Genomic DNA, 72,089 nt, shown 5'->3' on the forward strand with positions numbered 1-72,089 from the left:
ATTTTTTTTATAATGTAGTCTAAGTATCATGTAAATATGACCATGATAAACCCATTGTTTCCTATTCCATTTGATTTACTAAATCAGCTATACCAATTACTATTTTACAATGTGTTGTTATTTGGAAAACATATTCACAGGGTTGATTCACAACATCTCTGTGGAATATTATGTTTCTCTTAATAATGATTACAGAACCAGGGCACGTGAGTGGCTCAGTCAGTTGAGCATCCTACTTCGACTCAGGTCATGATCTCATGGTTTGTGAGTTCGAGCCCCACGTCGGGCTCTGTGCTGACAGCTCAGAGCCTGAAGCTTGTTTCGGGTTCTCTCTCTGCCCCTCCTCCACTCATGCTCTGTGTCTCTCTCTCATAAATAAATAAACATTAAAAAAATAATAATGATTACAGAACTGAGATTCATTTTTTTTATTTATATATGAAATTTATTGTCAAATTGGTTTCCATACAACACCCAGTGCTCATCCCAAAAGGTGCCCTCCTCAATACCCATCACCCACCCTCTCCTCCCTCCCACCCCCCATCAACCCTCAGTTTGCTCTCAGTTCTCAACAGTCTCTTATGCTTTGGCTCTCTCCCACTCTACCTCTTTTTTTTTTTTTCCTTCCCCTCCCCCATGGGTTCCTGTTAAGTTTCTCAGGATCCACATAAGAGTGAAACCATATGGTATCTGTCTTTCTCTGTATGGCTTATTTCACTTAGCATCACACTCTCCAGTTCCATCCACGTTGCTACAAAAGGCCATATTTCATTTTTTCTCATTGCCACGTAGTATTCCATAGTGTATATAAACCACAATTTCTTTATCCATTCATCAGTTGATGGACATTTAGGCTCTTTCCATAATTTGGCTATTGTTGAGAGTGCTGCTATGAACATTGGGGTACAAGTGCCCCTATGCATCAGTACTCCTGTGTCCCTTGGATAAATTCCTAGCAGTGCTATTGCTGGGTCATAGGGTAGGTCTATTTTTAATTTTCTGAGGAACCTCCACACTGCTTTCCAGAGTGGCTGCACCAATTTGCATTCCCACCAACAGTGCAAGAGGGTTCCCGTTTCTCCACATCCTCTCCAGCATCTATAGTCTCCTGATTTGTTCATTTTGGCCACTCTGACTGGCGTGAGGTGATATCTGAGTGTGGTTTTGATTTGTATTTCCCTGATAAGGAGCGACGCTGAACATCTTTTCATGTGCCTGTTGGCCATCCGGATGTCTTCTTTAGAGAAGTGTCTATTCATATTTTCTGCCCATTTCTTCACTGGGTTATTTGTTTTTCGGGTGTGGAGTTTGGTGAGCTCTTTATACATTTTGGATACTAGCCCTTTGTCCGATATGTCACTTGCAAATATCTTTTCCCATTCCGTTGGTTGCCTTTTAGTTTTGTTGGTTGTTTCCTTTGCTGTGCAGAAGCTTTTTATCTTCATAAGGTCCCAGTAATTCACTTTTGCTTTTAATTCCCTTGCCTTTAGGGATGTGTCGAGTAAGAGATTGCTACGGCTGAGGTCAGAGAGGTCTTTTCCTGCTTTCTCCTCTAGGGTTTTGATGGTTTCCTGTCTCACATTCAGGTCCTTTATCCATTTTGAGTTTATTTTTGTGAATGGTGTGAGAAAGTGGTCTAGTTTCAACCTTCTGCATGTTGCTGTCCAGTTCTCCCAGCACCATTTGTTAAAGAGACTGTCTTTTTTCCCTTGGATGTTCTTTCCTGCTTTGTCAAAGATGAGTTGGCCATACGTTTGTGGGTCTAGTTCTGGGGTTTCTATTCTATTCCATTGGTCTATGTGTCTGTTTTTGTGCCAATACCATGCTGTCTTGATGATGACAGCTTTGTAGTAGAGGCTAAAGTCTGGGATTGTGATGCCTCCTGCTTTGGTCTTCTTCTTCAAAATTACTTTGGCTATTCGGGGCCTTTTGTGGTTCCATATGAATTTTAGGATTGCTTGTTCTAGTTTCGAGAAGAATGCTGGTGCAATTTTGATTGGGATTGCATTGAATGTGTAGATAGCTTTGGGTAGTATTGACATTTTGACCATATTTATTCTTCCAATCCATGAGCAGGGAATGTCTTTCCATTTCTTTAAATCTTCTTCAATTACCTTCATAAGCTTTCTATAGTTTTCAGCATACAGATCCTTTACATCTTTGGTTAGATTTATTCCTAGGTATTTTATGCTTCTTGGTGCAATTGTGAATGGGATCAGTTTCCTTATTTGTCTTTCTGTTACTTCATTGTTAGTGTATAAGAATGCAACTGATTTCTGTACATTGATTTTGTATCCTGCAACTTTGCTGAATTCATGTATCAGTTCTAGCAGACTTTTGGTGGAATCTGTCGGATTTTCCATGTATAATATCATGTCATCTGCAAAAAGCGAAAGCTTGACTTCATCTTTGCCAATTTTGATGCCTTTGATTTCCTTTTGTTGTCTGATTGCTGATGCTAGAACTTCCAGCACTATGTTAAACAACAGCGGTGAGAGTGGGCATCCCTGTCGTGTTCCTGATCTCAGGGAAAAAGCTCAGTTTTTCCCCGTTGAGGATGATGTTAGCTGTGGGCTTTTCATAAATGGCTTTTATGATCTTTAAGTATGTTCCTTCTATCCCGACTTTCTCAAGGGTTTTTATTAAGAAAGGGTGCTGGATTTTGTCAAAGGCCTTTTCTGCATCGATTGACAGGATCATATGGTTTTTCTCTTTTTTCTTTTGTTAATGTGATGTATCACGTTGATTGATTTGCGAATGTTGAACCAGCCCTGCATCCCAGGAATGAATCCCACTTGATCATGGTGAATAATTCTTTTTATATGCCGTTGAATTCGATTTGCTAGTATCTTATTGAGAATTTTTGCATCCATATTCATCAGGGATATTGGCCTGTAGTTCTCTTTTTTTACTGGGTCTCTGTCTGGTTTAGGAATCAAAGTGATACTGGCTTCATAGAATGAGTCTGGAAGTTTTCCTTCCCTTTCTATTTCTTGGAATAGCTTGAGAAGGATAAGTATTATCTCTGCTTTAAACGTCTGGTAGAACTCCCGTGGGAAGCCATCTGGTCCTGGACTCTTATTTGTTGGCAGATTTTTGATAACCGATTCAATTTCTTCGCTGGTGATGGGTCTGTTCAAGCTTTCTATTTCCTCCTGATTGAGTTTTGGAAGAGTGTGGGTGTTCAGGAATTTGTCCATTTCTTCCAGGTTGTCCAATTTGTTGCCATATAATTTTTCATAGTATTCCCTGATAATTGTTTGTATCTCTGAGGGATTGGTTGTAATAATTCCATTTTCATTCATGATTTTATCTATTTGGGTCATCTCCCGTTTCTTTTTGAGAAGCCTGGCTAGAGGTTTGTCAATTTTGTTTATTTTTTCAAAAAACCAACTCTTGGTTTCGTTGATCTGCTCTACAGTTTTTTTAGATTCTATATTGTTTATTTCTGCTCTGATCTTTATTATTTCTCTTCTTCTGCTGGGTTTAGGCTGCCTTTGCTGTTCTGCTTCTATTTCCTTTAGGTGTGCTGTTAGATTTTGTATTTGGGATTTTTCTTGTTTCTTGAGATAGGCCTGGATTGCAATGTATTTTCCTCTCAGGACTGCCTTGGCTGCGTCCCAAAGCGTTTGGATTGTTGTATTTTCATTTTCGTTTGTTTCCATATATTTTTTAATTTCTTCTCGAATTGCCTGGTTGACCCACTCATTCGTTACTAGGGTGTTCTTTAACCTCCATGCTTTTGGAGGTTTTCCAGACTTTTTTCTGTGGTTGATTTCAAGCTTCATAGCATTGTGGTCTGAAAGTATGCATGGTATGATTTCAATTCTTGTAAACTTATGAAGGGCTGTTTTGTGACCCAGTATGTGATCTATCTTGGAGAATGTTCCATGTGCACTCGAGAAGAAAGTATATTCTGTTGCTTTGGGATGCAGAGTTCTAAATATATCTGTCAAGTCCATCTGATCCAATGTCTCATTCAGGGCCCTTGTTTGTTTATTGACCATGTGTCTAGATGATCTATCCATTTCTGTAAGTGGGGTGTTAAAGTCCCCTGCAATTACCACATTCTTATCAATAAGGTTGCTTGTGTTTATGAGTAACTGTTTTATATATTTGGGCGCTCTGGTATTCGGCACAAAGACATTTATAATTGTTAGCTCTTCCTGATGGATAGACCCTGTCACTATTATATAATGTCCTTCTTCATCCTTGTTACAGCCTTTAATTGAAAGTCTAGTTTGTCTGATATAAGTATGGCTACTCCAGCTTTCTTTTGGCTTCCAGTAGCATGATAAATAGTTCTCCATCCCCTCACTCTCAATCTAAAGGTGTCCTCAGGTCTAAAATGAGTCTCTTGTAGACAGCAAATAGATGGGTCTTGTTTTTTTATCCATTCTGATACCCTATGTCTTTTGGTTGGTGCATTTAATCCATTTACATTCAGTGTTATTATAGAAAGATATGGGTTTAGAGTCATTGTGATGTCTGTATGTTTTATGCTTGTAGTGATGTCTCTGGTACTTTGTCTCACAGGGTCCCCCTTAGGATCTCTTGTAGGGCTGGTTTAGTGGTGACAAATTCCTTCAGTTTTTGTTTGTTTGGGAAGACCTTTATCTCTCCTTCTATTCTAAATGACAGGCTTGCTGGATAAAGGATTCTCGGCTGCATATTTTTTCTGTCTAGCACACTGAAAATCTCGTGCCAACTCTTTCTGGCCTGCCAAGTTTCAAAAGAGAGATCAGTCACGAGTCTTATAGGTCTCCCTTTATATGTGAGGGCACGTTTACCCCTTGCTGCTTTCAGAATTTTCTCTTTATCCTTGTATTTTGCCAGTTTCACTATGATATGTCGTGCAGAAGATCGATTCAAGTTACGTCTGAAGGGAGTTCTCTGTGCCTCTTGGATTTCAATGCCTTTTTCCTTCCCCACTTCAGGGAAGTTCTCAGCTATTATTTCTTCACGTACCCCTTCAGCACCTTTCCCTCTCTCTTCCTCCTCTGGGATACCAATGATGCGTATATTATTTCTTTTTAGTGTATCATTTAGTTCTCTAATTTTCCCCTCATACTCCTGGAATTTTTTATCTCTCTTTTTCTCAGCTTCCTCTTTTTCCATCACTTTATCTTCTAGTTCACCTATTCTCTCCTCTGCCTCTTCAATCCGAGCCGTGGTGGTTTCCATTTTGTTATGCATTTCATTTAAAGCGTTTTTCAGCTCCTCGTGACTGTTCCTTAGTCCCTTGATCTCTGTAGCAAGAGATTCTCTGCTGTCAGCTATACTGTTTTCAAGCCCAGCGATTAATTTTATGACTATTATTCTAAATTCACTTTCTGTTATATTATTTAAATCCTTTTTGATCAGCTCATTAGCTGTTGTTATTTCCTGGAGATTCTTCTGAGGGGAATTCTTCCGCTTGGTCATTTTGGATAGTCCCTGGCGTGGTGAGGACCTGCAGGGCACTTCCCCTGTGCTGTGGTGTATAACTGGAGCTGGTGGGCGGAGCCGCAGGCAGACCTGCTGTCTGCCCCCAGCCCACCGCTGGGGCCACAGTCAGACTGGTGCATGCCTTCTCTTCCCCTCTCCTAGGGGCGGGATTCACTGTGGGGTGGGGTGGCCTGTCTGGGCTACTTGCACACTGCCAGGCTTGTGATGCTGGGCATCTGGCGTCTTAGCTGGGGTGGGTAGGCAAGGTGCACAGGGGCAGGAGGGGCAGGCTTAGCTTGCTTCTCCTTAGGTGATCCACTTCAGGAGGGGCCCTGTGGCAGCAGCAGGGAGTCAGATCCGCTGCCAGAGGTTTGGCTCCGCAGAAGCGCAGAGTTGGGTGTTTGCGCGGAGCAAGTTCCCTGGCAGGAATTGGTTCTCTTTGGGATTTTGGCTGGGGGATGGGCGGGGAAGATGGCGCTGGCGAGCGCCTTTGTTCCCCACCAAACTGAGCTCTGTGGTCCGGGGGCTCAGCAGCTTTCCTTCCCTTTGTCCTCCAGCCTTCCCGCTTTCTGAGCAGAGCTGTTAACTTATGACCTCCCAGCAGCTAAGTCGCGCTTGCTGTCGGAACACAGTCCGTCAGGCCCCTCCGCTTTTGGCAAGCCAGACTTGGGGGCCCTGATTGGCCGGCGAGCCGCCCCTCCACCCCGGCTCCCTCCCGCCAGTCCGTGGGGCGCGCACCGCCTCGCCACCCTTCCTACCCTCTTCCGTGGGCCTCTCGTCTGCGCTTGGCTCCGGCGACTCCGTTCTGCTAATCCTCTGGTGGTTTTCTGGGTTATTTAGGCAGGTGTCAGTGGAATCTAAGTGATCAGCAGGACGCGCGGTGAGCCCAGCGTCCTCCTACGCCGCCATCTTCCTGTTCTCCCAGAACTGAGATTCAAACAGTGAAAAGACTTGTCATAGTGGAGAAGTGACATTAGGACTATAACAGTATTTCAGAACCTATGCTCTAAAAATCAGAGAACAATAGTATTTAGGGTGCATTAACAAATGGAATTGGTATAAGAATGACTGAACTCAAGTTCTAGATCCATTCCATAATAACCATATAACATACTATCCTTCTTTATATCTTGGCTTCTTCATCTACAAAATAAGGAAAAAGTGTCTCTCACATGGTGTTGTTTTCATGATTAATAGGGATAGAACATTATTAGATATATTTATACAAATCCTTAAAACCACTTGATGTAAAACCAGTATTGCCATACCTATAGGGAAATTTAAAATAAGAAAGCATAATTAATTTGGCCAACGTGTTACAGTTAAATTTTTACCCCATTAAATTCAAATACAGTCTTCACCATATCCTACTTCTCTCAACTTAAATTATCATATCAGAATTGGCATGCTATAATTACCTAATAAATACCTGTTTCTTTGTCTTGTTGAATTCTTCACGATATAGCAGTCATTTATCTTCATATAGAAAATTGTTTATATCAATTTTTAAAGTGGTATTTACAGGTACAGAGAGTATGTAAGACTTATGTGACTACCAGGCAAGCCCTCATGCCTCCCAGAAATCCCCCTGTATCTTTCTACCAGGGTACTTTATTCTTTTTTGTTAGTGAAGGTTTTCTTCTCTTAAAGGAGATTTTTAAGTACAATTTTAAGTAATATTACAATTTTAAGTAATATTAACTAATATCCTACTTTTGAATTAATGATTTTCTGTTCCCTGAGCAATATCTTAGAAAGTGACACTGGATGGATAACTCCCTGTGTTAATACAATAGAGATTGTGGATATTTGAAATGAAGAGCTATATAATAGAACTCTGAAGTCCAGAGAGAGGAGAATTATTCACTGAAAGAATAGGGCAGTCCTCACCATTAGGATAAAGTCAGTCTGTTATTATATAATTTAGAAACATATTTGAAATTATAAAGACAGTTGTCCTATAAATATTAAATAGTTATCATCTGGCCAGTTCATACTAAATGCCAAACAAACACACGGCTAAATCTTTTTTTCTTTTTTTAAATTTTTTTTAACGTTTATTTATTTTTTGAGACAGAGAGAGACAGAGCATGAACAGGGGAGAAGCACAGAGAGAGGGAGACACAGAATCTGAAACAGGCTCCAGGCTCTGAGCTGTCAGCACAGAGCCCGACGTGGGGCTGGAACTCACAGACCGTGAGATCATGACCTGAGCCGAAGTCGGACGCTTAACCTACCAAGCCACCCAGGCGCCCCAACGGCTAAATCTTAAAGGAATATGAAAAATTAAATAATTTGTATGTTTCAAAAAAAATCTAAATACCATTATGTACAAAAAAAAATACCTGTACATTTCTTGAGTGTTTAATTATTATCAAGATCAAGGCTTTATGCTAAATAGTTTTTCATGAAATAAATTTTGGATCAGTTGTATGTTGAACATCAAGTAATCCTACTTTTTAAAATTTCTTGTCAGTAAATACAGCGTGAGTATCTTGACGAAACTCTCCACTAGAGAAACTTTTAATGAAGTGTCCAAAATTAGCAAAGTCAGTTATTCAATGTTTCTACAGGTTGGACAAATGGCTTACGATAAATTGACAGCAGTCATTCCACAAAGTCTAGGGGAATTTTTAAGAACACTGAAAGGCCAGGCATTTAGAGCTGGGGATACAACTCTCTCCTGTGAAGAACTATTCCAGTGGCTGGACAACCGAGTGTCTGCTCTCAACTACTCCAACATCCTGGGGCAAAGGAGCTCTTCTGGGTAGATTTTGCATCTATTGAACATCAATAAATCCTCTCTGTGGAATCCAGAGGTTCTGTGGTGTGGAAGACCTACACAGAGGAGAATGAGGTGTGGAAGCTGGGTAGCAACACAACTGTAACCTACATTTTACATACTTATACACACAGCTCCTTCTCCATAGAAGAGATCTGCGTGGGGAGGGAGGACAGGTGAAGGACAAATTCTCCATCCCTAGGTTGCTTAACTCCCGTTTCAAAGAAAAGAAGTTCTGTCCTGTCCAGGGAGGATCAAGGCAAGCCTCCAAAATGAGCACCCCCTGATCCTGGCTGAGGGACCTAAATATATTTGGATTACATTGTGGAACAATTAACAATTCCAAAACTTGATAAAAATGGTAAAGCGATCAACTAGTTATATCAGTTAGAAGTTAATGAGATCAGAGGAAGATAGAGTTAAAAAAGATTGTGCTAAAATTAATTAATTAATTGATTGATTAATTCATTAATTAAAGGGACTATGGCTTTTAACCCAGCGATCTGGTGTAGTCCAGAAGGTTGTGCTCATGCTGAAGACTGTGCTCTCTCAAAAGAAAACTTATAATGAACTCTTTGATCTCTAGCTGAATAAGGAATATACCCACAAACTCCCTGAAATATGAAAGTAGTCTCCAGGCCACACATATCCAATGACAAATAGTGAAAAATTTATTGACACAGGAGGCTTACACACGACCTCTTATTTACCCATCAGAAGATTACTGCTAAACTGTGCTGACACAGGGGCAACATCTAGGAAACCTGGCTGAAGATAAAAACAAAAAAATCTGAATAGGGACATAGAAGGCTACATGACATGGGTTAAATAGACCTCACAAAAGTAGTCAATACAATAATTGAGACAATGTGATATGGACAATGGAGTAGATAAATGCATCAATGCAACAGAATAGAGTGCCTAGAAACAGAATGACACAAATGGAGTTAACTAATCTTTGGCAAAAGAGCAAAGGCAAGATAATGGAGCAAAAATAACCTTTTCTACAAATGGTGCTGGAACAATTGGAGATCCACATGCAAAAAAGTGAATTGTGGTGCAGACTTTATACCTTTTACAAAAAATAACTTGAAATGTCTCACAAAACTAAGTATAAAATGCAACACTTAAAATTCCTAGAAGATAATGCAAGAGAAAACCTCTATCACCTTGGATATAGCAATGACTGTTTACATACAAGACCATAGTCTCAACCCATTACAGAAATAATTTATAAACTGGACTTCATCAAAATTAAAAACTGTTGCTCTGCAAAATGTGATGACCTAAGACACCAAGCAAATAGAACAGTGGACAAATTATAAAAAGCCTGACATGAGATAGGAAACAATACTCAGTATTTCTACAGAGTTTTTAAGTGTCTAGTTTTTAATGAAAATTATGAGACATGAAAAGAGACAGGAAAGTATGGCACTTTTCTGGGGAAATGGGCATGCAAAAGAAGCTGAAGTTGAGTGGTCCTTGATAGCCTGCAGAAGACAAGACTTGAAAACAGCTGTTACAAATATAGCTTCAAAGATCTAAAGGCATTGGATGATATACTGAAAGTGCTAAAGAAAAAAAAAAAGTCAATGTTGAATCTCAAATCCAGTAAAACTACCTTTAAAAATCAAGCTGAAATAAAGACAGTCTTAGGCAAACAGAACAGAACAAAACAAAACAAAACAAAACAAAACAAAACAAAACAAAAACAACACTCAATGAATTTGTTGCTAGAAGAAACACTACAGGGATTTTTTTTTTTGAGTTGAAAATAAGTGACAAAGGAATCAGAATACACACAAAACAGAGAACAAACAGAACAGAGAATCTTAATGAAGATGATTTTAAGAGACAGTATAGCAATATACTTCTCCTTTATTCTCTCCACTGATTTAAGAGATACTGCGTAAAACAATAGAGGTAAATTGTGTTGCTGTGCTTGTAACATGTGACATCAGATGGTGACTCAAATCCATAAATACACAAAATAAAGAATAGTAGAAATGATAAATAAGTAGTTTACATAAAACACTCTAAAATATATCTTTGTTTTCCTTTCTTCTTGCCACTTCATTATGATATGTAAGTTTATATAAAGTAAAACTTATAACAATGTATCAGGCTTGTAACAGGTGTAATATTTATAACAATAATAACATGTAAAAGAGTGGAGCCACACAGAAGTAGGTTTTCTATAACTTACAAGACCTAAGTTAGTATGTATCTAAAACAGATTCTGAGCAGTTATAATGTATATTGTAAGTCTTAGAGCACTCAACAAAGAAATCCTATGCACATGCACACAACACACACACACATGCACAAACACACAATTTAAAATTAATTAACTAGACTGACCAGACAAAATGATAGAAAATTTAATTTAAATTAGTAATGTATCTTGAGAAATCATCTACCAACTTTGCAGAAACAAAAAAGATCATAATGAAATACAATAAACAACTACTTGCCAAAATAGATGATTTTGATAAATGAACAATTTCTAAAAAGACAAAACACTGAAACTGGATAAGAAATGAAGAGAAAATCTAACTATACCTATAAGAAAACATTGAATTAATAATTAATTGTTTCTCCTTAAATAAAAGCCAAGGATAATATATCTTCTTTGGTGAAGTTTGCCAAACATTTTAAAAAGAGTAAATATGAATCATCTCTAAAGTTTTATAAATGCAGAAACAATGGATTATTGGAACTCTTTTGATTTTTTTAAGGCTAGTATTAGCCTGATAACAAAAAAGATAATCATAAGAAAAGAGCACTATCTCTTGTGGACAAAGATGCAAAAACCCTTAACAAAATACTAGCAAACAGAACACAACAACATATAAAATGGTTAATACATTGAAAAAATAGGATTTATCCCAAGAATGTAAGATTAGTGTATAGTCTGAAAACCAATTAATTTAATAGAGGAAGTACAAAAACTACATGACCATTGATAACATGCAATAAAAGCATTTGACTTAAATCTAACACCTTTTCATTGAAAACACTATAAAATGTAGAAAGATAAGGAAACTAACTCAAACTAACACGAGGCATCTAAGATACACCTATAGGTAACGTATTAATGATGAAAGACAGAATGATTTCCCCACTAAAATTAGGAACAAGCCAAAAATGTCCACTTTCACCACTAGTTAAAAAAACATTGCACTGGTGGGTCAAGATGAGCAATATAGAAAGAAAATAGTGAGACTGGAAAGGAAGAAGCAAATTCACAAATGATATTTGTGAATAGATCTATTCACAAAAGATATGATGGTTTATATAGAAAATCCTACTAAAAAATTCATAAACCAATTAAAATTTTAAACAAAAATTCAGGATGCAAGGTCAACATACATGAATCCATTGAAACTTCATGCACTATGAATGAACAATCTAAAAAGGAAATTAAGAAAACACTTTCATTTATAATGAAAACAAAAAGAACAAATATTAGGAAAGAATTTTTTTTTCCTGCGGTGGCCAATCTGAGTGCCAGTATTTATGTATGTATGTATGCGTGTATGTATGCATTAATTAATTAATTAATTAGTATAATTTATTGTAAAGTTAGCTAACATACAGTGTATGCAGTGTGCTCTTGGTGTCGGGGGGTAGATTCCCGTGATTCATCACTTACATACAACACCCACTGTTCATCCCAATATGTGCCCTCCTCAGTATAACAACATGGATGGAACTGGAAGGTATTATGCTAAGTGAAATAAGTGAGTCAGGGAAAGACAGATATCATATGTTTTCACTCATATGTGGAACTTGAGAAATTTAACAGAAGACCATGGGGGAAGGGAGGGGGGAAAACTAGTTACAAACAGAGAGGGAGGCAAACCCATAAGGGACTCTTAAATACAGAGAACAAACTGAGGGTGGGTGGGAGTGGTAGTGGAAATAATGGTTTTAAAGAAGCTGAAGACTTTTTACTGATAATTACAGGGCATTGTTGAAACAATCTCAAGGTATACACAAAAATTATCATAAAATGAGCATAGACTTAAATGTTATTGGCAAAATTATAAAATCTTAGAAAAAAACTGGGAATATATTTTTTTGACCATGGGTTATACAATGCTTTCTTGGATAGGACAGTCGAAGCACAAAGGATAGAAGAAAAAATATATAAACTCAAGTTCCTCATAATTAAAAATTTTTGTGATTCAGATCATACCATCAAGAAAGTGAAAAGACAACCCACTCAATGGGAGAAAAGATTTACAAACGATATGTCTTAGGTAGGACTTGTATCCAGAATATATAAAAAATTCTTACAACTCAATAATAAAAGAGGAAAAAGCAATTAAAAATTTGGCAAAGTATCTGAATAATTATTTCTTGAAAATAAATATATGCATGTCTAATAATCACATGAAAATTTCTCAATGTCATTACCCACTAAGAAAATGCAAATCAAAACCAAACTGGAGTGCATCACACCTTTAATTATGGCTATAAGAAAACACACAGGGAATTATAGATGTTGGTAAGAATGTGGAGAATTTGGTTCTCCATACATTTCAGTGGGCTTTGTTATGGTGCAGCCACCTTGAATAACAGTTTGGCAATTATATCTCAATTAAAATTAATTAATATCTCAACAACTTAATTACTATCTAAATGAAAACATTCTGTAAGTGTATTAAGAACATTAAAAATTGTTTTCCTAAATTTGAAATTGTACCTTATTTGTATTTACAAAGGGGGAAATTTTGTGTAATCAGGTCAGTGATTTTGAAAAGCTGATTAAACTCAAGCACTATATACAAAAGGTTATTAAAGTATTACCATGTGATACTATATGCTTAACTGATATATGATATGCATCCACAGCAGCAAAACTGCTTAGAGAAATTATTTGCATAATATTCTGACCTATGCATGGAATGTGATGTAGGGTAGATTTTGTATTTTGATATATAAAGAAAAAGCACGTAGAAACTTTAAACAGATATTTTTATACCTGCTTTGTTTTAAGAACAGTTATTTTCTGATTTCTAAAAGTATAAATATGAACTGTAAAGATACCACTCACTGCTTTTTTTGTTTTAATTGGTAAGGAAAAGTATATGAATAGTTTGTAATGTTCTATACTAGGACTAGGAAATGCATCGATATATTAAAATAATATTGATTCCTCCTACGATAGGATTTTAGCTATTATGTCTTGTAGAGACAAAAATAAAACAAGCCATTGTGGCTTCTGAATAAAATAGTGTATTAACATAAGAAGCTTCTAATTTCAAGATCTAGATTTCCATTCAAATGCTAATATGCTTAGGTGATAGGCAAATTTTTCTTTCTATGACCATAATTTCCTGTTCTTATGTTTGTTTATGTTAGTTTTCATGGCAAAAGAGACTTTGAAAATTTAATTAAGGTCATTAATCATCCAGTTTTATAATGTGTAAATTATCCTGGATTATCAGTGTGAACACAACACATGCCCAGGATATCTTAAAGACAAGTCAGTGAGATTGGTGGTGGGAGGGGATTTGAGGTACTTTGCTTCACTTGAAGATGGAGAGGACACCTTTAGAAGGAGACAGGCAGCCTCTAGAAGAGAGCAACAGCATAGAAACAGGGATATTAATCCAACACCCAGAAGGAACTGAATTGGGCCAACAATATGAATTAATTTGGAGGTAGATTCTTCCTTTGGGACTCCAGAGCTCAGCTCACCCTTGACTTTGACTTTGTGAAACAATGAGTAAATAATCTAGCCATGCCTTCCATGTTGGACTTCTGACCTACAGACATGTGAGATAATAAATGGATGCTGTTTTAAACTGCCAAATTTGAAGTAAGTTGTTAAATAGCAACAGAAAACTAATATACCTGGGTTAATGAGACTTATATTTTAGAGGAAATTTTATATGAAGGTCAGCTATGCATAAATAACTACACTACTCATCAGCTTGTTTCAAATTAATCTGAGAACATTAGTGTGTTACACTACATCTGCTCTTTTTCTTTAATTATCATTGAAAACAAAGAGGATATACCATTTAATATCTTGGCAATAATTAATATTCCTTCAGGCTGATAATTAAGACTTTCCTTTTAAAACACATCCACTTATCTTACATAGTTGCTATGGTATCCATAGAGTCTAGCAAATATATAAAATAGTTTTCAAATGAATGACTTACAATAATGTGAACTGACCAATCTAATCACCACCCACATGATGTGGCACGCAAAACCTGAGGTAACCACCAAATGGCCCCTTCATTTTACCATGTGTATCTTTATAATCCTTTCCCCTTGAGTGTTGGCAAGATATGTGACTTGTTTCTAAGGAAGGGACCCTGGAAAAAGTGATGGAATGTCACTCCCATGATTATGTCATATCTCATTAGCAAACTTGTTTTAGAAACTTTCGTGAAGCAAACTACCACAAACCTTACAACTGTAAGGAAATTAGATATACCAACATTAGTGATCTGGAAGCGATCCCTTTCCCAAACTAGCCTCCAAATGACAATGAGATAGTGGCTAACCCTTTGTAGAGATCTAGCTAAACTGCCAGATTCCTGACCCAAGAAACTGTGAATTAATAAATGTGCATTGTTTTAAACTTATTATTTGTTTTATATAAATAGAAAACTAATATAGAGGCTATTAACAATACCTTAGAAAACACTGTTCTTTCCCATTTTAATTACTTTCCTCTCTTTACTCCCCAAATACAATATACTCTGACTTTAAATTCAGTGTTTTCTGTTTATAAATTTCATACAACTTGAATAATATAATTTATATTCTTTGAGTCTGGCTGTTTTTTTATCAGTATTGTGTTTATAAGGTTCAATCATATTATATGTAGATATAGTTCATGTGTTGTCCCTGGAAACATATTCCTTTATATACATATATCCTTTATGTATGTATACCACAATATTAATGGATATTGAGTTGTTTCTTTTATGTAAAACGAAATTATTTTATATAACTTTCGGTATAATACAATGTTAAACACTGATAGTATGAAGTATCCTGCTTTGACAAGTCTACCAGTTACGTACTTATACCTCTGACTAACAAATAAAGCACTGGATTGTAATTGTCAAACTGTACCATAAAAACACTGTGAAATTCTTCTGTCTAGACACGTATTTTGCACAACTTTCTGCTACTACTGCTTAGCATAGTAATTGGTATTTATCATTGCTATATGCCAGAAATGAAAAATAAGGCTAAGATTTCAAAGGTGGACTAAACACTGAAAAAAATATTCTGACTCATATGTAATATAATCAATTCCAATTTTTGCATGCATCATATTTGTCATGATTAAACACAGAATAAACAATAGAAATGAATCTGTAGAGATTCATAATCTGATGGCAAAGTAAATACATCTAAGCATAGTTCCAGATTGCAAGTAATTAATGATACGCATTGTCTTCCGGCCTCTGAGACAGAGTTTATTCCACCTCTAGCACCAGTCACTGTCATTGAACCCATAGTTTCATCATTGTTAGATCTTTGCATCTTTTCAGCTAAAAGGGTAGTTGGCTGACTCTTAAAAAATCCAGGAAATTAAAATTCTGTGTTTGACCAGGCACAGAGGCAGTAAACAAAGTATGGAGAATGGGGCTTATCTTGGCCATTTAGCCAACCACCTGGTACCCTAATTAGTCAGGCAACACTATTTCAGAAGCCACTATATCTACAGAAAGCATCAAAGGAAATTGAAACATTGGAAGAGACCTTAGGAGGAGAAAAATGAACCAAATGGAAGTGGAATAAATATGAGCAATAAGAGGAAAAAGATCACAGATATTAAATATAGATCCCAATGAATGAGGAAAAAGATACATAGTTAAGAAAAATAAAAAATAAAAAAGATAAATGTAATAAAGTTTTATAAATACAAAAGTGGATTATAATTTAATCAAGAGACTAAATATTCAGCCAGTTAGATTTATTACTTTAAAATATCACAATCATAGATATTAAAGCATATCTTAAATGGGCAATTTTGATAATTAGAAAAATATATCTTAGGTTTTGTTATTATTTGATTTGAGTGAAATTATAGTGAGTGAAAAATATGTGTTTTTCCCCAGCTTCACTGATTCACAATGGGCATAAAAATGTAATAAAAATGTACATACTTGACATGTATAATTTGAAATTTTTTGACATATGTATTAAACCCATGAAATATCATTTCCAAAATCAAAGCAGTGCAGATATAGAAGTGTATTTTGACACATATTTTTAACACAGTTTCTTTTTACCAAATATTTGCTATTTCATTTTTTATTTCCGTTAGAGAAAAATGTAATACGTGGAATCATGATAAAGTAATACAGTGTAACAGGAAATCACTATCCTCTAGAAGAAGCATTATTAATATAGATACTATTAATGCATTTTTGTGGAAACGTATTTTATAAATGCAGATAATACACTAATTTTAAAAACCAGTGCTTTGTAATATCCATGGACATGGATCAAATGAATGCAGTCTTCATAGTTCATCATCTCTCACTACCAGTCTAGGAAGCCAGAGAAGTCTCCTCTATTTTGAACCTTACTTCCTTCACAGAAAATGAAGGAAATGAAAACAGGTTATTACATGAGAGTAACCTTCTACATTTTTGGAAATAAAGCTATAAAATTATACCTGCATAATATATGCAGCCTTGTGACTTAAGGACACTTATTCCATCATGTAAGAGTAATTTTGAAGACAACAGAGAACATTCTATTTCCCAAATACTTCCAACTCTACCTTTGCTGATGCCATTTGTTCCGACCTGAGTGCCTTCCAGAACTTACTGCTTTTTTAAGACCTAGCTATGTTTCAAAACATTAACCACATTATATTTCAGAAATCCTTTTATATTTCTTAAAAAATTTAATGTTTTCCCTCTTAATACCTTCTTAATATTTTGATAGGAAGAGAAAAGCAATTTTGACATTAATCTTAATCTATACACTCTTGAAGCTTTTTCGTATGAGCACTTTGCTAAGTTCTGAACTCAGTCCCTCCCCCCATTGTGATTTTACATTTTAGTGAGGATTAGCATAGATAACTTTACCAGCGATATCTTTATAGAACATCATAATGAAAATGCTGGACGCTACAGGAATGAAATGTGTGGGCATTTAACCTGGATATCAAGGTTGGCTTTCTGAAGGAAGATACATCTGAGCTATAAAACAAATGAAAAAGAATTAGCCAGGCCAAACATAAGGAAAGTGAGGTGTATGTGAATGGAACACAATTTTCACATGGAAGAAGATGACACATTAGGTTGACAATCACATGACTGAAACTTACTCAGAGAGAAGTTAAGTGTTCTCACAAAAAAATAAAAAGTAACTACGTGAAATGATTATGTACTAATTAACTCTATGTATATAATCATCTCATTAAATATATAATTTTTATTTTGTCAACTATACTTTAATAAAGCTGAAAATGATTAAATTCTCCTAAATTCATTGTTCTACAAGTAGCTTTTGCATTAAATATAGAATATCTATCATCTATCTATCATCTATCTCTTTTTGTGTCTTTAAGCATATTTCATGTCTTAAAATTTATATAAAGTATATTATAGTTTAAAATATATGGTATAAGGGTACCTGGGTGGCCCAGTCAGTTAAACATCCGACTTCGGCTGAGGTTATGATCTCATGGTTCGAGTTAAAGCCCTGTGTCAGACTCTATGCTGACAGCCAGAGCCTGGAGCCTGCTTCGGATGCTGTGTCTCCATCTCTCTGTCCCTCGCCTGCTCGTGCTCTGTCTCTCTCTCTCTCTCTGTCTCAAAAATAAATAATAATAAAATAAATAAATAAATAATAAATAAATAAGTATTAAAATAAAAATAATAATAAAATGGAGTATATGATATATATTGGATTACATATATATTCCATTCTATTTATTTTCTCAATAAATGCTAGGCTGACACAAGTGGTAGCAGCTTACTACTTTTATCTTCTGTATCAAAAATGTGCATCTATCACATTTTATCCTGCCTATTATTATTATTATTATTCACTGTTAAGTAAATCCATGATTTATTCTTATTGCACTAGATTTCTTTAATGATCTTTCTCTTTTCCAGGATCCTTCACCATAGTACATTTAAGTCATTTATTAACTTAATATATTTACTCATCAATCTCATATCTGATGAACCTCTTCTAGTTTTTGACAGCTTCCTAGATTTCCTTTGCCTTGGATGATCTTGATGGTTTTAAGGCATACTGATGGGGTGTTTTATAGAATGTCTCTCAACTTGGTTTTGCCTGATTTTGTTTTCTCATGAGTAGACAAGGATTATAATTTGGGGCAAGGTAGAATACCACAAAGATGAAATGCTGTTCTCATTCTGTCATATGAAAGGTACGTGCTATCAATAGGACTTTTATCTGTTGATAGTAAACTGTATCAACTGGCTGAGGTAGTGATTGCCAAGGTTATTCACAGTAAAATTAGCTGTGTTTTTACCCTTCTCATTTTCATACTCTGGACTTTGGAAGCAAGTCAATACACTCAGCCCATATTTAAAGATGGGGCATTAACAACCTTTGCTCTGTGAAAGCTGCTTATTAGATCTTGACAATGGAAACTACAAATTGTATATCACTATGACATCATACAGAACATTTTCACTGCCCCTAAAAGCCATCTGTCCACCTAGTCATCCTTCCCCCCTCCACAACCAGGGCTCTTTTTACTGTCTTTATAGTTTTACTTTTTCCAAAACATCATATAGTTGGAATCATACAGTATGTAGCCTTTCAGATTGCCTTATTTAACTTAGTAATATGCATTTAAGGTTCTTCTATTTCTTTTCATCACTTAAGAGGTAATTTCTTTTTACTGCTAATATTCCATTATCTGGATGTACCACAGTTTATTTACCTATGCACCTGCTAAAGGGGATCTTTGTTGCCTTCAAGGTTTCGCAAGTATGGATAAAGCTGTTGTAAATGTCCGTGTACAAGTTTTTAAAATTTTTAATGTTTTATTTATTTTTGATGGACAGAGAGAAATAGAGGGCGAGCAGGGAGGGGCAGAGAGAGACACACGGAATCCGAAGCAAGCTCCAGGCTCTGAGCTGTCAGCACAGAGCCCAACATGGGGCTTGACCCCACAAACCATGTGATCATGACCTGACCTGAAGTCAGATGCTTAACCAACTGAGCCACCCAGATGCCCCCCCATGTACAAGTTTTATGTGTTTTTTTTTATTTGTTTTTTTGTCTTTTGTCTTTGTTTTTTGTGGACATATGTTCTCAACTCCTTTTCATGAATACCAGGGGGTGTTATTGTTGGATCATAGGATTAAAAAAAAATTTCTCTTTTAATGTCCTCTTAGACCCATGGAATTTTTATAAGTGTATTGTTCAACTGCCAATTACATGGGAATTCCTAGCTATGTTTCTGCTCTTGAGTTTTAGTTTAATTATTTCATGGTCTGAAAATAGACTTTGCAAATTTCTATTTTTTTAATTTACTAAGGTTTGTTTTATAGCCTAGATTGTGGTCTATCTTTGTGATGTTCCATATGTATTCTACTATTGGATGGAGTGTTATGTAAGTATCAATTAGGTCAAGTTTATTGATAATACTATTCAGATCATCTATATCCTTACGGACATTGTGCCCACTTAATATATCAAATAACTGAGAGGTGACATTGATGTCTCTAATCATAGTAGTTGATTTGCCTATGTCTCTTTCCAGTTCTGACAGTTTTTGCCTTATGTGTTTTCACACACACACACACACACACACACACACACACACACAAACAAAATTTAGGGCATACAGCTTTAGGAACATTATGTTTCCATGGAAAATTAGCCTCTTTATCATTACATAATATTCTTGTTTATCTCTGGTATTCTATTTTATTAGTCACCTTTTTCTGAAGTCGATAAGGCCGCACAAGTTTCACTTTGATGAGTGCTTGCATTGTATATCTTTCTCTAGCCTGCAAATATTAACTGGAGTCTATATTTCAAATGGCCATCTTCTGACCAACTTTAGTCGTTGCTTGTTAATTTTTTTAATCCACTCTATAATCTCTGATTTTTGTGTTTGCTGATTACTGATATAGTTGTATTAAAACTGGAATTACTGGTATATTTCAATTAAAATTCACCATTTTGTTAATATCGTCTATTTGTATTTGTTCCTTGTTTATTTTCCTTCCCTCCTTTTTCTGACTTCTCTTATTTTAATTGGACATTAATTATAAGATTGATTTTATCTTCTATCTTTACGCCTCATTTATTTTTCTCTGTTCATTTTTTAGTAATCATAATAAAGTATAAAATATACATTGTGGCATAGTCTAAGTTAACCTTCTGGTGCAGTACAGGTATTTTATAATAGATTATTTAAATTCTCTCTTCCCATTTTTGTAACATTGCTGTCATTCATCTTACTTTTTCAGTGCTATACACACTATTTTGTGCTGGTCTCAACCTGTCAATAGTGGTGTTATTGGCTAGTAATGCCTAGAGGCACTCACCCTGGGCCCCCAAGAAAACCCCTACAGACATTTCCCTTTTGCAGCCAGTGGTGTGGCTGGATAGGCCCTTGTGGTTCTTACTATGATTGTAAGATACACCTCAGCAACAATCATCAGGGAACTTTGAAAAAACAAACAAACAAACAAGGTTTATTACTAACAACTTCCATTTTTTTTTTTTAATCATTCATTTGAATGATCAGGTCATTGGAAAGAAATGCTATTAGTAATGTAAGTGCATGGCAATTACCTGCTAGTATTTTCTTTCATTATATTTTTCTTCCTCTCTCTAGTGGGTTTTCTTATTAGAAACTGTGTATCAATTGTGAAACTGAAGAAAGGAAACCTGATTTAAAATGGAGTCAGGAGGCCAGAGCAGGTTCTCACTTCCCACAACTCGTTAATTGCGGATTACAGCATGAAGAGGCCAACTGTTGCATTCCCAGCAGGAAGAAGCCTACTTTATTCCCATGGGAGTGAGGACGAATTTCTCCTCTCCCAGCCCTGAATCAGAGGTCAAGATGTATGTGTTTCAGTTCGCCCTACTTGCTGTTTGACTTGGAGATTTTGTCTGCCTGTAAATTATGTGGAACTTGGTGTCTTTAAGAAATTAGGGAGGCATCTTTAAGTATAAACTTATATGAATCTGTAGTTTTAAAAGCAATTAACAATGCTGTTAAAACTCATGATAGTCTTGTTTTCATGTAGAAGGAAATTTCTCAGTGCTTTAATCAAGTATTAATTCATCAACACTATCCTGCTAGTTTGGTGAAACTGACGCTTTATGATTTAATGGACTCATATTCTACTTCAGAATTATCACTACAGTAAGCTTTTTTTTTTCTGCCTCAGATGGTTGTGGTATTTGCTAACAGGTAAACATGTTACCTATTATCTTGAGTACAGAGAATTGCATTATTAAAAGGGACACTTGGGTCAATGTGTTTCGTTCTTAAATGATTCCATATTCCTCTCTTAGTTAGAGATAAATCTCTTCTTTCACAACTGTTCCATTTCAGATAATCTTGCACAACTTGAATTTCATATGAGGCAAAAACAAATAAAAAGGCATTTATTTCGACATGTGCTTTTTTGTGAGTAGTAAACGAGCTGTGATTCCAACTTGCAATCTCGCATTTACCCCAAGTCAAAGCCATCACCCTACTTTACACAGACTAAAATCCTAGTTAGGCTTTTTTCTTTTTAAAAATGAGTTTCTAACAGGCATTTTCCTCAAAGAATTCGTTTCATCCATATATACACTTTTACGGCACACAATTCTGTTAACTATGTATTTTTTTAAACCACTTGGGTTTACTTTGTTGCTGTTTTACATAAACAGTTGCTACAAATATTGCCACCAGCCTTCAGTCTTATCAGTAAAAAAATCTGTGTTAAGATGACTCTGGCTTTTATCATCCTCAGATAATTTTATTCTCATTCTTCATCAATATTGTTAGTGCATGGCTGCCTTTGAAGCATATAGAATTTATGTATATATAAGACAACAGATGCCTGAAAGCAAAATTTTTCTCACTGATAGCTGCTCCTAATCTCCAACTTTTATTTTTTGCCTAGGAAGACATACCCACCACTAGACTTTTTTTTTTTTTTTACAAAAAATATATTTGTATTTCTACAAAATATGTGTATATATACTATATTTATACATATATATGTTATGCAACATATGTATGTATTTTTATGTATAAAAATAGTGTATAGACCTTACTTTTAAGAGCAGCTTTAAATTCACAGCAAAATTCAAGAGAAGGTGTAGACATTTCCCATATACCCCCTACCCTCACCCTCATCATTATCAACATCCTTTATCAGAGTGATACATATATTACAACTGATGAACTTATATTGACACACGATAATCGTTCAAAATCCATAGTTTACATAAGGATTCAGTCTTTGTGTTGTACACTCTATGCTATTGTTTGATTGGCTTTTATGTTTCATAATTTCCTAGTAACCTAGATTTTATATGCAAAGTCTTCATAAAATGTGTTATCACCTAAAAATTATCTGTCAAAACTGAGAAGATGAAATAGATTTAACATATTGAGAGATAAAACAGTACTATCTGGATAAACTTTAATTTGCACCTTTAAATCCAAAATGTCTCTGTTTCTACTCTATTCTATACTTGGGTCTTGCTCTTGAATCCAAATTTGCAATCCCTGACAGTTGATAATAGTGATTAGTCCACTTATACCTGATTTAATTGCTAATGAGATTGGGTTTACAACTGCCATTTATTTTTATTTTTGTTTGCCATTTATTTTTGATACGTCTCTTGGTTGCTCTTTTATTCTTCCGTTACTAACTCCTTTCATGTAAAACAAATACTTTCCAGTATGTCATTTTAATTCCTCTATTGATTTTCTATTCTTTCTAGGATTTACCACATGCATCTTAATGTATTATGATCTACTTCACATTAATGCCGACTTAATTCCAATATAATATTGCCACTTCGCTACTCCTCCATTTCCATTTTCCTCTTTGATCTTCTTACAAATTATTGTACTAAGTAAAATGAGTTAGAGAAAGACAAATGCCATATGATGTCCCATATATGTAGAATCTAAATACATTTATAATATGCGTTTAATACACACACACACACAAGCTCGTAGATCATAGATATGGAAAACTGATTGGTGGTTATCAGGGGCACAGGTGGAGGATGGAGAAATGGGTGAACTGTTTTTGTTTGGTTTTCAGTTTGAATAAATTGAATTGAAAAAGTACATCTAGGGGCAACTGGGTGGCTCAGTAGGTTAAGCATCCTACTCTTGATTTTGGCTCACATTATGATCTCTCGGTTGGTGAGTTCGAGCCCCAAGTTGAGCTCTGTGCTGACAGTGTGGAGCCTGCTTGGGATTCTCTCCCTCCCTCTCCCTGTGCCCCTCCCCTGCTTGTGCTCTTTCTATCTCTCACAATCAATAAATAAACTTAAAAATTACATCTATATATGTTATAAAACTAAAAACAGTATTATAATTATTGCTTTATATAATCTTATGTCTTTTAGTAAAATTAAGGGGAGAAATAGTATATATAAATATAGTCTATATTTACTGACATATTTACCATTCTAGTGCTTTCCATTTCTTCTTGTGGATTTGAGTAAATCACTCTGATTAGAGATTTATCAATTTCATTGATCTTCTAAAAGAACCAGCTCATTTAAAAATTATTTCCTATCACTTCTGCTTTCTATTTCATCTTTTCTGTTTTTATCTTTACTGTATCCTCTCTTCTGCTTGCTTTGGGTTTAATTTTCTTTCTTTTTTTTAATCATTGCTTAACATGGAAGATAATTGATTTGAGATCATACTTCTAATACAAGTATTTAATGATGTAAAATCCCTTTAAGCACTTCAATACCTATGTTCCACAAATTGTAATATGTTATGGTTTCATTTTCATTCAATTCAAAATATTTCCTCATAGCCTTTAGGAATCTCTGTGTACCTCATAAGTTATTTAAAAGTATTTGTTTACTTTCTAAATATTTGGCATTTTCCAGATATCTTTCTGTTGTTGATTTCTGTATAAACTTTCCACTGTGGTCAGAAAATACTTTGACTATCTTCAATTCTTTCAAATTTATTGATGTTTGTTTGATGGTCCAGAAAGTGTTCTATTTTGGTAAATATTCCAAAAGTTTTTTTTTTTTTCTTTAATGTACATTTTGCATTTGTGTGTTGGGGAATTTATAACTATCAGCTAGGTCAGCTTGTTTTTATCAGCTTTCTGTTTACTGTATGTCTATTTATTTTGTGGATTTCTCAGAGAGGAGTATCAATATGTTCAACTCTAATTGTGGATTTTTCTATTTATTTTTCAGTCTTTTCCCTGACTGCTTTATTTCTGGTAATATTCCTTGTTTTGAATTTAATATTTTCTTGTATTAATATAGCCACTCCAGCTTTATTTGCTTCACGGTTGATCTATTATTTATAGTTCAAAAAGTAGTGTTAAATTACTTTTTAAACAATAAATCTAATTCTTCTTTTCATTCCTCTGTTCTCGTTCGATACTATTTTAATTTTATTTATGTTATTAAGCACTTAATTTATTTGTAGTATTCTCCTTTTTAGAGAGTCTAATTTCTATTAAAGGAAATATAAATAAGAAAAAAACCTACATATATATTGTCATTTTTACCATTTCTAGAGATCTCTATTTATTGGGCAAATCTAGATTTTTGTCTGGTGTCATTGATTCAAGTACCTTTCACTTAAATGCATAAAGCAACTTTACAGCACATCGACTTGTCTGACTTGAATAGCTAGCCATTTGCATCATTTATCTTGTGTGAAAACTCTTTAACATTACCCGTAAATTATTTGTGTAATCCCAAGATATATAATTAAAATAAAAGACAATGAGAATAGACCTTAGTTCAGGATACCAGAGACGTTTTTTCAGACCAAGAGTGTCAGAGGGCTAATGTTTCTATTTCTAAGGAGATATTGACTTTAAAGCAGAAACAGAACCTAAAACAATATTTTCTGAATATTGAAGAGTGGATGATGTTATTTACTTTTTATGAGAATGGAAGCTGAGTCTCTGAGAGGTTAATCAATTCAGCCAAAATACAGATACAAAGAGGTAGATTTTGCATCCCAATATAGATGTGTTTCCTAAACACTGTTTTCACTATTCCACACAAATTTTGAAGAGTTTGAAAAATAATATTCAGCAGTTATATTTAAATTCTATGGAACTTTAAAGTACCCAAAATACCTGCAAGGGCAAATTTATAATTAGGTGAATAAAGTAAACACATTTCTATGTTTACTGCTTGGCCGAAGATTAGTGGTAGATAATAACCAGCTGTAAAGCAGGAAAACAATATTAAAGATTAATAGCATATTTTAGAAAAGTGATTCTCAAGGGGACAGAAGAGATTTGAGAACCAACTCAATATATTTTTAAAAATAAATATGCCTTGCAACCCTATGTGGATTAGGCATATTGATCAATTGGTCTGTAAAAATGAAACACATCTTTGTTTGCAGTTGAGATCAAGAAAACGATTAGAGTTAGGTAAAAGCAACTTTCAAAGTAAGTTTTATATCCTGCACCAGGGACCATTGTGTGAACACTCTTGAAAAGTCGAGAATCCTAGCCTAGAGAAAATGTCTGTGGGGAAAAGTCTCTAGGTTAAAATATACATAACACTAATTAGTACATTATTCTTTATTACAGCAATCTCTTAGAAGGCCCTAGGTATAGTTAAAATAGTCTTATACACTTTTCCCTAAATTCTAAGTGTGAAACAGAATAGAACTTTTTAATGCTTTGTAGAGAAGAATTGAATTAAGTTTTCATCTGTACCCCCAAAAAATTAATTTCAGGACCATATGGAAATTTGGATAATTTAAGCCCATTATTGTTCTTGCCAAACTAGTCACTATTATGGGGCACTATTTTTCAGAGTAGTATATGAGCCAAACAGAGCTGATTACTTACTTTTTATCCCATATCTCAACCCCTAAGTATATGAGAAACCTATTATATATTACCCATTGTTGCAATTGTGAGAAGTTAAATTTGAAATATTCTGTAAAGGGTGCTGAAAATATATTACAGTTTTCTGGTTCTTTACAAAGCATGTTTAATGTCCATTGAGAACACAACATATAAAAAAATAGGCAAATGAAAGAAAATGGAAGGAAGGAAGGAAGGAAGGAAGGAAGGAAGGAAGGAAAGAAGGAAGGATGAAAGAGAAAAAGAGAAGGAGAGAAAGAAGGGAGACAGAAAGAAAGAAGAAAGAACGAAAGAAAGAACAAAGGAAGCAAGGGAAGGGAAGGGAGAAAAAAAAATTGCATTTAACCTGAAGGAAGCATAGTGATTGCTTTTTTGCCATGTACACATGACATATCTCCAAGAAAGAAAATAAACACCATGACTTACATCTTGTTTAAATGCATAAATATTCTATATGAGTTTGGGCTTCTTTAAAATAATAGCTGACAAATGTGCACTTCTTATTTTAAACTTTTAAATTATATAAATGTAAATCTACAAAAATGGAGAGGTATTTTCATATGTAATTATCATCAGCGATAGAGAAAGGATATGATTTTGCTTGATGCCATTTAAATATGGATATTGTTATGCTTTGAATCCATCATTTTTTATGATAATAGAGAAAAGAGTAAAATTATTCAAATTTGAGCATTTCTTCCCACAATTTAGGGACTACAAATTTATATTCCTTTTAGAACAGTTAATGATGTTGTAGTCAGGGAAAGTGTTCCACATGATTTAACAAAGACAGATAGGAAAAGTGTTTAGAAATATTATATTTCATGTAAATTTTGGAGAGTTTAAAGAATTTTTTGGAAAGATTGAAGGAATTTTTGCCAATCATTCAAAAATCAGACGAATATAGCCAATTCCATTCATTTCTGTGCTCAATTTGGTTAATCTCTGTAAATAAATCGTAACTAATCCCATTTTGCTGTCAAGTCCATAGCCAATGGTTTTTAAGATTCATTGTCTACCATATGTTAGCACAAAAAGTTTTCCAGAAGGAGATTTGAATTTCTAGTTCAGAGTACTCATCTGGACATATGTCAAAACATCTGTTCTTCCTTGAGGACAGCCAAGTCCAATTTTTAAGTGTCCATATAAACTCTCACAATCTCACAGAACATTAATAAAGGCAATATTTCAAACCAAATTTCAAAGTTTTTCTAGAATCGGTCCTGAAATATCTAGCATACCTTGAGCAAGTCTAAAGTGCACTTTACAGAATAAGTTAAATGCATCAATCCTCTATAAATGCATCACTTTTTCATATTAAAAACTAAAACTACTTAGGCAAAATATGACCAAGACCATCTATTACATTAAAATATAAGATTTATTTGAAAATAAAATTTTATGTATACTTTTATTTATATTTCTTAAATGTCTGTTTCAAACTTCCTGATTTATGAAGCCAGATAAACATAAACCAAGTAAGTTTTCTTTATTTTCTGTGATTAACTGAAGTATGTAGACATGTCATCTATAAAAAGTAATTTATTAGGAATAGTTTTTCAGTGGGAATTAAAGACATTCCTTCCTGAGTAAGAGGGCCATGGGCAAAGTTTGCTATTGATACGTGTAGTGCACTCAATAAATGTGTTCATGGGCAAAGCAAAATAATGTCTTTTTTTAATTGTTTTATTTTTGAGAGAGAGAGAGAGAGAGAGAGAGTAAACAAGCTGGGGAGGGGAACAGAGGGAGAGAGAGAGAAAATCTAAAGCAGGCTCCAAACTCAGCACGGAGCCTGATGCTGGGCTCAATCTTAGACCTTAGGGTCGTGACCTGAGCTGAAATCAAGAGCCCAACCCTCAACTGACTGAACCACGCAGGCGTCCCACAAAATAAACTTTATAGACAAAACATGTTACACTGTATCTATTTCCATTAAAATTGTGCATGAATCAGACTTGGCAATTTCATCTTTAAAAAACTGTAACATATGGGGCGCCCCGGTGGCTCAGTCGGTTAAGCGTCCGACTTCGGCTCAGGTCATGATCTCACCATTCCTGGGGTTGAGCCCCACATTGGGCTCTGTGCTGTCAGCTCAGAGCCTGGAGCCTGCTTCAGACTCTGTGCCTCCTTCTCTCTCGGCCCCTCCCCTGCTCACGCTCTCTCTCTCTCTCAAAAATAAACATTAAAAGAATAAAAACTAGATGTGAGGGCGATCTGGCTGCGACATCTGTCACCCCATTGATCGCCAGGGTTGATTCGGCTGATCTGGCTGGCTAGGCGGATGTCCCCTTCCTCCCTCACCGCTCCATGTGCCTCCCTCCCGAAGCTGCGCTCTCCGTAGAAGAGGACGACCTTCAAAAAAAAAAAAAAAAAAAAAGAACAAAACTGTAATATATAAATCTTCTCTGTGAAGACATCTCTTCCCACAAGTAGGGATACCCGTTACTACCAGGCTCCAGAAACACTGATGACATTTTTTAATGCATGGCTTCTTTCTCTCTTCCTGTAGGAAATATCATTTCCTGAGGGTAGGCGTCATTTTGCACATCTTTGCACTTTGCTTAGGGACTAATAAAATGTTTTGGATATTTAAATATTAAGAAACATTTGCTTTGATTTAGAAATAATTCAGTTTTAAATGTGCTAATAAAATTCAGGTACTTTAGATGATTTGGGTATGTGATTTAACTTTTTTTAATGTTTATTTTTAAGAGAGACAGAGACAGAATGCGAGTGGGTTGGGGCAGAGAGAGAGGGAGACACAGAATCCGAAGCAGGCTCCAGGCTCCGAGCTGTCAGCACAGAGCCTGACGCTGGTCTTGAACTCAAGAGCTGTGAGATCATGACCTGGGCCAAAGTCAGGCGCTCAACCTACTGAGCCACCCAGCCACCCCATTTGGGTATGTGATTTAAAATGAAACCTCTTTGGGGCGCCTGGGTGTCTCGGTTGAGCGTCCAACTTCGGTTCAGGTCATGATCTCGTGGTTCGTGCGTTCTGTGCTGACAGCTCAGAGCCTGGAGCCTGCTTTGAATTCTGTGTCTCCCTCTCTGTTCCTCCCCTGCTCATGCTCTGCCTCTCTCTCGCCTTAAAAAATAAATGAAAAAAAAAAAAACATTAAGGAATTTTTAAATGAAATCTTTTTTAGTATTTGAACATAATTTTCCATCTTTTTGACTTCTATTTTGTTTTTGAGAGGACTAATTACAGATTAATTGGCATTCTTAGGAGTAAATATTCTTCTTTTTCTATGTAGTTGTTTTAAGGTATCTTGAGTCTTTTTTTTTCACCAGTTTCATAAGACTTTAGCAAGTATGGCTTTAATTTTGTTTCCTTGTTTAGGTAGTTATTTCATGCACTCAGTCTGTTCTGGAAAGTTATCAGACACTAATTTCTTTGAAATTTCTTTTTTCTTTGTTCTCAGTCTATTCTATGTCTTACCTTTCATATTTTATGTGTACTTTCTCCATATTTAATTTTTATTTTTTCTCAATTCTGTAATCTAGTACACTAAGTTTTCTTCACCTCTAATAAGCCTTCTCTTTTGTTCCCAATGCCTTTGTCTTTATAAGGTCTGTTATCTTCTTTTTTAAATTTTATTTTTTCCACAGTAATTTGTAACTGTTGTATGGTTCCACATATCTTTTGTATTTAATAATTTTAATATATTTATTAAAAACCTTAATCATATTCTAATCCAGTCACATGTATTGATGTGGTACGTATCTACTTTTTTCCTTTTGCTATATAACTTGAGAACTTTAAGGATTGTGATTCTAACACATTCTCTGAAAACTTACATGATTGGCTTATTGCAAAAAAAAAAAATGTATCTGGCATGCAGCTATTAAATTCATAAATGTCCACTCCCTACCTCTTCTATCCCAATAGCAAAAAATTGGAATAAGTTTGGGTCATCTTTTTAGGGATCATAATTCATCCTGAGAGCCTTGCCACATGTTTATACTTGTTTTATTATTTGGTTATAGAACTTAAGATGCAGTAAAACCTAATGATTCCACAATTCCAAAATATATTCTGAATCCCTGAGTAGATTACATTGTGCTGACAGAATTTGGACAACAGGAAGTAGTAGTAAATACAAGTTTATTTTAAGTTATTTGCATACTAAGGTATGATACAGGGGGCCCTGGGTGTCTCAGTTGGTTAAGCATCCGACTCTTGATTTTGGCTCAAGTAGTGATCTCATGGGTCATGAGATCGCATCCCATGTCAGGCTCTGTGCTGACAGTGTGGAGCCTGCTTTGGATTCTCACTCTCCCTCTCTTTCTGCCCTTCCCCCTCCCCTGCGTGCTCTTTCTGTCTCTTTCAAAATAAATAAATATTTTACAAAATAGGTATGATAGATAAATTCAAGAAACCAGAACTTGTGACTTTAGTGAAGATTCTGGAAAGGCTAGTTGCTCTACTTTGTAACCCTTACCATAAGGTAAAGGTAGTCTAATATCATAGAGAACATAGATTTTCATATTTAACCTAGGTTTTCTAAAACTAAAAAGTTATAGGAAAGCAGAGGAAGCATTCATATTCAACAAATATTATTACAACTCGTATTCACCAAGCATCAGTTGAGTTTAAGACACAGTATATATAAGTTATTTATGCAAAATTTTCATTAAACCTCCATTATCCTTTAAGAAAAGTATTATTATTTCACATTTACCTATAAAGAAACTAAAAAGATCGGTCCAAATCCCATAGCTTTTAAGTTCTGAAGTTAGTGTCTGACAGTAAGTAGCTATTGTGCTAAGCCTAAAAATTTGAGTGTTAAATTCAGTCTATAATGTCATAGTAAAGCAAATAAATGGATATTGAGAAGGAAAAAAAAATTTAAATGAGGGGCCATAAATTGCAAACTGCTAAGAAGGAGTATTTAGACAACTCAGAATGGTATAAACATTTCAACATTCAACATAAATGTTGTCTCCCCAAAATACGCTTCTTAAACCTTAAACTCTATTGCCCCTACTTTCAAAAGTGATATAATATTTTTTAAGAATTCCATATTAAATTGCTGTGCTTTTAATCAGAGTATAAAAATGCCTTGGGGATTACAATAATTTCAACATATTTTCTTTACTTCATGAAACTGTTTACTCATTTAAAAACAAATCTGAATGCTATGTGATGAAATATATTTTCTAATGCAGAACATTTTAAAGGGACATATCTCCTAGGGAGGAACAGCTCCAAGAAGCAATCAACCCTTCTATTTAAGGCAATCTGCTCTCATGCTTTAGTGTAGAAGGGGTGGATGCATCATTTCCATGAAGTACCTGAAATAAAGAGGTCAAAGAAAATATTTAGATTCTGAGACACTCATATAAAGTCACAATATAAAATTGGTATAATTTCTCCTTGCTATATCCCTTCTAAGGTTTTAGACATTATATTACAACTAAAAAAACCATCATAGGGATACCTGGGTAGCTCAGTTGGTGTCTGACTCTTGATTTCAGCTCAGCATGATCTCACAGGTCATGGGATAGAGCTCCCGGTCAGACTCCATGCTGACAGTGTAGAGCTTGCTTAGGATTCTTTCTCCCTCTCTGTCTTCCTCTCCCCCACCCCCCCTTTGTGCATTCTCTCTCTCTCTCTCTCAAATAAATAAATACACTTTAAAACGACATATTGTGGGGGCGCCTGGGTGGCTCAGTCAGTTAAGCGTCTGACTTTGGCTCAAGTCTTGAACTCACATTTCATGAATTTGATTCCCACATCGGGTTCTGTGCTGACTGCCCACAGTCTAGAGCCTGCTTTGGATTCTGTGTCTCCCTCTCTCTCTGCCCCTCCTCTGCCTGCACACTGTCTCTTTCTCAAAAACAAATAAAGATAAAAAAAAAAAGACACACTGTAAATAGTGCAAAAAAAGGAGCAATGTTAATAAAGACTAACATAACTCTTTTTGCCTCTCAACTCTTCATCAGTCTGAAATTACCAATGTACATAAACTAGGACATCAGATTTCATTTCCTATCTCATGATCACTTAAAAACAATGTAAATAGGGGCACCTAGGAGGCTCAGTCTGTAAAGCATCCAACTTAGGCTCAGGTCATGATCTTTTAGTTTGTAGGTTTGAGCCCCGCGTTGGGCTCTGTGCTGACAGCTCAGAGCCTGGAGCCTGCTTGGAATTCTGTGTCTCCTTCTCTCTGCCCTTCCCTGCTCACGCTCTGTCTCTCTCTCAAAAATAAACATTAAATAAATACATAAGTCTAATTTAAAATTGAAAGATCTTTTTTCCACCATGAAGATGCTTTAGTGGTGGTATCTATACAGCAGGTGATGTCAAGACAGGAGCAAGTATATACACAGTGAGACATAGTTGTTGGGGAAGAGGTTGTGAGTGATGAAGTTCACAAGGCTTCCATGCTGTACCAGGTACCAGACAGTTGTAGACCACCTCCTCATCCTTCTCCTCAAACTTACTGTCCTCTTCAGCTGTGGTGTCCTGGAACTACTGGTACTTGGACACAAGGTCATTCGTGTTGCTTTTGGCCTCGGTGAACTCCATCTCATCCATGCCCTTCCTTGTGTACTGGTGTAAAATGACCTTGCACCTGAACATGGCCAGGAGCTGCTCCAAGATGTGCTTGAACAGTTCCTCATTGGTCTTGCTGTTGCAGGTGAAGGTGGTGGACATATTTAGCCCCTCGGGTAGGATGTCACAGAGAACTGTTTTCGTGTTGTTGGGGATCCACTTGACAAAATAGCTGCTGTTCTTGTTTTGGAAGTGAAGCATGTCAACCTTAAATAAAACAAATAGTAATCGAGTTAAACAAAAATGAGTTTATCTGGGAATAATGGGAGACTGCAATTTGGGACAACAAACTCTGGAGAACCATAGGCAATCCCAAAGAGATAAAGGAAGCTAGCTTTTATTAAGTTGCAGAAGGAAATTGGGGAGGGTTGTTTTAAGTATTAAGTTCATTGGAAGAGAATGAGAGTTTGAGATTGTGACAGCTTCTCATGGGCTGCAAGTGGTGGACAGTTTGTTTCTTACTGGGGTACACAAAGATCTTCCAGCTTCTTGTTGGTCATGTAAGCTGAGAGAAGTACCTGTGTGAGAGCTCTCCCTTCATGGCTTCCTGACTCCATATTAAGTCAGGTTTCCTTCACTCATTCTCACAAGTGTCTGCTCATCTACCTTCTTCATGGACATGTGGTCCCTGAAGATGGCTCTTTTTAAACTCTTACACCCTCAGACAGAATTTCACCTGGTTTCTGTTTACTTTATTGTAAACTGGCTGTGATATAATTTTTTTTCCATTTTGTTATTATCACAACTTGTAAAATTCCAAATTTATCATTTCCAAAAGTTTATTCCCAATGTAGATGACAAATACCGATTTAAAACAATATTTAAACCAAGCCAACATCAAAAGTGTCATAAGATTTATAATATTTTTGCTAGAATCTGAACTTTTGTAGACATAAAAAAGCATTGTATATAGATAAAATTTATTTTTTAATGTTTCTGTCTTAGCCTACAAAGTAGAACCTCTGAAATAATATATAGAAGTCATGATTTCATTATCATTAATATATCATGTAATGATATTATTTAAATCCAGAAATTTATTAAGATGCTTTTGTATATTCTCTCTGAAACTCATCATTTCTCTGCACATCATTCTTCTATCTTGGCATCCTTTAATTTCTATTTCCTTTCAAGATTCTAATATTAAAATGGTTCCTTTTAATATGTTCTAAAGAATGTTACATTCTACAGGTAGAGGTAACATAAATAACCCAAATTCAAGTAGGAAGTAAGATGTCCATGAGAGAGTCCAAAGTGCTCCTGAAACTGAATTAAAAACAAGTCCATTGTTAGGCATATGTGTCTCTACATAAAAGATGGTATTTGATTTGTTCCTTTTAAAAGGACAGTCACAACTCTGATCCCCATACTATTTTCTGGGACACAGCTATTTGATAAAGTGTTCATTAGGGGGACTGAATTGTCCTTCAGTGTGTTTGCTAAATATGGAGGTGGTTTTGTTGGTGACTCTCTTACTCATTAAGAATCTAGGGGCGCCTGGGTGGCGCAGTCGGTTAAGAGTCCGACTTCAGCCAGGTCACGATCTCACGGTCCGTGAGTTCGAGCCCCGCGTCCGGCTCTGGGCTGACAGCTCAGAGCCTGGAGCCTGTTTCCGATTCTGTGTCTCCCTCTCTCTCTGCCCCTCCCCCGTTCATGCTCTGTCTCTCTCTGTCCCAAAAATAAATAAACGTTGAAAAAAAAATTAAAAAAAAAAAAGAATTTATTCAAATTATACTCTTGACTTTAATAAAACACAATTTCCAAATGCTTTTTTTTTTTTTAACAAAGTCTGAGTGTCAATAACCCTTCCTCTTTAGGTAAAAGATAAAATACAAGTAAAACCTACACATAAAATATTGCCTGAGAAAATATTTTTAAAAAGAAACATGTTTTATCATAAAAAATTACTACCATTTGGTTTAATCTGAGATGATCTCATTTGATTAATACATTTATATAAACCAAAAACCTTACTAGGTGGGCACATGCGTGTCTGTGACCCCTATGTACTTAAGAGGGAATCTGATCAGAGTAAGAAGAAATTTTTATGCAAATTTCCATCTTTATAAAATTCATTGATTTACCATTTATATCTTTTCCACTTGATTTGGGAAAATGCAATTACATGATAAATGTCCTTTTCTTATTGACAACCCATGTTGTTTATCCTATTTGTTGATTAATGGCCATTTGGGGCGTGTTAATACCAATTACTTGCTTCATATCCTTTTCATCTCAGGTTCTCCAAGAAGGGAGTGTTCCTCCCCACCCCCATATATCCACACCACTTTCTTCTTCCCCCTCCTCCAGTTTCCTTCAAGGTCACCTCCTCCAAGTGGCCTACCCTACCCACTCTTTTTACGAGCGCATCCCTTTTACTAAAACGTATCTTATTTGTCAGCTACATTTTTTCTCCATAACATATATCGCCTTCTACATTACTGTAAGATTAACTTTGAAAAATTTGGTTGTTTTTCACCACCAGAGTATGAGGTCCATGAAAGAAGTTTTGTTTGCTTACAGAAATACCCCACTGATGTGGCAGGCATTTAACAGGTGTTTTTTGACTGGCTGAATGAAAAGCATCCCAGTACTGCCAAAACATTGTACAGCAAGTTGTTTCACTAAAGCCTCGTTCTGTCACAGTCTTATAAGGAGAGCAGCTCTGCAGCCGACCCTCTCTGCTTGCATTCTACCTATATTGTAAACACACGAACTATTTCAAAGCAAACAGCATGTCAAAAAGCCAAGCCCATGCTCTCCTTATATCCTAAAAGAACAATGCCTAATCCATAGCAGTTTATTTTTTGCAGAAAGTGCACACATAAAAGAAAAGGCAGAAGATAAGTCTCACATACTGAGATGAGCGAAAGAAGGGTTAAATAAAAACCTTTTTACTATAAAAAGCTTTTATAAAAAGCTTTTATTTATTTTGAAGCAAAAAGCTTTTATTTCAAAAATGAACACGGGATATGCATTGTTTTTAAAAAGTGAATAAGCTAAGTGACAGTAGACTTTCATTTTTGTAATTGCTTTTTGAAGGTACTTCTTCCCCCTTATTTCGCCTGCATTTATTCCATATTCTTTTGGTTTCACCCATTTCTTCAATAACTTCACTCAATAACCTCCCCTGAGAAAACTGCTTCTTACAGTGCTTTGATGGTGCTTCCTTCTGAAGATGGTATCACTGAAACTGATAAATCACTTCCGCAAAATATATTTGGCAACTTGGCATACCTCTCCTTCATTTACAGATGTTTCCATTTCATTTCTACCATTTCTTATAAAAATATATCTAGGTGATTTAATTACTGTAAGCAAGCATCAGAATTAAGTGTAGACAGCACCCATGTGAAAAGCTCACAGGTCTAATGATGGATGTTATTTATGCAAAGACCCAGATTCAATGTACCTAGTTATATGGAAAACTCATTTTGGAAAACTTGGCACTTCTTAAATATTTAATAACACTAGGGATTCTTCTAATATTTTAGAAGAAATCTATATCTCCTCTATTTTCCATTACCAAACAAAAGAGCAAAAATTTCCAATAGAAAAAATAAACCATATTGCATATACTATATGTATATATAACATATACTATATAGTACATACATTATACTAAATATATAGTCTCATAACTCCCTCAAAGCCTTCAATTTTTCTTTCTCATTAGAACTAGACATGAGTAATTAAAAATTATTTTCCTAGGTTATTATATCTCTCTGGATTTTACTTTTCCTGTGAGATTAATCAGTCCCCTCCAATTGTTTGTAATTTATCATCTCTTTCACTTCCATGTTTGTTATGACTTAGCCAGTCAATTACCTCTCTTAGTCAATCCTATCTTTTCTTTCTCGTGGTTCTAGTACTGATTTTATATATATTTACAGACAAATAAGAGCAGAGGTAACAATTAGTAATGCCATTTTAGGTAACAATTTTGATTTGTAAGAATTTTACTTGAAGTTTAAGAAGTATTAGATTTTCCACTGATGATCATTTTTCATCCCCAATGGAAGTACCCTACTACCAGACCCTAATATTTCTTCATATATGACACACACCCTCATATCTAGCAAATGTATTTACTTTCTAGTTTCTAGAATAAGTAAAAGACATAATAATTAAGCCTTGAATGATTGTGAGAGATACAGCTTTGCTCCATATTTACTTTGTAAAAGGGACTGAAAATGAACCATTGTTTGAATACTGCTTTGTGCTATTTTTGTCTTCTATAAGTCTTGCTTTCTGATATTCATCATGAAAAATAAGAAGGGATCCAAACAGGACAATTTATGATTATGTTCTCCTTAGTCTTTTTACCCTGAAAAAAAGAATCTTTTTATAGGAGGGATAGAGAGAATATAAAAGGAAATACCATTGTTTCACTACCAAAAGATCTACTTGCTAATATATAGAAATTTATTTGTTATTATTTGTAAAATATCAACACATACCTACGAAATAGTTACTTCTCAAGTCTTGACATATATATAACAATCATTTAACGAAGCATTCTGAAAAAACACCTGTTAATGTCTGAAGCATCAAAATAAAGTTTATACAAATATTGGTCTCCTTGGTCATAGTTATTTAAAAACTTTTCTTCAATACTTGACAAAATGAACCTAAACATTTATTTCCCCTATATCTATTTCTGGATAGACAGATGTTATCTATTTCTGAATAGGAGTCTAGACTGCTAATAGTATATGCTTTTCAAGGTTAGACTCTTTACTTTTAAGATTATTGATCTTGCATATATTTCTACTAAAATTAAGATTTTTCTATCAAACTGTTTTATAACTATCATAAATTAAATATTAATAAAACTGTAGGTGCTTTAAAGTTACGGGAATAGGTAAATGACCAAATCATGTTGGAGTGTTCTGGTTTTCTTGAGCTATAAAAAAAGAAGACGAGGTACTAATTTTAGTTAGTAAAATTGTGTTGCAAAACATGAAGAACTAATATCTACCTTATCTATTACAAAATGTTTGCCTTTTAATATCACTTAATTTCAAACATCACTTAATTTTAGAATTCCCTTGGGTATAAATTGTACAACATGTTACACTACATTATACAAGAACTAAAATAACCTTTACTCAAAGTTGGCAACACTTCAATTAATGCCAGGAATGGGAAAAGAAACACTATAAAAAGTCAGAGTCATTAATAGATTAAAGACTTAAATGTAAGATCTAAAACCATAAAACTCATAGAAGACAACATAGGGAAAAAACTCCTAGACATTGGCCTTGGCAATGATTTCTTGGATATGACACCAAAAGCACAAGCAATAAAAGCAGATATAGACAAGTGAGATTATATCAAACTAAGAAGTTTCTGTACAGCAAAGGAAATAATCAACAAAATGAAAAGACAACCTACAGAATGGAAGAAAACATTTGCAACTTATATATCCAATAAAATGTTCATATGCAAATTATGTAAAGAACATCTACCACTCAGTAGTAAAAATCCAAATAATCCAACTTTAAAAAAGGCAAAGGAAATGAATATATATTTCTCCCAAGAAGCATACAAATGACCAAAAAATATATGAAAAGATGCTCAACATAATTAATCATCAGAGAAATGCAAATCAAAACCACAATGAGATATCACCTCATGCCTGTTAAGATAAAGTTTATTTAAAAAAAAAAATAAGGGGCGCCTGGGTGGCGCAGTCGGTTAAGCGTCCGACTTCAGCCAGGTCACGATCTCGCGGTCCGTGAGTTCGAGCCCCGCGTCAGGCTCTGGGCTGATGGCTCAGAGCCTGGAGCCTGTTTCCGATTCTGTGTCTTCCTCTCTCTCTGCCCCTCCCCCGTTCATGCTCGGTCTCTCTCTGTCCCAAAAATAAATAAACGTTGAAAAAAAAATTAAAAAAAAAAAAAGAAAAAAAAATAACAATTGTTGGTGAGGATATGGATAAAAGGAAACTCATACAACACTGGAAGAAATGGATATTGCTTGATTCATTATGGAGAATAGCATAGAGGTTCCTCAAAAAATTAAAAATAGAACTGTCATGTGATCTAGCAATCCCAGTTCTGGGTACATACACAAAGGAATTCCATAAAATGGATTATTCAGTCTTAAAAGTAAAGGAAATCATGCCATCTGTGACGATATGGATAAACCTGGACATTATTCTAAGTGAAATAAGTCAGACACAGTGAGACAAACTACACAATACCTTCCATAAAGAATTGAAAATAGTCAAGTGTTTATAGAAGTAGATAGCAAAATGCTGTTTTCCAGAAACTGGGGGAAGGGAGAAAGGAGAGGTATTAGTTAAAGGGCACAAATTTTGGTTACACAAGTGAATTAATTCTAGGTATCTACTACTATAATGACAATTGTTAATAGTGTATAGTTTTAAAACTTATGTTAAGTATTAATATCATAAATAATAATCATAATCATAAGAGGATGAGAAAAAACTTTTAGAGGTGATGTATAGGTTTATGGAAAAGACTGGTGTGATGGTTTCATGAGTATATAATTATCTTTAAATTTATAAAGCTATATACATAAATTATGTAGTTTATATACCAAAAATAGATTAATGAAAATCATCATTATTATAGATTAAATGTGTATTATTGTATTAATATAAAAGTGTTTTAAATACTAGAGGATTGTTATTACACAAGAAAAGAAGCAATCAATAAATTTAAAAGGTAACCTACAAAATAAAAGAAAATGCTGGTAAACTCTATATCTGATAATATATAGTTTATAATATAATATATATCTACACATGTGTAGAACTCATACAACTAAATAGCAAAGAGTAAATAATCCAATTTTAAAATGGACAAAGGATTTGAATAGATATTTTTCCAAAGGAGACATCTAAATGGTCAATTAAGTACAAGAAAATGTGTTCAACTAACAGTGAACTATCTAACAGGGACATTTTTTAAAAGTCCTATTCATATTAGCAACAAAAGAATAAAATACTTAGGAATTGCCTTAGGTAAAGAAGTGAAAGATTTAGACACTAACATATGAAATACTAGTAAGGGAAATTTAAAAAGACATAAATAAATGGAAAGACATTATGCATTCATGGACTGGAAGAATTAATATTATTAAAATATACATACTACTAAAAGTGATCTACAAATTTAATTCACCACTTTCAAAATCCCATGATAATTTCTACAAAAGTAGAAAAAACAATCCTAAAAGTTAAATAGAACCCCAAAACTCTGTATAAGCAAAGCAACTTTGAGAAGAAAACCAAAGCTGGAAGCATTACACTTCCTGACTTCAAATCACATTACAAAGCTATAGTTATTAAGATAGTTTGACACCAGCATAAAAAATATATAAAGTCCACTGAAACAGAGTAGAGAACCCAGAGATAAACCCACACATTCTAGTCAGCTGAACCTTGACAAAGGTTCCAGGGACAATGAGGAAAGGATACTCTTCAACAACTGCTGTTAGCAAAACTGATATCTACTTGCAAAAGAATGGAATGGGACCACTATCATACCATACTCAAAACTGACTCAAAATGTATGAAAGACTTAAATGTAAGACCTGAAACTACAAAATTCTCAGAAAAAAAAAAAAAAAAAAAAAAAAAACAGAAGGGAAAACCTTGACCTTGATCTTGGCAATAATTGTTTGGATATGGGACCCAAAACATAAGCAACAAAAGAAAAAAATAGACAAGTGAGATTACTTCAAGCTAAAAAAGCTACTGTACCACAAAGGAAATAATCAGAATGGTAAGAAAACCTATAAAATGGAAAAAATATTTTGAGGCCATATATCCAATGAAGGGTTAACATACAAAATATATGATGAATTAATATACACTCAATATCAAAATGAAAATAATTAACAAAATGGCCAAAGGACACTAAATAGAAACTTCTCAAAAAAAGAAATTTCATTGACTAACAGATATATGAAAAAGTGCTCAATATCTCTCATCATTAGGAAAATGCAAATTAAAACCACAATAAGATGTCACCTTAGAATGGCTATTATAAAAAGGACAATGGATAAGAAGTGTTGGTGAGGATATGGAGTAAAGGGATCTTTGTATGTGTCTGGCGGGAATATAAATGAGTCCAGCCATTACATAAAATAGTATGGCAGTTCCTCAAGTAATTAAAAATAGAATTACCATGAGATCCAGAAATCTAGTTTCTGGGTATATCTAAAGGATCTAAAATCAGGATTGTGAAGATACATCTTTATGTTCATGTTCTCTGCAGCAGTATTCACAGTAGGCTATTTATGGAAACAACCTACATGTCATTTGACAGATGAATGAATAAAGAAAATGTTTTATGGATAGATGGATATTGATAGAATAATGTCTCTCTCTATATATATCTCTCTGTGTGTCTCTGCCTTTCTCTATATATTATAATACATATAATGTATATGTATATTACACACACTGGATTATTATTCATACTTAAAAAAGAAAATTCTGTCATTTTGAGGTAATATGGATAGAACTAGATAGAACACTGTGCTAAATGAAATAAGTAAGACACAGAAAAAGAAATACTCTATGCTCTCACATATGGAAACTAAAATAATCAAACTCGTAGAAATACAGACTAGAATGGGGCTTGATGGAGGGGAAGTGGATGATGTTGGTTAAAGTGTAGACAGTTTCACTTATGCAGGATAATAAATTCCAGAAATTGAAAGTATAGCATGGTAAAGATAGTTAACAGTAATGCATTATATACTTAAAATTTGAGGAGAGAGATCTTAAATTAAATCCACTCCCCACACTTGGAGCTCCTGGGTGGCTCAGTGGTTAAACATTCAACTTCAGCTGAGGTCATGATTTCACGGTTTGTGAGTTCGAACCCCTGCGAAGTGCAGAGCCCTTTGGGATTCTGTCTCTCTACCTCTCTCTCTGCTCCCCCTCCCCTCCCCCCACACCCCCCCTCGCCCGCCCACTCATGCTTTGTCTATGTGTGTGTGTGTGTGTGTTAAAAATAAACATTTTAAAAAAATTTAAATCTCACCACACACATGAACATAACATGCAGTGGACACTATGCAAAGGTAATTAATATGTTAATTAGCTTGATTGTGGTGATGTTTTACAATGTATATACTTCATCAAGTTGTATATCTTAGATATGCAATTTTTATAGATGAAGATATTTCAGTAAAGCTGTTAAAAAAATGCCCTGGGGTTTCTTCCTTGACCAACTTCTTAATCTACATTGACATCCTAGGTGATTTCATTCAGCTGAATGACTAAAAATACTATCTTATTTTCATGATTCCCAAAGTATATATTCAGTCTGAACTTCTGAATCTAAACTCATTTTTTCCAGCTGTGTACTCAAGGGGTCTACTTCACTGTTTAAAAAGCAGCTCCAGGGGTGCCCGGGTAGCTCAGTTGGTTAACGGTCCAACTGTGGATCAGGACATGATCCCATGGTTAGTGAGTTTGAGCCCCGTATTGGGCTCTGTGCTGACAGCTCAGAGCCTGGAACCTGTTTCAGATTCTGTGTCTCTCTCTCTCTGCCCCTCCCACATTCACACTCTCTCTCTCTCTCTCTCTCTCAAAAATAAGTAAATGTTTAAAAAAAAAAAAGAAGCAGCACCAAGGTAATATACTCAAATGTGAGATACTGATATCCTCCTCTTGCATTTGCCAGAAAGCAAACATACAAACAAGAAAAACAGAAACAATAATATAATTTCTTCAACAGGCGTCCCGTTGGAAGTTAGAGACTACTCTATTCTGCCATGTGCTCAGGCTTTAAATCTTAACACAGGCTTTGGAATGAGATGTATCTAATACTACAGTCTACGGTCATTATCTTTGGCCATGCCATTATCTCCTTGAATTTTGTCAATAGCCTCCTAAATTGTCTTCCTTCCTCTATTCTGCTCCTGTGCCTTTCATTGTTAACACAGCATCCAGAGTAATTCTGCAGTAATACAAATCTTACCTTGCCACTCATGTTTATACCTTTCCACTTCACACAATGAAAGCCCTTAGTGTGTCATACAAGGCTCACCATGACCTGCCTTTCTTCTTGTATTTCTGAAATCATGTGCCATTGCTTGCCACAGTTTTCATTCTGAACAGAATATCTAATAAATGACATTTCTGTTTTCTATATTATTTTAATGAGAAAAAGGAAACATCTTTTTATTGCATATTCTTTTTATTAGATGAATGGGTTTCCTGTTATGAGAAGCATGATTAGTAATAACAAGTATATATTCAGATGATCTCATCCTTGGTAGATCATGAATCATGGAAGACCATAAATCAGGAATATTTATAAGGCATGCATGTGAACAGACAAGAAATATAAAACCTACGCAGAAAAATGGAAAAATAAAAATCATCTTTCATTGTGAGGCAATTTACTCATTCAACTCACTATTCATATTGGTTTTTGTTGTTTTTTTCTATTAATGACATTTATTTAAGTACTTAAATGTCTCTTTCATTCAGGGTGGCAAAAGTGAAACAGAGTGTCCGGCCTAGTCATAAACTGTAGCATGTTATCCCCATGAATGTGTTTTCTTTATTTATTTTATTACAGGTAGAATTTATTATGATGGAAGATAAAATTAATTAGCTAAATTTTCTTCAGATCACAGACTATAGTTTTTACAGGAGATTTTAACTCAAAACTTACCAATAATATGGAAATAGCAGGATGTATAAAGCATGCAAAGTCTGTTTCAGGACTTTTTTTTTCTCTCCAAGTGACATCCAATGTGATGGATTTCTTTTTAACATCATTGACCTGAGCCATTGAACCAGCTGTAACAATTTATGGTTTGGCCATAAAACATGCAATATTTACATGCTTTGATAAAAGCGAATTGTTACATTCAACCAAATCGTGTATATAACCATGTACAGCACTATACTAGATACTTTATTGTGAAATCATTAGATACGTACAGTTCTTCCACTTTGGAGCTTCCCTTTATGGTAATAACAACTACTGCAAAAGAGTAAGAATAAATTAAGCTTAAAAAAAAGACGGTTTAAATAACTGTAAATGGAAAGTAAGACATTGACTTTTATTTACAGGTGATATGTAAAGACGTAGAAACAAATTTGGACATTTGGCAATTTTTTTTCTCAGAACAATCTGTTTCTAAATTGGATGATTAGAAGTAAATAATAAACATTTACTTGATTAATCTGAGAAAACTTCCTCAGAAAATTGAACTTCCAGAACTCTCAGTTATAATGGGAGAACAGTATAATGTGTTAAGTTTTAAAAGCCCATGCTAGGGGCGCCTGGGTGGCGCAGTCGGTTAAGCGTCCGACTTCAGCCAGGTCACGATCTCGCGGTCCGTGAGTTCGAGCCCCGCGTCGGGCTCTGGGCTGATGGCTCAGAGCTTGGAGCCTGTTTCCGATTCTGTGTCTCCCTCTCTCTCTCTGCCCCTCCCCTGTTCATGCTCTGTCTCTCTCTGTCCCAAAAATAAATAAACGTTGAAAAAAAATAAATAAAAGCCCATGCTAAATATACATAACCAAGAGCTGACCCTGAGCTCCAGGTGACCAGCAACCTTAGAGGATGGATTAGTATCTGTTTAAATTCTTGAAAGATAGTGGCAGCAATGGGAATGATATAACTCTACTTTCTTTGAACTTTTACTGCATGACATATGTTCTGTCTAAGATAAAGTAGCCAACACTTTCCCCTTGGCCCACAGATGTGTATACAACAACTTTATCTTCTAAACAAATTGTTCTCAAAACAATTAGATAAGTTTACAAAACCATTTATCTATTTGAGGAATATAAAATTACTTTTAACAATCAAAGAAATTCTCTTGCTAAGGTCAAAATTATTTCACATAAATGAACTATGATTATAGATACTAATGAGGCCACAGAATTAATTAGATTCTGAGTTTTAGTTATAGCCAAATTTTAAAAACTTAGTAAGATACAAAGTTATAAAAAAAAGGAACAAATATTTTTTTATTTAATATATATTGTTTAAGCAGAAGTTTAGCAATAATTCATGTAGAATTTTATTAATCTTATGTAGTTGATGGTCATATTGAATGTGGCCAAAATATTCAATATTTTCCCAGCTAAATTAATAAGCACACTTACCCAAGATTTATCTGGTAGTTTAATCACTGGGTTTGAATAGTTGACTACCGTGACCATCTTTGTCTGGAGTTGCTGTACTTGTTCATTTACAGTCAAAACTGGACAAAGGAGGGACGCCTGGGTGGCTCAGTTGGTTAAGCAACCCACTTTGGCTCAGGTCATGATCTCACAGCTCCTGATTTCAAGCCCAGCATTGGGCTCCGTGCTGACCGCTGGGAGCCTGGAGCCTGCTTCGGATTCTGTGTCTCCCTCTCTCTCTGGCCCTCCCCAGCTTGCACTCTGTCTCTATCGCTCTCTCAAAAATAAACAAACATTAAAAAAATATAATTTAAAAAAAAAAAAACTGGACAAGGGAGTACCAAAGAGTACCCAGGTATTAGCCTGGAAGCTAAACGCTGTTCCATTGTCCCATTTCATAGCATCATTCTTAACTCCTGATGATCAGAGCCAATTACCCTTGTCACAATGCTGACTCCTCTTATAAGCTGCTTTTCCCTGAGTTCAAAGATGTTTAAGTGCCCTGGTAACATTCATAGCTAAGATTTCATTGAGACCTTTTCTTTTCTCCTGATGGAAAGTGTTCTGCTTTAACAGAGCAAACTTATAAGGAAAACTTTCTTGTATTTCCAGATGTGCAAATGTTGGTATTTTGAGCATGAAACGTTTGGAGAGTGGTTCAGCATATACTGGGTTGTGAGCATATTTACTTGAAAAAATCCTTACAATTACTGTATTATCCAAAATTATTGAAAAATAATTAAGAACAGTTATCATAAAACCATTGTATTTTTCAGTTTAAGGCACAAAATATTTTTAAAACATTGACTATAACTATATGTGGATTATCTCCCTTCAATATTTTAAATTTTGTTGAGATATAATTGACATACAGCACTACATAAGTTTAAGATACACAGCATAAGTTCACTCCATTAGCATATACTGGTGCTGTTCTATGTTAAAAAGAACCAACAGAATCATAGACAAATAATTCCATATATAAATTATGTATCACATGAAGTTTTTTCTATTCCCGACTCCCAATATTTTTATAAAGCTACCATGAGAGACTCCTTTGGATCGCAAAGAAAGAAGTGATGTCACATCCCCTAATGCACTTAGGAGAATAATTGATACCAGTATATATTCACTATGCACATCTTACTTCTGGAAATAGGTGGAAGGCAGCCAAAATGTACCAGCTTGAGAATAAATTATATCTCATTTCCTGATACCAAACGGAGCCAATATGCTGCAACACTGGAGATAATTATGTTTGCATCAGCAATCATGCCATAACATTTCACCTGACATACAGAAACTGTCAATGAGTGCCATTAGAAAAACATCAGAGATAAATCACAAATACCTTCCTTCTTCCTAGCATCCCCAGACATAAGTTCTTCTAGTACATGACTATCACCATTTCCCTCAGAAGTGTTCAGATTGTCACTCACTCCTCTTCTATCACTCACAATTTCATATCCTCTCTATATTTCCTCTGGAATCATATACTATGCAGTTACAGGTGTCTGCACTTTTCACTTGTCGTGAGGCTTTTGTTAAATGTGTCGGCACTCCTTCCTTTTTTATTTTTGTATAGTTCCCATTGTGAGAATGTAGCAAATTTTGTTTATCGATTCACTAGTGAATGTATAATTTGGGTTGGTACTATTTCTTAAATATGTATCTATATATCATAACAGCCTGCTTTAGTAGTCTGTTAATGCTCATTGCTGCCTTCCTCTTCAGAGTATGTATCAACATTTTACTTACACTCTTGCAGAGATGGAAATCTATACTATTGGTGACTCCCTGACGTCACCAATAATGAATAATGATGCAAGAACATCCTTGTATAGAGAACCCAAAGAGCAATAGGATTATCCTTCTGGGACACACATACTACTCAGGAATAGAAATACTGGGATTATGTGAATATTAATTTGCCTCAGTACTAACAGATTCACAGATATATACAGAAGAGTTGTTGTGTTGGACATTTATAGCAGTTTAAAAAAAAAATAGCTGCTTTTCACACACTCAAATGCTTCAATCTAAAATGATGAACCATACTGCAATTGTCAGTTTTTTCTACAATCTTAACCAAAAGTTGACTTAATTGAGGTTTATATTTTTGTTAGATTAGATTGAAATATAAAATTTAATTATTAATTTTCCAACATTATTCTTTTGATGATTTTAGATATTTCGATATCATTCCCTGATGTGCCCACTGTCTGGAAACTTTGTCTGTTGTGTCCTTTATTTAACTGAAGCCTGACTTTGATGTAATCAAATTAATTAATGTCTCTTGCAATGGTTTGGTTTTAATTTGCATTTAAATTGCTTCAAATGTATCATCTCATTCCTAGATTACAAGGATATTTTTCTATGTTCGCTTCTTCTAGCTTAGGAGAGCAAATTAAAAGTGTATTGAAGAGATACATTTTTATATCACTTATTTTCTTTTTAAATTTCTCAATGAAATATGGGGCCATCTTCTTCATATATATACACACACATACACATACACCCACATGCATGTATATGCATATTTATATGTACTATTTATGTGATGCTACATATACATAAACATGCATATCACATATATACACACATATTCATATATGGTAATTTATGTTTATGTCTTAATAACCAATAAGACAAATCATCCCTAATTCCTCATATATAATATGCATTGATAACGTTAACAATAAATTTGTTGTGAAAGTCATCATCCATTGGGAAAAGACTATAGTCAACAAATGACAAACAAGTAAGTACAAAATTGAAAATCAAAAAATGTAAATTAATAAAGATAATGTCAATTAAAAGAATCAAAAGAAATGGTTAGTTACCCTATGTAAACAGAGTGATTGGAAATGGTTAGTTACTCTATGTAAGCAGAGTGATTAGCGGTCATTTCACAATGGCCGGAATTAAGATACAAGGCAATGAATGAAAAGCCAGGTGTATAAAAATGAAACAATATTAGACTTATTAAATATTTCTGACAGCAATAATACCATAACACCCCAACTTACATTTAGTTTGTTTTTTAAATGACCAATAGGAAAACCTTTTTGATTTAGGGCACAAGAGACGGGAAAATCAACTGATTTGCCAAATTTGTTGAAATGGAGAAGGTAAAATTATAATATGAGCAAAATGAGGAGAACAAAGGAAACCATGCATCAAGAAAAACCTTATCAGTTAGGTTTTTTTGCCAAGGTCTGCAACTGTGGCTACCAGTATCACATAAGCATTTTTAAACCCATCCAGGCTTATGGCTTAAAAACACCACCAGCCATGTCTGCCTTAAATAAAAATAGCCATGATACTATCCAAAATTACTAGAATAACACATGATTGATTGATAGCCCTTCTCAAATTCACCTTCCCCTTTGAAACACAGAAGTTATAGAATTTTGTTGTTATTCTGTGGGGGTTTTCTGAAACACTGAACCTTCAGTTATTATTAATTGCATCCCTAATGTATCAAAAACTATATATTTTTGAGAGCAATCTTGTTAGAAAGACTGTTTTATAAAGTTGATTTTTCTACCTTAAGAGTGCTAGCTATTGATCCAAATGCCATAAACATCATGATTTAAACTTGTTTCTTGTTTATCACATATGGTTTCTCTTTACTTTAGGGTGAAAAAAAAAAGCAATGGAACACATTTGGAATGCTGAGTTGCTGCAAGAACTCGTAACACTAAGGACAGTGGCACAAGTAACAGTAGAGCTAAAAAGGGTTGATAACTTTCTTAGTCACAATCTGTTAATGGCCTCTTACTTTTTAAATTTGTTAAATGCAATTATTTGTTTACACTTACCAATTTAACAGTAATAATATATCTCAGTTTCTAAAATATGAGTATTTATAAGAAATGCACATGATAGCTAGCAAAATCTTGCCTCTAAAAAATCAGTAGCATGCTGCTATAGAGAACAAGAAAGAGTGATATTCTTAATACTAGAAAAAAGCCAGGGTTGCCTGGGTGGCTCAGTCGGTTAAGCGCCAGACTTTCGTTCAGATCATGATCTCACGGTTCGTGGGTTTGAGCCCCGCGTCGAGCTCTGTGCTGACAGCTCAGAGCCTGGAGCCTTCTTCAGATTCTGTGTCTCCCTCTCCCTCTCTCTCTCTGCCCCTTCTTGGCTCACACTCTGTCTCTCTCTCTCTCTCTCTCTCTCTCTCTCAAAAATAAATAAACATTAAAAAAAATTAAAAAAGAAAAAAGCCAGAAGGCTATCAACATTTTAGGTCATTGTTGAATCTGTATTAAATTAGCAATGCTCCAATATTTCCAGTATTGTAAATTTTTAAATCATCTTTTTTAATTTCCCAAGTGATTTGTAGTTGTACTAGGAATGTATTTACATAATGGATTTTTTCCCATAATTGATAGCAATTGCTAAAACCAAGAAATGCCCTTGGGTAATTTTCTGTAGTTTCTAAACATATACTGCGGATTTCAAAAACGTATAAACCACTATAAAACTGATACAACTTGATTCACAATGGCGAATTATAGATAATTATTGCATACTATTAATGCTAAGTATATTTTTGATGACTCAAAAATTATCCACATATTCCTTTTGCTTTTTGAAATTCTGTTGGAAACCTGTTTAAAAGAGAGTAGGAACTACATATTTATTTGTTTGTTGTTTGTTTGTTTGTTTGTTTGTTTGTTTATAATGCAAGCAGGGAGGGGAAGAGGGAGAGGGAGAGAAAAAATCTTAAGCAGGCTCCCTGCCCAGCGTGGAGCCTGACACGGGGCAGGATCCCACGATGATTGTGAGATTAGAACCCCAGATGCTTAACTGACTGAACCACCCGGGGGCCCCAAAGAGTAGGAACTTTAAAACAACAACAACAACAACAACAACAACAACATAGTTACAAGGTAACATGAAAGTGACACTAATTGACACAATATATTATCTAGATCAAAATGATTTAAATTAAGATATGTATGGTATAGTCCAGACTTTCATAGGTTTATAGATTTTCTAATAAATTTCATAACTGTGTCTTCTTATCTCAGACTGATAAAATTAAAAACCAGTATGTTTCTCTTGAAGGAAACAAATTATTTTCCTTGATTCAGGCCTGTCTGTAGTGAAGAAAATAAAAACTTTTTTTCGTATATATAAAAATAACCTGGTTGTTTTCATTATTTTTCCAAGTATGTTATTTCAACTGCAAATTTAACCCATGTTTCAATTCAAATTAATTGAAATCAATTCAATTTAACCAATTTTCCTTCATAGTCTGAGTTTAGATATTTTACATACACATTAAAAACAAACTGCAATCTAAAAAAAAAAAAAACAACAAACTAAAAACCCACTACAATTTCTACCTTTAAATTGATAAAAGCTTGTCAAATATAAACGGTATGTACATAAGAAACATTATACACTTGTATGCGATTAACTACTAGAGAGAACTATTCAATAAATATGTGTGGTTGGAACTGCATTGGACATAAAGTAGTATAAGTAAAAACTGTCAGGGAAAAGCGTAGTGAGACAACTTACAAAGCTTTTGTATCTTAATAATGGTTTTCCAACTCAAACAAGCAACACTTTATCCAAATTTATTGGATAGCAGCTAAAGTAGTCCTTAGAAAAAAATTTTATAGTTGCTAAATAACTAGGTTAAAAATGAAAAAAAGTTCTCAAATCAATGCCTTAGTGTCCAACTTTAGATACTAGAAAAAGAAGATCAAATTAAAGAAGAAAAATAATCAAGATCAGAGAGGAAAGCAATGATATAGAAATAAAATTTAATAATAGATATCTCAATGAAACAAAAGCTGGTTCTTTTAAACAATAAAATTATTAAATCTCCAAGCACACTGAGCAAGAAAAAAAAAAAAAATGAAGACACAAATTACCAATATCACAAATGAGAGGGATCATCAATACACAGCATACAAATATTAAAAACTTTGCTGTGGGAATATTATGAGCAACTTCATTCCAATAGTCAACAACTTAGATGAATTAGAAGAATTCTTTAAAAGACACAAACCGGGGCGCCTGGGTGGCGCAGTCGGTTAAGTGTCCGACTTCAGCCAGGTCACGATCTCGCGGTCCGTGAGTTCGAGCCCCGCGGCAGGCTCTGGGCTGATGGCTCAGAGCCTGGAGCCTGTTTCCGATTCTGTGTCTCCCTCTCTCTCTGCCCCTCCCCCGTTCATGCTCTGTCTCTCTCTGTCCCAAAAATAAATAAACGTTGAAAAAAAAAATTAAAAGACACAAACCATTATATCTTACTCAGAGTTAATATAATTAGTACACAACTTAATATTCCAAAATCTATCAAAGAAACTGGTTTGGACATTAAAACCCATTTTTCAAAGAAACTCCAGGCCTAGATGATTTCCCTAGGAAATTTTACCAAACACCTTCAGGAAGAAATAATTCCAGTTCTACACAAAATCTTTCAGAATTTTGAGGAGTTGAGACTTCTTAATTTTAATCATTTCCACAATAGTTATTGAATATTATAGCTGTCATTTCACATTTTTTGTATATATCTCATCTTTTTTATTCTGTATTTTTTACTGTTTTTGTTTGTATTGAGTGAATATTTCCTAATTTAGCATTTTAATTTCATTAATGAAACATCAACCACAAGAAAGCTGCAATGGCTACATTAATAAGAAGAAATACAGATGCTAAAACGAAAAAAATGTTACTAGAGATAGATATATTTATAATAATAAAGAGGCTAATTTATAAGGAGTATATGGTAATTATAAAATATATTCACTTAATATGAGAGCATCAAATACATGAAGCAAAAATAACATGTCAAGGAAGACATGGACAATTCAACAATAACCACTGTAGACTTCAATGCTCTAATGTATTAGTTTCCTAGAGTTGCCATAAAAAAAAGTCCCAAACCAGTCATCCCAAACCAGATGACTAATGAAATATAGCTCTATTGTTTCACAGTTCCGGAGGTTAGAAGTTCAAAACCATAGTGTTGGCAGGATCATGCTTTCTCCAAAATCCATAGGTCTTTTGGTCTCTTCCAGCCTCTGATAGCCCAAGGTGTTCCTTGACTTTGGGCATAACTCTAATCTCTGCCTCAATCTTCACATGGTTATCTTCCCTCTTTGTCTGGGTTTCTCTGTGTTTGCATGTGTCATTCTCCCTGTGTATCTGTGACTGTGTCCAAGTTTTCCTCTGAATACAAGCACACGAATCATACTGTATTAAGGTACTGGATTAAAGCCCAACTACTTCATCTTAACTTCATTAAGTATGCAAAAGCTCTGTTTTCACATTGAAGGTACTGGGATTAGGATAACAATATATCCTTTTTAAGATGACACAATTCAACCCATAACATCCACTTTCATTGATGTACATAACAACTAGACCACGACCAACAAGGAAATAAAAGTCTTGAACAATACTATAAGCTACCTGGATCTTACAGAAAGCTGCAGAACATATGACCCAACAACAGAATATTCTTTATTTTCAGGGACATATAGAACATTCTCTAGGTTGGACCATGCACTAAGGCCACAAAAGACAGCTCAATTAATTGAAATAATGAAAATAAAATAAAATACGTTCTCTTTGGGGCACCTGGGTGGCTCAGTCTGTTAAGTGGCTGACTTCAGCTCAGGTCATGATCTCATGGCTTGTGAATTCAAACTCACATTGAGCTCTGTGCTGACATCTCAGAGCCTGAAGCCTGCTTTGGATTCTGTGCCTCCTCCTCTCTCTGCCCCTCCACTCATGCTCTCTCTCTCTCTCTCTCTCTCTCAAAAATAAACATTAAAAAAAAATAAAGAAACTATGTTCTCTGAAAATAATGGAATTACATTAGAAATCAACAACAGTTGATATTTCAGGAAACTTGCAACCTTATGGAAATTTTAAAAAACACTTGTCTAAGTAACCAATAGGTCAAAGAAAAATCAAAAGGGAAATCAGAAAGTAATTTTAAATGAATGAAAATAAAGATATAACATATGAAAACTTATGAAATGTGGGTAAAGTGGTGCTTAGAAAAAGATTTCCAGCTATAAATCCCTGTATTAAGAAAAAAGAAAAATCTCAAATCAATAACCTAACAATCTACTTAACACTCTAGGAAAAGAAGAGCAAGCTAAACCTAAAGCAAGAATAAAAGGAAGAATAGAAATTAAATAAAACATTAATGAAGTAGAGAATTGGAAAACAATAAAATCAATGAAACCAAACCATGGTTCTTTGAAAAGATCAACAAAACTGACAAATGTTTAACTAGTTCAACCAAAGGAAAAAGAGAGAGGACTGAAATGAATCAGAAATGAAAGAAAGGATATTGTTACCAATCTTACAAAAATAAAAAGTAATGTAAAGCAATACTATGAACAACTGTATGCCAACAAACCGGCTGACCTAGGTAAAAAACACAAATTTCTAGAATGACATAAACTACCAAAACTGACTCAAGATGAAATAGACAATTTGATTAGAACTACAAGTGCCAAAATTTTATCAATTAAAAACAAAACAAAAAACAAACAAACAAAAGAACTACCAACATAGAAAAGACCAAGTCCAGATGACTTCACTCCTGATTTCTACCACATGTTCAAAGAATACCATTTTTTTGCAAACTTCCACAAAATAGAAGAGGAAGGAACACTTCTCAATTTACTTTATGAGGCCAGTATTATATCAAAATCAGACAAAGAAATCACAAGGAAAGAAAACTACATACTAATACCTCTTATGAGTATGGATGCAAAATCCTCAACAAAATCCTAACAAAATGATTCCAACAACATATATAAAGAATTATATACCATGACCAAGTAGAATTTACCCCAGTGATGGAAAGGTTGTTTCATATCCAAAAATCAATTAATGCAATAGCACTCATATTGATAGAATTAGGAAAAAAAAAAAAACCTGCAAAGATCATCTCAATGCATGCAGCATAATTACTTGAAAACAAATAACAGCAGCAACAAAAAAACCTAACATACATTCATGAAGAAAACATTCAGCAAACTAGGAAAGAAAAAAACTTTCTAAACTTGAAAACTCACAGCTCATATCAGACTTAATGGAAGAAGACTAGCTGTGTTTCCTTCATGATGAAGAAGACAAGGAAGTCCAGTCCCACTGCTTGTATTCAACGTTGTATTGCAGATTCAAGCCAGAGAAATTAGGAAAAGAGTGGTAGGGGGGTGGGGAGATGGAAGGCATCCAGATTAGAAAAGAAGTAAACCACCTCTATCCACAGATGCTTTCGTACACAATAAATCCTCAAAGAATTCACTAAAAAACTATTAGTACCAATAAATGAATTCAAGTGAGGTTGTGAGATACAGGTTAATATAGAAAAACCATTTGTATTTCTAAACATTTGTATGAACAATCTGAAAATATATTTAATAAAGAAATTTAATTTACAATAGCATCAAAAAAAAAATACAAACAGGATTCAATGTGGAGTGCCTGGCTAAGTCAGTTGGAAGAGTAAGTCACTGTTGATCACAGGGTTGTGAGTTCAAATCTCATCTTGTTTATAGAGATTACTAAAAAAGGAAATACATAAAAACTTTTTAAAAATTGCGTTAACTGTAACAAAACTATAAAAGTATATTCTGAAAACTACAAAACATTGTTAGAAATTATTTTAAAGATCTCAATAAATAGAAAAAGATCCCATGTTCATGGACCAAAAGACTTATAATGGTAATGCCTCTCCAAAGTGATCCAGAGATTCAATGCAATGCCTGTCAGAATCTCAGAAAACTTTGTAGAAATTGACAAACTAATTATAAAATTCAAGTAGAAATGCAAGGGACCCAAATTAGCAAAAGCAATCTTGAAGAAAATTAAAAAAAAAAAAAAAAAAAAAAAAACGCAGGAGGACACACACTTCCCCATGTCAAAACTTACTACAAAGCAGTGGCAGTGGTAATCAAAACAATGTTGCATTAGGGTAGACATGCAGATCAATAGTCTACAAAAGGGAATCCACAAGTTACATCTACAGTCAAGTGTTTTCCCACAAAAGTTTAAAGGTCATTTTATGAATAACCCTTAACAAATGATGCTGAGATCAACACCATATGTAAAAGAATGAAGTTGGGCTCTTACCTCACAACACATACAAAAATTTACTCACAGTGGATCCAAGACCTAAATATAAAAGCTAAAACTACAAAACTCTCAAAAATACAGAAGTAAATCTTTATGAATTTAGATTTGGCAAAGAAACTAAATATGACAACAAAAGATCAGTAACAAAAGGTAACATAGATAATTAGGGTTTCCTAAGCAGATCTGTAGCACTTAGATGAAACCAATGGCAAGTGGAATCATGCAGGGCCCGGAGAGCTCAACAGCAGTACCCAAGGTTTTGGTTCTTCTGCAGCAGTAACAGTGTATATGATGGGGGGTGGGATGCGGACAACCAGCAGCTGAGACACCTTGTGAAGTGACTGCAGCTCTTTTGTGGCTCAGCAGTGTGTTCCCCATGGATGGCCATGTCTACACCCTCCCATGTGCCTGTAACAGAACTCCATCCAACTTTACCTGACCAGGAGGCCCAAATATCAGCCGATTGTAAATACCACCACAGGTTCAAACACGATGCTGAGAATAATGCCTATTTGGTATTGAATATGCAAGACTTTGATGTGGAGTCCAAATGTGGTAGGACAGTTCATGTTTCTGAACCAAAGAAAACAAGAAATAAGGGGATGCTGTATACCTACATTGCTCTCTATCAAGCTGGCAATTTATCTTAGTGTAACGGGAAGTATTTTTAGTGTAATGGGAAAGCACCTTATAAATCCTCTTATTTCTTGCACAATCACAAAACCCAAAGCAATCAATCTGCTCTTTTGGGGACCTGCTACACAGCAAATGGAAGTTGAAAAGAAGTGGACAAATGCCTTGAATGAAACTGTTTTTCACTAGAGACCAAGAATAACACTAAATTTGGTGGCAGATGACATTGTCTTTGATAAGTTCTCTCTTCCTGCTGATGTGCATGGATAGGTTAAGATGATCCAGTTAGAAAAAAAAAATGTATGTTACTTCCCTATTCTGTTCATAGTTCAGCTGAGCAATGAAGTGAAGGATTTGATGATCATAAATCATCCTACTATTGGGCTACCTGTCACAGTGTCCTCAAAAAGATCTCACTGGGGAGAATATCCTTCAGGATTCATGAGCAAGATTCTATGTTCTCCTTGTAGCAGTTTGGGTTTTCAAAGACAGTTGCTGATGAGGTGAAAGGAATTTTTACAGATACCAACTTCGACCTTCTTTTTGACTGAATTTCATCTTCTTTTTGAATGTTTGGCTTCAAAAAAATGACATCAGTTTCTGAAGGAAGAACAAGAGCACGACTGCAATATCCACCAAAGCAATGATTTGGCTCTGTTTTTGCACCGTGGTTACATTACTTTTCCTTCTAAAAGAGAAGATGAATTTGCTAGTCCTTATCCCAGCAGGCATTGCACTATAGCAACTGAACTAGAGACAGCAAATGACCGTTCTTTGGAGAGACCCAAGACCTGAATTTCAGTTTGGCACTTGCAGTGACTCTGAATGGGAAACCAAGGAATGTGATACTCAGGTCATGTCACACTTACCGTACCCTGTGTGTACCTGAGGTGCTATGTATGTGCTCCTGCATCTCAAGAATACAAGTTGGTATTCTCGATTAATTATCAGTTTTGTCAATTGATGGAATATGCTTCTGCCTTTGTCTTACGTTACCTCAGCTTTATGAATTACAAGATAAAGTCAGTTTTACATCTACCTTGGAAGGCATTTACCTATAAAGCTGCAAGCACATTCATTGACCATGTCTTGGCTTTTGTTATCACCATGCCAACATCGTATTGGCTGGCATGTTTTAGGGACAATGTGGTATTTCTTGTTCACCTTTACCAAAGATGATTTTAACCTGTGGATAAAACCAGAGTGAGCACCTCTGAGAAGTTTAATGAGGAAAATCCCAAGTAAAAACCCCACACAGACTAAATGTTCTATTGCTTTAAAGGAGCCACTCTGTGGTTGGCTGTCAGCTGAACAAAGCTGGGATTTAGTATTTTTGGAAACTTTGTCTAATTTCGTTAGACGTTACATCCTCAGCATTCCCCCAAATCTCTTGAACACGTTTCATAGATCTCCATATTTACCTTTATGTTACATCTGGAAAGAGCTATTTGCACTTCCCCTTCACAACATTTAAACATCCTTCTGGGTCACAGAGGTGTTGCCTAGCTTTGGTCACCCTTTTAGTATGGCAGGTCTCCATGCAGGAATGCCCAGTGTTGGCCACACCCTTGCTACAGTGTGTGGAGCACACATGGAGCACAGATGGACAACACCTATCTATCAGAGACAGGAAGGGTGTTACTGTTGTTTTCAATTGTTCCTTGTGTGAATTTCAAATGCCTATGTAAATTTACCCACTTGGATACCCTGGAATCAGATGGCTTTTTTCTTTTTGCTTCAATTTTGATTGTTTTAAAGCTTATTGTATTAATTTTCCAATTTAAAGTAAATGTACCTGGATGTGAAAATAATACAAATTGAATTGGACTTGATTCAAATTATTTTTAACCTTTTGTTTGGTTTGATGTGTTTCAAAGGATCATGATGAAAGTGAAAAGACCATCCACATAATCGGAGAAAACATATGCTAATAGTATATCCAATAAAAGACTAGTATCTAGAATATATACCAAAACTTGTATAACTCAGTAATAAAGAAAAAATAATTCAATTAAAAATGAGAAGAGGTTCTGAATAGACATTTCTCCAAAGAAGATAGATATACAAATGGCCAATATGTACATAAAAAGATGCTCAACATTAGTCATCAAGGAAGTGCCAATCAAAACCACAGTGAGGGGGACCTGGATTGGGTAAGCGTTGGTTAACCAGTTGGTTCAGCGTCCACTCTTGATTTTGGCTCAGGTCATGATCTTGTGTTTCGTGAGTTCGAGCCCTGGCTCTGAACTGAAAGAGCCTGCTTGGGATTCTCTGTCTCCCATTCTCTTTGCCCCTCCCCCACTCACACTCTCTCTCAAAAACAAAAACAAAAATATTGAGGCACCTGGGTGGCTCAGTCAGTTAAGTGTAGGACTTTGGCTCAGGTCATGATCTCACAGTTTGTGGGTTCAAGCCCCACATCTGGCTCTGTGCTGACAGCTAGGAGCCTGCAGCCTGCTTCGGATTCTGTGTCTCCCTCCCTCTCTCTGTCTCTGCCCCACCCCACTTGCGCTCTCTGTTTCTCTCAAAAATAAATAAATATGAAAAAAGATTAAAATAAACAAATAAACATAAAAAAAAACATGGTGAGATACCACTTTAAAACGAATAGGATGACTAGAATAAAAAAAAACAAAACAGATAACAGCAAGCATTGGCAAGGGACGAGATAAATCAGAACTCATATACACTGCTGGTTGGAATGCAAAATGATGTAGCAGCTTTGGGAAACAGTCTGGCAGCTCCTCAAACTTTGAAACTTTGAGTTACCATATGACCCAGCAATTCCACTTCTGGATATATTCCCAAGAGAAATAACAATATATGCCCATACAGAAGCTTGTACATAAATATTTATAGCAGCATTACTCATAGTGGCTACAAGGCGGAAACAACCAAGATGTCAATCAAAGGATAAATGGATAAACAAAATATGGTATATCCTTACAATGGAAATTTATTCAACCATAAAAAGTAACGAAACACTGAAACATGCCACAACACGGATGAACCTTGAAAACATTATGCTGATAGAAGTTAGTCCCAGTCACAAAAGACCACATACTACACGATTCCATTCATGTAAAAGAATAGGGAAATATATAGATATAGAAAGTAGATTAGTGCTCGCTTATGGCTAGGTGAGAGGGCACTGGGGATGTGGGGAATAGATACCTAAAGGATGTGGGGTTATTTTTTGAGATGTAAAAAAATTTTTGTAATTGACTGTGTTGATGGCTGTACATGTTTATAAATATACGAAAAATCACATTGAGGCATACAGTCCAAGTGTGTGAATTATAGGGTATGTGAACAATACGTTAGAAGAGAGAGGTGCTGGTGGTACAAAGACCCATTTGAGAGCCATTGCAAGATCAGGGAAAATAGATGTGTGTGTGTGAACTAGAGTAGAAGTTACTTAAAATGACAAAGAAAGTGCATAATAAAATAGCTATCTTATATTGCACTGACAATGGTGAAGGTCTGTTAATGCTCAAATCAATTAATCTTTACAATAATCTTAGAAGTAGGTCATTTTCCAGAGTATAGGAAAGAAACTGAGGAAGAGAGCTCAAATAATTGCTCAAGTATATGGTGCTAGAAATAAACTGAACCAAACATCTAACCATTGGCTTGGTGACTTTAGAATCCACGTTCTTTATGATATTAAAACTTGGATGATTAATGGTTCCTTTCAGCCAACATTAATTCAATGTCAAATATGTTCAAAACATTGAATTAGACACTGAGATATAAAGTCAAATATGATGTCATTAACATCAATAACCTGTATCATGGAAGACAATGATATGTACCATAAATCTGTAATTACAGTGAGATGTGATACCTACAGAGGTATATATTAAGTGCTAGAGGAACATACAAGAAGATTCAAATGCTATGAAACAAATGACAGCCTATATATATATAAAATAACGTTTGGGTCTGGAATAATTGTTGATCATTTAGATATATGTAGTTAACTCTCTATAATTAGATTCTACAAATATTACCTACGTCTATGCCTATGATTGTGTTCTTTTATTTATTTTCACTTTGCATTCTCTATTCTATACATTGCATTCTGTGTTCTATTCTTATTATGCAACATTCTTGGCTGGGGCTTTGTTACTAAACTTTCTATGATGCTTTCTAAATATCTACCTCCAGATCTTCTATTGTAGACTATTAAGTCATTTAGTACAGGTAATATGCCTTATTCATCTTCCTGTCATATCATCAAGGTCACTGCCTGACTTGTGGGTGATTAATAAATATTTTTGAATAAGGAAATAATGGCATAAGTGAACAAATAAATGGATGGATCAATGGATTATTTTGCCCATAAACATTATATAGAATATATACTAGTTTGTGTGTAGTAAAAATTGGTTATAGAAGGGAGTAGGTGTGTTGTTTTTTTTTTTAATTTTTGGATTTAATGAATCAACAATGGATAGACAGATAGACAGATAGAACCAGTACATAAGGAATTCATTAGAAAATCAAAGTTAGAGCTTATCAATTTTAGAGCATTTCCACAGAAGTGAGAATTGAATCACTCCAAGAGAAAGACATAAGGAATGGATTTATTTAATCATTCCTGAATAAAAGAAAGGGCTCAAAGAATTTTAAAAAATTGAATTATAGTTGGCTCCACTAACCAAGTTCTCTACTTTCTCCTAAAACCCTCAAAACCAACAATGCAGAATACTAATGTTTGAAAATTATTCCTGCAAAAATATCAGGGAATTTGTGGTAGGTTAAAGGATTCCAAATGCAAATGCATTATGAAATTCCTGACCACATTATCTTAATTCAGTTAGAGATTATAGAATTACAGAAACTGCTGTGAAGAACAGAAATACCAGGCATTAGAGGAGAGAAAAGGAGCTGTTCTTAGAAAGACTGAAGACAGAAGTTTATGATTAAACCAGGGATTTGAGAGACCAGCAGTTTTGAGCGATGCTAAGATCCAAGGCATGACCCCAGAATGTGCAATCAAATTATTGTGGAGTTTAAGAATTTTGTGACACCATAAATGAAAGGACGTCGGTAATCAACATGGAGATGTTTATGTCATCATTACGAGGCATAGACTAGAGCTGAAAATTGAATAAGAAACTCTAGAATCTGAAGAAAACGGAAAACGGTCATGGATTTCTTTATGACTGTCAGACAGGAGTTTAACAAAGTCAGATGTCATAACAATCTCTTGAACAACAAATTCTCTTTAGTTTACTAATAATCTTCAGGTAAGAAATGAAATTAAACTTCTCTATAATGGTAATATTTTATTCCCTTTACACTAACATGAATCTCCTCTCTCTGACAGAAACCTGCCTCTCAAGGGCTCTTAATGTCACTTGTCACTTAACAAAGTCTGTGTTACTGTGTTGGCTGAAAGTCATGTTCAATTTTCACAACCTCTTTATTAATAATCAGAGTGTATCTCAAGAGACAAAATCCTCATACCTCATACCTACTTTTAGAAAAAAAAAAAGCTAATAGCTTTTACATCCATTGCAAAAGCAAGTCATTTAGGAGAGAAAAAGCTATCTGATTGTTTCAGCCAATTTAAATTAAATTGAAATGCCTTTTTATGAAACTCTGGCTGAATGTGCTATGAAAGATTAAGATGCTTCAGCATTAAGAATGGGGTTAGTTTGACAAAATGCCAGCTTACCCTCTGATTTTCATTCATCAGTGAAATTTCTAAGTTCTTTTTTTGCCTTTTAAATCTGTGATCCCATGAGTCATAATTCTACAGGTATTTCCTTTTTTTCCCTTAATTTTGTTAAATTGACACTGATAACATCCCTAATGGAAAATACAACTGCAACACAGTCAGTTCACTGTATGAGAAATATATATGTTTCACAATATGAAAAATGCAGAGGGTTTGGTAGTCATAAAAATGTTTATTTGTGAGGCACCTATTTAAATACAAGTATAAAAAACTCCTTAGTTTTCTCCCAAATAATTTTACTCTATTTTTTTTAATCTAAGAATTATGACATTCTCTTTGGAATGTTCTGGCAAACAGGAGTCACATAAGTTTTACTTGAGGAGGGAGGTGAAGACTAATTGTGCTTTGTTTTTGTTTATCTGTTCTAAAATCCTGAGGAGTTTATGTGGCCATATTACTTGCCATTTGGAATAACTCAGTCTTACAGATAGCCTAAATTTAGTGCGGATTATAATAATAGTATTAACAGCTACAATAACAACACTGACTTATGGAACTATGTGCCAGGAATTATGCCAACAAGTATACATGCATAGGTCTAATTTGATACTCAAGCAATTCATCCTCTAGATATTACCCCACCCTGCTATTCAGAACACTGAACTCACTGCAGAAGTGACATATGCAGGATTTCACAAAACAACTAGGAGACCTAAAATCCAAACTCAGGTGTCATGCTTAAACCTTTATAATCTTGAAATGTTTAGAATCTCAAACTTGGGTTGAACCATCGCATTTCTGTCCTTTTTTCCTCCTTAGTTCACTACTCTGAACATGTCCTCGAATAACCACAAAAATAACCCCCAAAAGAGATTTGATTTGGGGGTTAAAAATAAAGTTTAGCAAGTAAGTGAATTCACAAATACAGAATCCACATTTTGGGAGGAGCACTGGGTGTTGTATGGAATCTAATTTGACAATAAATTTCATATAATAAAAAAAAATTCAGAATATAAAGACAAAACAAATACAGAATCCACAAAGAGCAAAGATCAACTGCATTTTTATGACTTAGTTTTGTTGTCCGTCCCTCCAAGTCCATGGAGAGCATTATAAAAATAATCTGAGAAGGCATATTATTCCATTGATAAATTGTATGTTGCATCTAAAACAGAAATAGGAGCACACTAAGTATAATTGTTTTTCACCTATAAAAAATCCCTAAGATGTGAGTGATTTTTTTATTTCAATTATCTGCAATGCTGGAAAGATTTTATTTTCAACTTTAGCCTGTGATGGAAAGGGATATTACTATTTATATGTAATAACATAGTCTATTAATCATCTATTGCTGTATAACAAATTACTGAAGGTTAGTGACTTAAAAAATTATCTTGGGGCGCCTGGGTGGCTCAGTTGGTTAAGCCACCGACTTTTAATTTCGGCTCAGGTCATGATCTCATGGCTCATTAGATTGAGTTCCAGTTGGGCTCTGCATTCAGAGCACAGAGCCTGCTTGGGATTCTCTGTCTCTTTCTCTCTCTGCCCCTCCCCAACTTGCACACATATGCACACGCACGTGCCCCCACTAGCACCCACCTCTCTTTCTATCTCTGTCTCAAAAATAAATTTTAAAAAATTTACTATTTTATGTAGTCTGTAAATGAAGTGGTTTAGCTGCTTGGTTCTGGTGCAAAATTTTTAGTGAGTCATTTGAAGGCTTGACTGGGACTGGAGTATCGCCTTCTACTCCCTTCCATGGCTGTTAGCTCTAGGCCTGGATTCCTTATTTCTCTTGGTCTCTTGGTAGGAGACCTCAGTTTCTCCCCAAGAAGGTCTGTCCATAAAGCTGCTAAAAACATGACTAACTTCAGCTAGAAAAGAGAGAGAGGAAATTAGTTTTGTTAGCTGGTCATGGAAACTCAGGCCTACAGTAATGTTGAAAAATAGAGTAGTTTTCCAGGTTAATATATAATTGTGTATTAAATATATGCTATTTAAGTATTATTATATCCTGATGAACATATAATTTTTATAGAGTCCATTGATATTTGTTATATTAAAGATAAATTAATCAACAATTAAATGAATTACTTTAAAATATTTTTAATCTTTCAATGGCACTTTTATAGAGGATCATATATACTAATCTTATGCAAAAGAATTCATATTAAGTCTTATTTTAATGAAAGCATTTTGCAAGCACATTATATATTAGGTACTTTCTTTTTTTTAATCTGACAGTATCCATTCATTCACACCTTTTCACCCTCATTATTCATGCATGCATTCATTTAACAACCATTCATAGAGTGCCTACTACCTGTCAGACACAGTTATAAGCATGGAAATCCTAAAGTGAATAAAACAGACAAAGAATGTTACCTCATGTAGTTTTCATTCTAGTGACATTAGACAGATCATGAGCATATTAATAAGTAAAATATATATGTTAGATATTGATAGTACATGGAGGAAACCAAAACTGAATAGTAGAGAAGAAACCATTACAGATGAGTGAACTATTAAATACAATTATTGGACACTACCTCAGTGTTGCTATCTAAGAAAATATAAGCAGAGAAATACTGAGTTGTAAACATTCCTGACATGTGACATATTTAAACAATACCAAAGGACACTATTTGGCTGGAACAGAGTTAGCAAGAGAGGAGGAAATAAAATCAGATCTGGATGCTCTGTTATTGTCTAAATCATAAGGATTTCTTTTTCTCTCTCTCTCTTTTTTTTTTTTAATCAGAAGAGAAGCCATTGAAGAGAGAAAGAAAGAGAAAAAAAAACCCACACAAAGTATTAGTTGCAAGTCTATTAAAATAATTACAGTGACTGATGAAAATGGCTTATGGTGTTAGTAGTAATTAATTTATAGACTCAATGTAATTTTCACTAAAGCCCCAACATGCTTTTGTGGAACTAGGCAAAGTAATTCTCAAATATATTAGAAAGAAAAAAAGGTAAAGAATGGTAAAATTTCTGATGAAGAAAAACAGGGTAAGTTCTTGTTATGTATAATATCAATAATGAATTTGAGAGTATAGAAAGTTAAAGCACTGAACAAATGCTGGGTGATACATAACTAAACCTAACAGAATAGGAGGAGTATAGGATCAAGGTTTTGGGTTATCTTTTATGAGAAAGATGTTTGTTATGCCCAGAATTCGTGATCCCCAAATACTGCCAGGGAGCTGAGTCCGATGTAAAAGCAAAAGAGCCTTTATTCGAGCTAACTCGAGCTCAATCCCCTACCTGCACCAACGCAGCGGTGAGATACCAGGGAGAGAGAGCGAGTTTCAAAAGGACAAAGGTTTTATTGGGGCCTGGGGGCAGTTGGTGAGGTAATGGCTGTGGCCTCAGCCGATTGTCCCGGGGAAGGGTCGGAGTCCTGTTAGGCAGGTGAGCCGAAGGTTACTCAAGGGGAGGAGGCGTGGTCAAGGTGAAGGATACAGAACAAGATGGAGTCCGCCCGAGTAGGCCCGCCTTTTCAGTGTTAATTTCTTCACTGGCCTTTAACATATTCATACATTTTAATGCACTGCTATTATGCTTTATTTTGCTACAAAATTGGAAGAAATACAATAAAATACTTGATGACATGTTAAAATAATTAGAGTGAAGGTCTGGGTTATCTCTCTAATATAATTTTACTTCAATTTGATATGCTTTATTGAGTTGGAGCAAAAAAAGTACAAACTTCCAGTTATAAGTGAGTACTAGGAATGTACAACATGATGACAGAAAACAGTGTTGTATAATATATGGGAATGTTGTGAAGAGACTAAATCTTAACTGTTTCTCGTCACAAGGAGAAATTGTTTCCTTTCTTCTCTTTTTATTATATCTTTACAAGAGGGATGGTAACTAAACCCATTAAGGTAATCATTTCACTTACAATCATGTGTAAGTCAAACCATCACGCTGTACACATTAAACTCACACCGTGACATGTGTAAATTACTTCTCAATAAAACCAGAAGAAAAAGAGATTAATTTGTAGACAAGAAATTACCAATTGCAACTAATCTAGATATAACATGTGATATTGTGACTTATAATACGAAGTATATATTTGTTTTTTGTTTCCTTTCTGGTACTGAGCTCTTAAAACCCTTGGAATTTCCTGAATCATTAGAGCTATGAAGATTCTTTTGTTATGTTAATGAGCTTGGTTTTGTTATGTTGGAACCACCTAAAAATGAGCTGCTGGCCTGAAAAGCCGACCTTGCCATTAGAGGGCAGGAATTTTAGTCTCCTCCCAACCCTCTATCTCCTGGGCGGGGAGAGGGGCTGGAAGTTGAATCAATTGCCAAGGGCAATGATTTATTCAATCATGCCTATGTAATGAAACCTCTCCAAAAATCTGAAAGGACTGGCTTCAGAGGGCTTCAATGTTGTTGAAGACGTGCAGATCTGAAGAGAATGGTGCACATGGAGAGGGCACGGATCTCCATGCCTTTTGTCATACATTGCCCTATGCCTCTCTTCCTGTTAGCTGTTCCTGAGTTCCTGTATCCTTTTACTGTAAAACAGTGATCTAGTAAGTAAAATGTTTCTCTGAGTTCTGTGAGCTGTTTTAGCATATTAATGAAACTCAAGGGAGGGGTTTGTGGGAACATCTGATTTATAGCCAGTCAGGCAGAAGCACAGGTAATAACCTAGGCCAGGAAGTGGCTTCTGAAATCTGTTGGGGTGGCGGGGAGGGTGGGGGGTCAGCTTCGTGGCACTGATCTTTTACTTGTGGAATCTGATGTTACCTTTGGGTAGATAGTGTCAAAACTGAGTTGAATTCTTAGACATGCTGCTGACATCTAAGAATTGCTTCTTGGTGGTATGGGAAACCCCCACACTCACACCCACAAATCATACTTGTGCTCCAATTTGTTCACACCCTTGAACCCATTAGAATACATCTGCACCTTGATTATTGGAAAAAAAATCACAGAGGATTTACTTTATTCTGTTTACCATTCTAAACAGTATTCTTGCATGTCAGTATTTTATTTGTTCTCTGTTCAAATTAATATTCATATATCTTAAAGGCTTTGAGTTTTTTTTTTTTTCCTGCTGAGTTGAGGTGATGGCAGGAAAAGATGAAACCAATAAAAAAGTAAATATTTAAAATGTATTATAGTAATGTGTGTTTATTATTTAATAGTTTATAGTTTGTTAATTTGAATCATAACCATAAATATAGCACCTTCCATTCATTAGTTTTTACTTCGTGCCAGGCATGACACTATATATATATATATATATATATATATATATATATATATATATATGTATGTATATGTCGTCTCTTTTATTCTTGGAAATCATCATGAATATTTCGGCTTGTTAAATAAATGACAAGTTAAAAATGAAACTCTTATCTCTCATAAAATGTCATGATACGTATTCATATAAGAGAATAGTGAATGATAATAAATTAACCATTTTCTTAATGTATTTTTTTATATTACAAACTAGTAAGTAAATAGGCTGTGCACCTGCTGCTAGTAATTTGCAATTATCCATTGCTTGAAATACTGCAATATGCTTCATAAACCAAAAAGCAAAGCTTGCTATCAGAAGAGGACACAAAATAGGATACAAGTTTTCACTTTCTTTGAGCAGCCAGATGGTTTAGAACTATTTTTCTGCAATTGAATATAAAAGAAGTAGAACTGAGACAAATTGACCATTTCAGGTTTATAGCATGTTTTTATGATTTTTAAACAATGAGGGGGAATGTATAAAATCATTAAATCCACATATCATGTGGAAGATTCTTTCAGTAACATACAACACATTTAAAGTATGTTATTAGCAAACCTTATAAAATATTTCTGTTTGAACACACTTAGGCTGTAGATACACTCTGGCAATTAACATGCCATTTTTGCAAATTATCTGTGTATATGTAGAAAGTCAAATGTTCAATTGCTCAAAAAATAAGCATTGCAATATAAGAACTGAAAATGAATGACCAGAAAAATGGCAATTTAAAAAGCATAATTTGTGAGGAGCAGACAACAAGGGTGATTGGGTCCTTGGCATCTGGTTTAATCTTATTCTACTTTCTTTCCCTTTCCTGTCAAGCGGTGGTAATAATAGTAGCCACATCATATGTTTTGCATAAGAACTTAATTAAATGATCCATTTAAAACAAAATTAACTCTAAGTTAACACTAAACGTGCATAGCAAACATTGCATAAATATACTAGATAAGAAGAACGAATGAATAATTAAAGAGTACTCCCTGATTTTCTTATTGATAATCTAAAGGATTTTGCATTCATAGTAAGTACGTTTTGCATGAACTGTTTCGTTTTCTAATTCATGGGTTGTCTGAACATATGTATCAACACACAGAGTGTTCTGAAGATCATCTGGTTAATATAAATAATATAAAAGTAATTGAATCCAGTGAATGTAATAAAACAATTAATAACAATATTATGGCTTTACCCTGTACTGTTTTTAAATATTTTTTGTACAGGGGCGCCTGGGTGGCTCAGTCAGTTAAGCGTCTGACTTCAGGTCACGATCTCACAGTCTGTGTGTTCGAGCCCCGCGTCGGGCTCTGTGTTGACAGCGCAGAGCCTGGAGCCTGCTTCAGATTCTGTGTCTCCCTCCTCTCTGCCCCTTCCCCGCTCATGCTTTGTCTCTCTCTGTCTCAAAAATAAATAAAAACATTTAAAAAATAAATAAATAAATAAATAAATATTTTTGTACATAGTAACAAAACTAGGCCAGAGATGTGAACATCAATTATATGTAAATTGCTGTGGAGAGGAGGACAGATATCAACACAGTAAACATATAGTGATTACTCTTTTTAAAATATATATATTTATTTTTGAGAGAGAGAGACACAGACAGAGTGTGAGTGGGGAGGGGCAGAGAGAGGGAGACACAGAATCCGAAGCAGGCTCCAGGCTCCAAGCTGTTAGCAAAGAACCCCATGCGGGCTCAAATTTACAAACCATGAGATCACGACCTAAGCCAAAGTCAGACACTGACTCAGTGTCAGTGGCCGTGTCAGTCAACTGAGCCACGCAGGAGTCCCTACATCATTACTCTTAAAGGAATTTTAATCCAACTGGTGCAGGGAAGATAGGAAGAGACAGGTAGGTGATTCTAGCAAGCTAATAATTTGGATCCCTTGGAAGAGTAGTCTTACACGCATTTGCAACTATTCCCCAAGCATAAAGATGATAGGTGAAGATAGATGATAGATAGATGATGATAGATAGATAGATAGACAGACAGACAGACACATAGACTCAATTCACATTTCAGCACACTCCAAGTTCTCACCAAAGACATTAACAACCTCTATCTTTTTAAATCATAGAACAGTGTTTTGCACTGTCTATTCCTGATCTTTGAAAAGCATCTTTCATGATTCTCCTCTCCCTGACATTTTTATTATCTTTATCAGAATCCTATTGTTTGTGCCCTTCTTCCAAAATATCTGGGTAGTTCTTCTTAGGCTCATTTATATCAAATTATCCTCTCTTCTCACTGTACTATCTTTATGAGGCAAACTCATTTCCCAGTGTATTAATAACAACCGATATGTAGAACATTCAGGAGCCTCCATCACTGTCCAGACCTCTTTTCTGAATTCCAAGATTGTATATCCGGCTGCCTTCTCTCCTTCTTCACTTAGATGCTGCGAAGGAAGCTTACTGTGAACATACCTAAGATGGAAAAAGAGTTTCTCCTCTATAACTAATAATACTCCAGAGTATACAATCTTGCTAAAAGAGTCATCCTACCTGGCCTAGCCATAAAGGATCATTATGTCTTTTTCTGTCTACTTTATTTCAATTTATCAGTTACTCTAGATAGCTATTATCTAATTCATATTCCTATATCCCAACTCATATCACCATATTCTGATCTAATGTTTTCTCTCTTTCACCAATCTGATAGTTTCCAGCAGTTCAGCTAAATCCACTTTTTTTCACATAAAATGTATTTTCCATATCCTGGGCTTATTAAGTCATAAACAGTAGTCTTAAAGAAATAGATGAAAATAAAAATATAGTGGCTTACAGTTATATACAGAAAAATACTTATATCCCAGGGTGCCTGGATGGCTCAGTGGATTGTCTGACTCTTGATTTCAGCTCAGGTCATGATCTCACAGTTCGTGAGTTTGAGCCCCACGTAGAGCTCTACATTGACAGTGTGGAGCCTGCTTGGGACTCTCACTCTCTGTCTCTGTCCCTCTGCCTCTCATGCCCATTCTCTCTCTCTCTCTGTCAAAATAAATACTAAATCAATCAATCAATTAATATTAAAAAATAAAAATACTCTATCTCTAACAGCACTGCTTTGAAACACTCTTGGTGGTGTCTTAGAAATCAGCACTGTAAACAGGCGTTGCTGATGATATAAAAATACCTTCATGTGTAAAACACATGGCCCTAATTGATTAGGCCTTACATGATTCAGCTTACCCTGCTACTGTTTTCCACACATTTCACCTCCAGTTCTTCCTGGAGCCCTTATCGGCCGTGTCATTGCCCCCAATACTCTGCTTTAAACACTCTTTCCAGATTCACACACTTAACATCTGTCGAGCTGCGACACTGACTATCACCTCCGACAGAGGCGCCCCACTGTATGAAGGAAAGCAAAGAGCATAACGATATCTACCTCTAGGTAGATGTCACCTGGTTGTATGGTTTGCAGATGTCGGGGTCACCAAGAAAGGCATGACTCACACAGGCACTGGATGGAATGATGCTTTCCTTGCATAGAGAAGACACATCAAGCTCAACTTCAATAGTAAGCGTTGGTCCCCGGTGACCTCTTGTGCTGAAGGTGAAGAACCCCATTCTCTCTCTGCTGGGAACATATATAGCACCGAGGCTGGCCAGGTGCCCTATGACACACATCCTTAAGAAGAACAAAGGTGTACACATCAAACCCGGAATACAGAAAGATATTCCCAAACAAAGCAATATGCCCAGCACAAGCTGTGAAGGATTTTTATCTCCACATAAAAAAAAATGTTCCGGGCCTGAGGCAACCTTATGGAACCACACAAGGGTCAGCAGGCTGTGCACGACTGCCTTTTCCAACAGTGTCAAAAATCAGAAGTTGGTACTAAATTTTCACCTTTCTAAATTTCTCAGTGGCATTTGACAGGATTGATCACTCCCACTGTGACATTCTCCTTTCTTACTTTATATCTGAGATAGTATTTTCGACTCAGTTAATTTAGATTTTACCTCCTTGAAGGGGTCTATTCTAACCAAACTATCTGAAATAGCACCCTTGTCATTTTCTTTTACTTCTGTTATTTTTCTATTAATATTTACCATTGTGTAAATATATATGCAAGCACATATATACCAGATATATAAACAGATATATAATCTATCTCCCCAAATAGTATATAAACTCATGACAAATGGTACTTTGTTTCTATATTTATTTTTGTCTAGTTGTGTATGTACGTGTTTAAATAAAATTTTACTTTTAGCACAATCTAGATATGCAGAAAAATTCCAAAAGTAGGAAAGACTGTTCCCATATACTGCACACCCAGTTTTCTGTATTAATATTTTACATTTGGGTGGGTACATTTGTTACAAGTTTCCTGTATTAAAATTTTAACTTAGGGTGGTATATTTGTTACAAGTAATGAACCAATATTGATATAATATCATTAACTAAAGTTCATCCTGTATCCACATTTTCTATTTTTCCCTAATGCCATCTTTCTTTTCAAGGATCCCATACAGAATATAATATATTTAGCATTTATGTCTCCATAACCTCCTCTTGGCTGTGAACCATTCCTTGTCTTGATGACAGTTCTGAGAAGCACTATTTTGTGTTCTACTCCTATTCTATTCTATCCTATTCTATTCTGTTCTGTAGAATGTTATTTAACTTGTATTTGTCTTGACTTTTTTTTCTCCTTTCATGCTTAGACTGGGTTATGTGTTTTGGAGGGAAAGACCGCAGAGACAAAGTGCCATTTTCATCCTGTCTGTGTCACATGGTATCAACTTTACCTAATACTGTTGATGTTGGGGGCCCCTGGGTGACTCAGTCAGTTAAGTGTCTGACGCTCGGCTCCAGCTCAGGTTGTGATCTCACAGTTCGTGAGATCCAGTCCCACAGAGGGCTCTGTGCTGACATCACAGAGTCTGCTTGGGATTCTCTCTCTTTCTCTCAAAAATAAATAAAATTAAAAAATCCGCTTGATATAGTGATCTCCTGGCTGCGATAGTGTTTGTCAAAACTGTCCACTCTAAATTTACTATTTATTTTTTTCCTATTTCCATTCTCTTTGGAAAGAAGTCACTATGTGCAGCTTTATCTTACACTTAAATAGTACATAGTTACATTTCCCCCACCCCCTTCAGTGAAATCATTTCATATATGTAATATGGTTGGATTGTTTTGATACATTTTTTTTTTAAATTTTTTTCAACGTTTATTTATTTTTGGGACAGAGAGAGACAGAGCATGAACAGGGGAGGGGCAGAGAGAGAGGAAGACACAGAATCGGAAACAGGCTCCAGGCTCTGAGCCATCAGCCCAGAGCCTGACGCGGGGCTCGAACTCACGGACCGCGAGATCGTGACCTGGCTGAAGTCCAACGCTTAACCGACTGCGCCACCCAGGCGCCCCAATACATTTTTAATTTCTTCCTGACATC

The 72,089-nt window shown here is 35.0% G+C and overlaps 1 protein-coding gene and 1 pseudogene across 1 annotated transcript; one reads left to right on the plus strand and one right to left on the minus strand.

Moving 5' to 3' along the window:
* Positions 1 to 32,737: 32,737 nt before the first annotated feature.
* LOC121016146 (tubulin beta chain-like) lies at positions 32,738 to 33,442 on the minus strand. The gene is made up of 2 exons (XM_040453576.1): positions 33,410 to 33,442; positions 32,738 to 33,028 (listed from the first exon to the last, which is right to left on the minus strand). The coding sequence occupies exons 1-2, from the start codon at positions 33,440 to 33,442 to the stop codon at positions 32,738 to 32,740; spliced, it is 324 nt and encodes a 107-aa protein (XP_040309510.1).
* A 22,010-nt stretch (positions 33,443 to 55,452) lies between these two features.
* LOC121016147 (cleft lip and palate transmembrane protein 1-like protein) lies at positions 55,453 to 56,972 on the plus strand (annotated as a pseudogene).
* The last annotated feature ends 15,117 nt before the right edge of the window (positions 56,973 to 72,089 follow it).

The sequence above is a fragment of the Herpailurus yagouaroundi genome, unplaced genomic scaffold (genome assembly GCF_014898765.1).
Source record: "Herpailurus yagouaroundi ecotype Mexico unplaced genomic scaffold, PumYag 209, whole genome shotgun sequence".
In the NCBI taxonomy this organism is placed as follows: domain Eukaryota; kingdom Metazoa; phylum Chordata; class Mammalia; order Carnivora; family Felidae; genus Herpailurus; species Herpailurus yagouaroundi.

Bases quoted from the DNA above. Each gene is read 5' to 3' on its own strand.
- LOC121016146 (XM_040453576.1), bottom strand. From the start codon at position 33,442: ATGTCCATGAAGAAGGTAGATGAGCAGACACTT. The intron at 33,029-33,409 runs GTGAGAATGAGT...GTTTTATTTAAG, and splicing joins AGGTAGATGAGCAGACACTT to GTTGACATGCTTCACTTCCA.